The following is a 68,118-nucleotide window of genomic DNA, read 5'->3' on the forward strand; positions in this document are numbered from 1 at the left end:
TGCTTCCAACTTTGTGGCAACAGTTTCGGGAAGGCCCTTTCCTGTTTCAGCATGACAATGCCCTCGTGCACAAAGCAAGGTCCATACTGAAATACTCTGTTGAGATCGGTGTGGAAGAACTTGACTGGCCTGCACAGAGCCCTGACCTCAACCCCATCAAACACCTTTGGGATGAATTGGAACGCCTACTGCGAGCCAGGCCTAACTGCCCAACATCAGTGCTCGACCTCACTAATGCTCTTGTGGCTGAATGGAAGCAAGTCCACACAGAAATGTTCCAACATCTATCGACGATATCGACTTCAGCTGGGCTTGTGGGGGTCAAAGAGAAAAACGGAGAACACCATCATATTTGTGAGAGTCTTCATAGCTGCGGGAGGGAGGGGTGCTGAGGGTGCTGCAGCATCCCCTGGTAAAGCACAATAAAAAAGTATACATTTGCCCTAGGCCTTTATTACTCATGTATGAGCGGAGAAAACAGCTTTCCGACCAACATTGTTTTCCTCAGAACCCCCTGTACAACACTTCCACTGTTGCTTGGCACAAATATACAACATTTGGTAACTTTTAGTTGACGGCAACCAGTAGCCTGAAGTGTACCGTAAAAATACAGGAACCTTTTAACAGTGTAGCGTTTCGTGGCATAAAGGAAAATATACTGCTCAAAAAAATAAAGGGAACACTTAAACAACACAATGTAACTCCAAGTCAATCACACTTCTGTGAAATCAAACTGTCCACTTAGGAAGCAACACTGATTGACAATACATTTCACATGCTGTTGTGCAAATGGAATAGACAACAGGTGGAAATTATAGGCAATTAGCAAGACACCCCCAACAAAGGAGTGGTTCTGCAGGTGGTAACCACAGACCACTTCTCAGTTCCTATGCTTCCTGGCTGATGTTTTGGTCACTTTTAAATGCTGGTGGTGCTTTCACTCTAGTGGTAACATGAGACGGAGTCTACAACCCACACAAGTGGCTCAGGTAGTGCAGCTCATCCAGGATGGCACATCAATGCGAGCTGTGGCAAGAAGGTTTGCTGTGTCTGTCAGCGTAGTGTTCAGAGCATGGAGGCGCTACCAGGAGACAGGCCAGTACATCAGGAGATGTGGAGGAGGCCGTAGGAGGGCAACAACCCAGCAGCAGGACCGCTACCTCCGCCTTTGTGCAAGGAGGAGCAGGAGGAGCACTCCCAGAGCCCTGCAAAATGACCTCCAGCAGGCCACAAATGTGCATGTGTCTGCTCAAACGGTCAGAAACAGACTCCATGAGGGTGGTATGAGGGCCCGACGTCCACAGGTGGGGGTTGTGCTTACAGCCCAACACCGTGCAGGACGTTTGGCATTTGCCAGAGAACACCAAGATTGGCAAATTCGCCACTGGCGCCCTGTGTTCTTCACAGATGAAAGCAGGTTCACACTGAGCACATGTGACAGACGTGACAGTCTGGAGACGCCATGGAGAACGTTCTGCTGCCTGCAACATCCTCCAGCATGACCGGTTTGGCGGCGGGTCAGTCATGGTGTGGGGTGGCATTTCTTTGGGGGGCCGCACAGCCCTCCATGTGCTCGCCAGAGGTAGCCTGACTGCCATTAGGTACCGAGATGAGATCCTCAGACCCCTTGTGAGACCATATGCTGGTGCGGTTGGCCCTGGGTTCCTCCTAATGCAAGACAATGCTAGACCTCATGTGGCTGGAGTGTGTCAGCAGTTCCTGCAAGAGGAAGGCATTGATGCTATGGACTGGCCCGCCCGTTCCCCAGACCTGAATCCAATTGAGCACATCTGGGACATCATGTCTCGCGCCATCCACCAACGCCACGTTGCACCACAGACTGTCCAGGAGTTGGCAGATGCTTTAGTCCAGGTCTGGGAGGAGATCCCTCAGGAGACCATCCGCCACCTCATCAGGAGCATGCCCAGGCATTGTAGGGAGGTCATACAGGCACGTGGAGGCCACACACACTACTGAGCCTCATTTTGACTTGTTTTAAGGACAGTACATCAAAGTTGGATCAGCCTGTAGTGTGGTTTTACACTTTCATTTTGAGTGTGACTCCAAATCCAGACCTCCATGGGTTGATAAATTGGATTTCCATTGATAATTTTTGTGTGATTTTGTTGTCAGCCCATTCAACTATGTAAAGATAAAAGTATTTCATAAGATTATTTCATTCATTCAGATCTAGGATGTGTTATTTTAGTGTTCCCTTTATTTTTTGGAGCAGTGTATTATGGAGAGGGAAAGAACATGATTGTTCTTCACAACCATTACAGGAGTAAAAAAAACTCCTGAGCAATAAAGAACCCAGCCTACATTTTTTTTACACACATCACCCTCACCCCTGACAAAGAAACCCTCAAGAACCTTTTTGAGAGTGTAGGTGCAATGACATGACATCAGAGCTCTGGCTCTGCGCTTCACAGCGCTGTATGGGTTTTGACTGACAGCCGTTCTGAACTCGAGCACCTCGAGCGACAAGAAGTTGCCCCCATCCCTCCCGCTAATTGGGCAACTTTTGAGGATTGTAATAAGACATTGAGGACTGTAATAAATACTGCTTTGATGTCATACAAGCAAGCCAAATACCTGCAGGTCCAAATGTGCACATTACATTTCCATATCATAAAACTCATGGCATATAGTGTCAACATTTATGATCACTATGGCTGAGGTACAGTTACAAGATGACATGGCGACCTGGTTGTTCTGAACAGAATGAGCCTGTGTTTGTCTATTGTGAAGAAAAGCTACCTCAGCACACGCACCTGAATGCACTTATGACTGCTTTCTATACGCACCAATATTATGATCTATTTCATTGAATGATATTGTGAAAGCCTAACACCGTAATATCATATTTTATAACTTAGCTAGTCATGTTGGCAATAGAACAGGCTTTCCAATGATGCCCAACTGACCCAGATTGCGATTTATAATGGAACTGTGCACAGTTTGGAGAGGTGAGTGGCCACTTAGAGACACCAGTTAGACCTCTCACTCAAACCCTTCAGTCTTGTGCCAGGTGAACTGTTGTGTCCTCACCTTTGGTCTAATAAATTATCATAATATCGAAACTGTTCCCTTTCAATTGCTACCATGGTTACGCATATGCTTTTCATATTTCATATGTAATAAAACATTTTACTTAGCCCTAGCCAATTTCCACGAGTGTAAACAGTTAATTGCAGGGTACTTTGGATTGAGTTTAACAGGTATCATTATCATTGTCAATGGAACAGTACTTTAATTGAGCACTTGAATAACACTCTCCTGAGCAATTTTCTTCTGAGCAACCTGTGTGTGTGTGGCAGGGAGCAGATACAGCGTAAATGTTGTGTTTCTAACTAGAGTTTAAAGTACATAGGCCACATTTGATTGAAGTGGGCTGTGTGCAGACTGCCATTGAGTAACCGTCTTTAGTCACAGCTGGCCTAGTTTTTTTTTTTCTCTCTCTCTCTCTCTCTCTCTCTCTCTCTCTCTCTGTCTCTCTGTCTCTCTCTCTCTCTGTCTGTCTGTCTCTCTCTCTCTCTCTCTCTCTCGCTCTCTCTCTCTCGCTCTAAATATTTTGAAAGAAGAGTTGTTGAGGATAAAAATAAATACAGAGTCCAATGGCGGCGAGCTTTACACCACTCAATGTTTACCATGTGCTTGGCATTGCACATGGTAAACATAGGCTTGTGTGCGGCTATTTTGCCATGGAAACTCCTTTCATGATGCTCCCGACAGTTATTGTGCTGACGTTGTTTCCAGAGGCAGTTTGAAACTCAGCAGTGAGTGTTGCAACCTAGGACAGACGATTATTATGTGCTACACGCTTCAGCACTCGCCGGTCCCGTTCTGTGAGCTTGTGTGGCCTATCACTTTGCGGCTGAACATTTCCACTTCACAATAACAGCACTTACAGTTGACCGGAAAGGTGGAAAGGTGACATCCTATGACGGTGCCACGTTGAAAGTCACTGAGCTCATCAGTCAGGCCGTTTTACTGCCAATGTTTGTCTATGGAGATTGCATGGCTGTGTTCTTGATACACCTGTCAGCAACTGGTATTGCTGAAATAACCGAATCCACTATTGTGAAGGGGTGTCCACATACTTTTGTAAATATAGTGTATGTTATCAAAATGCATATTAAAGTTAGAAGTATTAGAACTATTAGAAAATACAAAGTCGTTTTAGCCTTGAATAGGAGTGGCCAAAATGGCGAGAGTAGTCTAGTGTACTATGGCAGCAAACATGAACCACAGTAGTCAAAAAAATAGCAGAGGGCAATATGTCCACTAGATGACAGCAAAGGAACCACTAAGACCCCACAGGAATGGTGAGAAATCCATATCTTCATTTAAACCAGGGTACTTAGTGGCCTGTAGTTTGTAAATTCCAAAACTTTCCCTTTGGTTTAGCTGTTTAAGGCGTTCCACTTTTCTAATTGAGCATGGAACATGGTCAAGACCCATAGCTTTTAGGGATTCAGGGATGGCATGATGTAAGGACTTGTAGTTCCTTGTCATGGGGTAGTCGTCATTGCCCATATTGCATACTTGTGCTCACTAAGCTGTCCTAAAGGCGTCTCTTTGTCTGTCCAATGTAAAATACCTTGCACTGTGGACATGCCAATCTGTAGATGACATGGTTGGTTTTACAGTTAATGAAATGCTTGACTTCATACTCTGTGTTAGAAGCTGTGTCAACAAAATACTTTTTCTGTGCAATATTTCTGCAATGATTGCACTGGTTGCATTTGAAAGAGCCCCTGGGTTTGTGTTCTAGCCAAGTATTTTTTATTTTATTTTTATTTTTAACCCACTTCACCACCACCCCTCTTCGGAGGACAAATATCTTAATTTTTTTACAGCTTTTTTGATACATATACATACATTTTACATACACATTTGACATATACATTTAACATACATGGTACTTTTATATATAACAACAATACATTGCCAAACAAACTTTTTAATCCCAACCCTCAGCCACACTCAGCCCATCCCACCTATCACCATGGACTGCCCTTCTTTGGTTTCCATGTGCCATATATTTTTCAATTGTGCTGTGAAGTTTTACAACATTTTTGAATCTTTCTAATCGTATATTATCCACAGATTGTGAGCTAAAGATGAAAACCTTTCCTACAAGTATTATTATATTATTTATTGATTGGCCATGGCTTTCCAGATCGCCCAACACTGCTATTTGTAAGGTTAATTTGAAGTGCATGTTGTGATTTTTTTAACCATTCCTGAACCTGTGACAAGATTCAAGCTACATAGGGCCAATACCAGAATAAGTGATCTATTTATTCTGTCTCTTCACAACAAAATCTACAGAGCTGAGATTGTTGTATTCCCCATATATAATATAATATAGTGCCGCCACCATATAAACACCGTATCTGTGTACTCCCTGATGAAGGCCATGCAGCCGAAACGCATAAGAGTTTTTAAATCTTGGTTCCATTAAACATGCCATACACATAAAAGCATTTTAATTAATCATATGAAGAGTGCCTTGGTCCTGCTTTCTTTTTGATGACCAATTAACGCCTTTTACAAAAGAGCACCTTCTACCTACAAAGACCTACTAAAGAAGGAAATAGTGTCTCAACTCCGACTCCCGGCAGTACTGTGGATATGGAAGGGAACACAGAGAATGGAGTTCACAAGCGACGATGAAGCCCTGAACAGGCCGCAGGAAACCTTTCCAGGTGAAAAAGAGCCCAGTGCCCCAAGCAGAGGCAGAAGCGGAAAAACACTAGGCTACATACAGTGATGCCCAAGGCCAGCTTATCATAAACTGAGACAATATTCCTTCCCCCTCCCCCCAACACAATCTAGACTCTATTGTCCCCCAAGTAACTGTCCTTCTCTAGGAAGTAGCGATAGAATTAGCCCATGCCAATGAGATACATGGACACTGAAAAGACAATATAAAAGTCAATAATTGTCCTGTGTACAGTATGTGTGTGTGGGCGAGAGGGTGTGAGTGGGTCTATGTGTGGGTATGTGTCTGTACATATGAATGGGAGAGTGTATATGAATATCTGTAGGAAGGCGGGAGTGAATGGGTTCACGGAGGCGTAGGGTATATGTTGAGTGTGAATGAAGGAGAATGGATGAGTAAGTAGATGCATAGAGGGGTGTAAATGTGTTTGAGAGAAAGGGAGGGGGGAAAAGACAAAGGTTGGGATAAACTTGGCCTGGGTGAGTAAGGGAGGGCAATGAGGGGAGGTGTTGATAAGCTTGGCTTGGGCATTGTAAAGGGTGGAGAACAGGGGCGTGGTGGAGAGAAATAAGGAAGGACTTAATTATACTGCAGTGCAATTTCATTTTTTATGACTTGCCACATTGTAAAATGAATAAGAGTTCTAGACAGATTAGGAAAGGATGTCGAATCATTATCATTCCTTGTTTATCATTACAACTAAACTCAGCAAAAAAAGAAACGTCCTCTCACTGTCAACTGCGTTCATTTTCAGCAAACTTAACATGTGTAAATATTTTTATGAACATAACAAGATTCAACAACTGAGACATACACTTAACAAGTTCCACAGACATGTGACTAACAGAAATTGAATAATGTCTCCCTGAACAAAGAGGGGGTCAAAATCAAAAGTAACAGTCAGTATCTGGTGTGGCCACCAGCTGCAATAAGTACTGCAGTGCACCTCCTCCTCATGGACTGCACCAGATTTGCCCGTTCTTGCTGTGAGATGTTACCCCACTCTTCCACCAAAGCACCTGCAACTTCCCGGACATTTCTGGGGGGAATGGCCCTAGCCCTCACCCTCTGGTGGCATTGTCATGATGGAGGGTCATGCCAGGATGAGCCTGCAGGAGGGTACCACGTGAGGGAGGAGGATGTCTTCCCTGTAATGCGCAGCGTTGAGATTGCCTGCAATGACAACAAGCTCAGTTTGATGATGCTGTGACACAACGGCCCAGACCATGACGGACCCTCCACTTCCAAATTGATCCCGCTCCAGAGTACAGGCCTTGGTTTAAAGCTCATTCCTTCGACAATAAACGCAAATCCAACCATCACCCCTGGTGAGACAAAACCGCGACTCGTCAGTGAAGATCACTTTCTGCCAGTCCTGTCTGGTCCAGCGATGGTGGGTTTGTGCCCATAGGCGAAGTTGTTGCCGGTGATGTCTGGAGTCTGGCTTGTAGGCCTGCCTTACAACAGGCCTACAAGCCCTCAGTCCAGCCTCTCTCAGCCTATTGCGGACAGTCTGAGCACTGATGGAGGGATTGTGCGTTCCTGGTGTAACTCGGGCAGTTGTTGCCATCCTGTACCTGTCCCGCAGGTGTGATATTCGGATTTACCAATCTCGAATTATCTTTGAAAGTCAGGGTCCTGAAAAAGGGACGTTTCTTTTTTTGCTGAGTTTATGATTTAATGGGGGTTATTGGTGAGAACGGAGAGGGACTATATCCAAGGGATTTGGATGGGGTGACTGGGAGGGCATCAGACACTTCTCTGAGGTGTGCGTGGGGCCTCCACTCATCCAATTTCAGTCTCTTGGAGGATCCACACACTCCAAGTAGACCTCCACCAGCCACTATACTTTAATGTAATTTACAAGTTAATACAAACCAACCACAGTGGCAGTCTTTCTTCAAATGTATGTACACTGTAGGTACAATGTAATATAATATAATAACAACGCTTAAATGCAATTGAATGGTAAAAGTCTTATCAGATTTGATACATATCAATCAAACAGAGTTTATTAAAAATAGACACAAAACAAATACAAGAACATGTTTTAGTTTGATTCAAAATGCAAAAAACAAGATATATATTAATCAATAATTACTGTCGATTACTGTCGATCTGTTAGGGACAGACGTGCCGCTAGCGGAACGTCTCACCAATATCCAATGGTATAGAGTGGCGCGAATTACAAATACTTCAAAAATGCAAAAACTTTAATTTTTAAAACATATGACTGTTTTACACCATTTTAAAGACAAGACTCTCCTTTATCTAACCACATTGTCCGATTTCAAAAAGGCTTTACAGCGAAAGCAAAACATTAGATTATGTTAGGAGAGTACATACACACAAATAATCACACAGCCATTTTCCAAGCAAGCATATATGTCACATAAACCCAAACCACAGCTAAATGCAGCACTAACCTTTGATGATCTTCATCAGATGACACTCCTAGGACATTATGTTATACAATACATGCATGTTTTGTTCAATCAAGTTCATATTTATATCAAAAACCAGCTTTTTACATTAGCATGTGATGTTCAGAACTAGCATACCCACCGCAAACTTCCGGTGAATTTACTAAATTACTCATGATAAACGTTCACAAAATACATAACAATTATTTAAAGAATTATAGATACAGAACTCCTTTATGCAATCGCTATGTCCGATTTTAAAATAGCTTTTCGGCGAAAGCACATTTTGCAAATATTCTGAGTACATAGCTCGGCCATCACAGGCTAGCTAATTTGACACCCACCAAGTTTGGGGCTCACTAAACTCAGAATTACTATTAGAAAAATTGGATTACCTTTGCTGTTCTTCGTCAGAATGCACTCCCAGGACTTCTACTTCAACAACAAATGTTGTTTTGGTTCCAAATAATCCATAGTTATATCCAAATACCTCCGTTTTGTTTGTGCGTTCAGGTCACTATCCGAAGGGTGACGAGCGAGCGCATTTCGTGACAAAAAAAATAAAAATATTCCATTACCGTACTTAGAAGCATGTCAAACGCTGTTTAAAATCAATTTTTATGCTATTTTTCTCGTAAAATAGCGATAATATTCCAACCGGGCAACATTGTATTCATTCAAAGGCTGAAAGGAAAAAATTGAGAAGTCTCGTGACCGCGCATCTCCAGTCTCACTGTCCCCAGGCTGACCACTCACAAACAGAGCTGCTGTACTTTGCCCAGAGACAGCAGACACCCCATTCCACTTGCTGGCGCCTTCAGAGAGCCAATGGAAGCCTTAGAAAGTGTCACGTTACAGCACAGATGCTGTAATGTCGATAGAAATGCAACAGAAGGTTAACAAATCGTCAGACAGGGCACTTCCTGTATGGAATCTTCTCAGGTTTTGGCCTGCCATATGAGTTCTGTTATACTCACAGACACCATTCAAACAGTTTTAGAAACTTTAGAGTGTTTTCTATCAAAATCTACTAATTATATGCATATTCTAGTTTCTGGGCAGGAGTAGTAACCAGATTAAATCGGGTACGTTTTTATCCAGCCGTGAAAATACTGCCCCCTATCCCAAAGAAGTTAATATAAAATAAACTTATTTGCAGATAATCTCCTGATATACCTGACCAATATTGAAAACTCAATGCCCCTTTGCTAAAAATATTTTCAGAATACTCAAAATGAACGTGGAAAATACGAAAAAGAAAAATATCACACGATCTACAGAAATCCTTTAAGTGGACCACAACAAAATATTTAATACTTAGGATGCTTAAAACCTGTTAATGTATAGGGGGCAGTATTTTCACTTTTGGATGAAAAGCTTGCCCAGAGTAAACTGCCTAATACTTGGGGCCAGAGTCAAATATTTGCATATTATTCGTACATTTGTATAGAAAACACTCTGAAGTTTCTAAAACTGTTTGAATGACATCTGTGAGTATAACAGAACTCATATGGCAGGCAAAAACCTGTGCATAATCCAACCAGGAAGTGGGAGATCTGACACTTGTAGTCTTTCAAACCATTGCCTATTGAAACTACAGTGTCTGTGGGGTCATTGTGCACTTCCTAAGGCTTCCACCAGATGTCAACAGTCTTTAGAAAGTTGTTTGAGGCTTCTATGGTGAATTTTGAGGGAATAACAGCCGGTTCAAGCAGGGGACTGTCTGAGGTCATGTAGTTACCTCATGTGCATTCACGCATGGCTAGCATTTTCTATTTTTCTTCTGTAATGAATACGCTATTGTCCGGCTGGAATATTATCGATTATTTATGTTAAAAGCACCCTAAGGATTGATTGTAAACATCGTTTGACATGTTTCTACAAACGGTAATGGAACTTTTGAGCTTTTCGTCTATTGATTTGCGCTCCCGCATCGTGCCTTTGGAATAGTGTTCTGGACGCGCCAACAAAACGGAGGTATTTGGACATAAATTATGGACTTTATCGAACAAATGAACATTTCTTGTGGAAGTGGGAGTCCTGCGAGTGCATTCAATCGAAGATCAGCAAAGGTAAGGAAAGATTTATAACACTAATTTAGAGTTTTATTGATGCCATGACTTGGCGGGTAGCTGTATAGCTTGCATTGATGTTCTGCAGTTCTGTACTCAGAATATTGAACAATGTGCTTTCGCCGAAAAGCTATTTTAAAATCGGACACAGCGGTTGCATTAAGGAGTAGTATATCTATAGTTCTTAAAATAATTGTTATATATTTGTCAACGTTTATGATGAGTATTTCTGTAAATTAATGTGCACATTCACCGGAAGTTTTGGGAGGCAAACATTTTCTGAACATCACGCGCCAATGTAAAATGCTGTTTTTGGATATAAATATGAACTTGATCGAACAAAACATACATGTATTGTGTAATATGATGTCCTATGAGTGTCATCTGATGAAGATCGTCAAAGGTTAGTGCTTCATTTTAGCTGTATTTCTGGGTTTTTTTACGCCTCTTGCTAGGAAAATGGCTGTGTGGCTTTTCTTGTTTAGGTGGTGTGCTAACATAATCTAATGTTTTGCTTTCGCTGTAAAGCCTTTTTGAAATCGGACAATGTGGTTGCATTAAGGAGAAGTGTATCTTTAAAATGGTGTGAAATAGTCGTATGTTTGAGAAAATAGAATTATGAGATTTTTGATGTTTTGTATTTCGCGCCGTGCTATCCCATTGGCTGTTGGCTAGGTGTCCCGCTAGCTGAACGTCTGTCCTCAACAGGTTTTAATAAATGACAACAAACAAAAAATATATAAATATAACTTTACTCCAATACTCAACAACATGAAAACAGATCTAATTAAATGGTATAAACAATCCCATAAATCTTACAGGTAGAATAAACCTATTTAGACTGGCATGGCTGCTAAAGTTCATTCTTTAAAAAAGTATACTCTGTCATAATAGACTTTATTTGGGCAAATACAATTCATAGAATATAAAGGAACGCTTTACATCTTCCTTTGTTGAAGGATAGTTGAAGGTTGGTTTTAACTTGTACAGTACTATCGACATATAGTTAAATGCACTAAAGAGGAACAATATGTACACATTTAAGATGCGCATGCTCATCCCCAGAATCTTTTTTTACGTGTCTGTTTTCAAAAGATAAAGCTAAGAACATGAAGAACTTTATAGTTAAGAACACAATAACAATATGGAAGAAAATGAAACGTATTTTTCAAGAACCAATATCACTTCCTATAAATACAACCTTATGGAACAATCCTTGGATAACATTTCAGAATTCCCCGATAAATTGGTCCACATGGAAAACTAAAGGAATAGAAACCATAAATGACTTGGTAACAGGAAATATACTGCTCAAAAAAATAAAGGGAACACTTAAACAACACATCCTAGATCTGTATGAAAGAAATAATCTTATTAAATACTTTTTTCTTTATATAGTTGAATGTGCTGACAACAAAATCACACAAAAATAATCAATGGAAATCCAATTTATCAACCCATAGAGGTCTGGATTTGGAGTCACACTAAAAATTAAAGTGGAAAACCACACTACAGGCTGATCCAACTTTGCTGTAATGTCGTTAAAAAACAAGTCAAAATGAGGCTCAGTAGTGTGTGTGGCCTCCACGTGCCTGTATGACCTCCCTACAACGCCTGGGCATGCTCCTGATGAGGTGGCGGATGGTCGCCTGAGGGATCTCCTCCCAGACCTGGACTAAAGCATCCGCCAACTCCTGGACAGTCTGTGGTGCAACGTGGCGTTGGTGGATGGAGCGAGACATGATGTCCCAAATGTGCTCAATTGGATTCAGGTCTGGGGAACAGGCGGGCCAGTCCATAGCATCAATGCCTTCCTCTTGCAGGAACTGCTGACACACTCCAGCCACATGAGGTCTAGCATTGTCTTGCATTAGGAGGAACCTAGGGCCAACTGCACCAGCATATGGTCTCACAAGGGGTCTGAGGATCTCATCTCGGTACCTAATGGCAGTCAGGCTACCTCTGGCGAGCACATGGAGGGCTGTGCGGCCCCCCAAAGAAATGCCACCCCACACCATGACTGACCCACCGCCAAACCGGTCATGCTGGAGGATGTTGCAGGCAGCAGAACGTTCTCCACAGCGTCTCCAGACTCTGTCACGTCTGTCACATGTGCTCAGTGTGAACCTGCTTTCATCTGTGAAGAGCACAGGGCGCCAGTGGCGAATTTGCCAATCTTGGTGTTCTTTGGCAAATGCCAAACGTCCTTCACGGTGTTGGGCTGTAAGCACAACCCCACCTGTGGACGTCGGGCCCTCATACCACCCTCATGGAGTCTGTTTCTGACCGTTTGAGCAGACACATGCACATTTGTGGCCTGCTGGAGATCATTTTGCACGGCTCTGGCAGCGCTCCTCCTGCTCCTCCTTGCACAAAGGTGGAGGTAGCGGTCCTGCTGCTGGGTTGTTGCCCTCCTACGACCTCCTCCACGTCTCCTGATGTACTGGCCTGTCTCCTGGTAGCGCCTCCATGCTCTGGACACTACGCTGACAGACACAGCAAACCTTCTTGCCACAGCTCGCATTGATGTGCCATCCTGGATGAGCTGCACTACCTGAGCCACTTGTGTGGGTTGTAGACTCCGTCTCATGCTACCACTAGAGTGAAAGCACTGCCAGCATTCAAAAGTGACCAAAACATCAGCCAGGAAGCATAGGAACTGAGAAGTGGTCTGTGGTCCCCACCTGCAGAACCACTCCTTTATTGGGGGTGTCTTGCTAATTGCCTATAATTTCCACCTGTTGTCTATTCCATTTGCACAACAGCATGTGAAATTTATTGTCAATCAGTGTTGCTTCCTAAGTGGACAGTTTGATTTCACAGAAGTGTGATTGACTTGGAGTTACATTGTGTTGTTTAAGTGTTCCCTTTATTTTTTTGAGCAGTGTATATTTATTTCCATGACAGAATTAAAAAGTTGTTTCAAATACACTCAAGTTACCCTTTGACATATCACAAAATTTTGATTTGAAATCTTTTGGACATCAGAGCAACCTTGAGGGAATAGTTTAAAATAATTAATCAAAATAATGTTTGTAATGAAGTATGTAAATTATTGTTTGAATATGTTGGTAACCCATTGTATAAAAGTGATAATGCCCTCGAAGCCGGTGTTTGGAGGATTAATTGACACGGTTTGCAAATCCAATGCCAATATATCCTCCAAACACTGGCTTCTCTGGCATTATCACTTAAGTAAACCCTTCATGACCATGCATTATACATTTCATAAGAAAGCACCGGAACCACGGCGAAATCAGTGGGATCTCGCTTTTTTTGCAGCACACGGTTTGAAAAAGCTTGTGATGAAACGAAGCTTCAGAAATCATTCATGAGATATTTCTGATAAAGTAATACACGCATCGGCACACTGCTTCGAAGTTAGCTGCTTAGCGATTTCGACGTATGCCTCGGAGCTGACTTGCAGGCCTAATGTAGCCAAGATTTTCAGACCACAATGTTGAGGATAACAAGGCCTTAATCACACGCTGCTATGTATTTCTGACTAGCAGATGCCCCTAATGTGCATTATGTAAAGATAATAAAGCTCTGAGTAATTAATAATTTTTCAGCACAATTTGGTGAAAGCGCTGAAACCTTTAGAAAGCCTTGCTTTTCCATCACTAACAATAAACAGGTTTGTGAAGTGATTAGTAATTCCTATTGGAATCCAGCCAGAGGGAGGATTTCCAACAATTTAAATATTTTATTCACCCACAACCTGCATTCAGAATGACTGCTATGGTGGAGGACTTGACAAATAAGACGACCTAAACCAGCTAAACTGGAACAACTATCTCAGTAACCGGGGCAATAAATCCAATCCCTTACAGATTGGATTTGTTTATAAAAAAGGTCATTTTTTATGTTTTGTATAGTATAAATTAAATGAATCAATCAATGTGCATGCAAAAATGTAGATATTAAAACAAACCATTCTAAAAATCAACCTGCAACAAAGCATTTTGGGAAGAATGATAATGACGCTCCTCCCACATCGTTTTCACTCAGTGTTAAATGAACTCAACACAGTCAAGTAACAACAACAACACCACGCAGTGTTGATTCCACTGTGATTCAAATAACACTTCGTTTATTCACTGCATGTGGTGTCAATTTCAAACCTACTGGTGTTATCTCCACTTGAATCAACACTCAGATATGACACTCACAACACTTTTTACCTTAACACCGAGATTTTAACACAGCCAGATACAGACAGGTGACATGGAATTATTGTCTGCCTATGGGATTGGGTTTACACAAAGGGCAAGGGATAAATTGACCATAGTCTTAGTCTGAACTAACTGTAGTCTGATCTATTTTCCAACAATTAAACTTCATTGTATTTCATCTGGTCATATGTGATTCTGCTGAAACAGATGTTTATGTTCAGAAATCTGATGTGACCAGGTAAAGAGAAGAGACCAACAAACAGAGCCACAGAAAATAGCACGTCATGTTGTAAAGATGGTGTCAACCAACAACACTACCTACCAACAGCTCTTCACACTGGCGCTCTGCTGTCTCCATGTACAGTAGTCTACAGCCAGCTGTAGAGTGAAATATCATGGCTGCTCAGAGGACAGACAGACTTGTAGCTCAGAGGACAGACAGACTTGTAGCTCAGAGGACAGATATGCTTGTAGCTTGTGAGAATACTCGAGTACTATGGTTCAGTGGTTCATCTAAGGTGAGCACATAAGACTGAAAACTCAGACACTTTTCTGACAAAAAAGTTCTGAGCTAACAGCTTGTTAGCCAGTCTATTCTCTACTCACCCTATATATAGATATTGCAACTGTAACATTCTCAAAAGGATGAGGTCAGGTCATGATTGGGAGAAGGTGACCTGTATTCTCTATTCTTTGTGTAGTGTGAACATGGTGTTTGTGTGATCAGCCTTATTTTCTAAAGATGACTGATGTCCACATCCACACTGAGATTCACCCGGTCCATCTGAATCAGTGTTGTTTGTCCCTCACCCTCAGCCTTACTGCACCTAGACAGAATAAACAGAACGGGTGATGGAGAGTACCTGTCAGTGTTTGGACTAAATAAGAGTACGGACCCCTCTGATGATTTATGGGAGGTCAATAAAGATCCCTCAGTTAATTATTAAATGAGAGTCGAACATGGGGGCTGTTTTGTTTTGCTGCATCATTGACCGTATGTACAGGGCTGACAAAAGAAACACACATACAGTACCAGTCAAAGGTTTTAACACACCTACTCATTCAAGGGTTTTTATTTTCTACATTGTAGAATAATAGTGAAGACATCGAAACTATGAAATAATACATATGGAATCATGTAGTAACGAAAAAAGTGTTAAACAAATCAAAATATATTTTATATTTGAGATTCTTCAAAGTAGCCACCCTTTGCCTTGATGACAGCATTGCACACTCTGGCATTCTCTCAACCAGATTCCCTTGGAATGCTTTCCCAACAGCCTTGAAGGAGTTCCCACATATGCTGAGCACTTGTTTGCAACTTTTCCTTCACTCTGTGGTCCAACTCAGCCCAAACCATCTCAATTGGGTCGGGTGATTGTGGAGGCCAGGTCATCTGATGCAGCACTCCAGCACTCTCCTTCTTGGTCAAATAGCTCTTACCCAGTCTGTAGGTGTGTTGGGTCATTGTCCTATGGAAAAACAAATGAAAGTCCCACTAAGCGCAAACCAGATGGGATGGCGTATTGCTGCAGAATGCTGTGGTAGCCATGCTGGTTAAGTGTGCCTTGAATTCTAAATGAATCAGTGTCACCAGCAAAGCACCCCCACACCATCACACCTCTTCCTCCATGCTTCACGGTGGGAACCACACATGCGGAGATCATCCGTTCACCTACTCTGCGTCTCACAAATACACAGTGGTTGGAACCAAAAATCTTAAATTTGGACTCATCAGACCAAACGACAGATTTCCACCGGTCTAATGTCCGTTGCTCATGTTTCTTGGCACAAGCAAGTCTCTTATTCTTATTGGTGTCCTTTAATAGTGGTTTCTTTGCAGCAATGTGTTGCTGCCTTGCTATGTTGTCTTAGGTCTCTCTTTATGTAGTGTTGTATTGTCTCTCTTGTTGTGATGTGTGTTTTGTCCTATATTTATATTGTATTTTATTTTTATCCCAGGCCCCCGTCCCCACAGAATACCTTTTGCCTTTTGGTAGGCCGTCATTGTAAATAAGAATTTGTTCTTAACTGACTTGCCTAGTTAAATAAAGGTTAAATAAAAATAAATTAGACCATGAAGGCCTGATTCACGCAGTCTCCTCTGAACAGTTGATGTTGAGATGCGTCTATTCCTTGAACTCTGTGAAGCATTTATTTGGGCTGCAATTTCTGAGATGCAGTTAACTCTAATGAACTTATCCTCTGCAGCAGGGGTAACTCTGGGTCTTCCTTTCCTGTGGCAGTACTCATGAGAGCCAGTTTCATCGTAGCGCTTGATGGTTTTTGCGTATTGACTGACCTTCATGTCTTAAAGTAATGATGGACTGTGGTTTCTCTTTGTTTATTTGAGCTGTTCTTGCAATAATATGGACTTGGTCTTTTACCAAATAGGGCTATCTTCTGGATACCACCCCTACCTTGTCACAACACAACTGATTGGCTTAAATGCATTAAGGAATGAAAGTCCACTATTTAACTTTTAACAAGGCACACCTGTTAATTCAAATGCATTCCAGGTGACTACCTCATGAAGCTGGTTGAGAAGAGTTTGCAAAGATGTCATCAAGGCAAAGGGTGGCTACTTTGAAGAATCTCACATATAAAATATATTTTGATTTGTTTCTACAATGTAGAAAATAGTAAAAATAAAGAAAAACCCTGGAATGAGTAGGTGTTTCCAAACTTTTGACTGGTACTGTAGATATAATCAGCATTGTTGTCAAACCCACCTCTGTCTGTCTGGATCATGTTGTAACTATTGCTATCCCCATTTGTCTCAGTGCAAGGTGTAAAGGACTATAGTAGTAAGAACAGAATAAAGTCAGTGTCTAATGTAATGGTGTGGTCTATTATTCCTCAACATGTATGGATGTTGGTATTGTTCCCTAACATTCCATATTGATCTACTGTATCAGTGTATGTCACCTCCTCCCACTACACAGCTTCTATCATGTGACCCAGAACAGTGACCTAATGTTAAAATGTCTTCCTGAAAGCAACATTTGTTCAAGCAGTTGTCTTGAATGAGTCACTACTAAACAAGGCTAGCATTCAGTCTCAATCTGGTCCCGTGTGGCTCAGTTGGTAGAGCATGGTGTTTGCAACGCCAGGGCTGTGGGTTCGTTTCCCACGGGGGACCAGTATGGGAAAAAAATGTATGAAATGTATGCATTCACTACAGTAAGTCGCTCTGGATAAGAGCGTCTGCTAAAATGTCAATAATAGTTGTTGTGGCCTGGGGGCCAGTTGTAGTTATACTGTTTGCAGTATTTCGTGGGGAGTTTACACTCCACACTTGTTGCTGTGTCTCTGGTGAACAGCAGTGGAGAGCTGAGCGAGACCATGTCCCATTGAACTGGTGCAGAGATTGAAAGTGACATGTTGACCATGGCAGTCTGGCTCTCCTCCCCTCTGGTTCACAGTAACTTGGGAGAAGTGAGAGCCGAGCGGGAAAGAGGGAGATATGGTGGAGGAGTGGAGGGGGGGAGAGGGGAGGGTTGTCTCTCTCGCTGTCTCTCTCTCTCTCTCTCTCTACCCTTTCAGTGAATCTAATTCATCAAGGTCTAGTGTGACCCAGGTGTCCCTGATGGCTATTCAGCCCACTTTAATCCACAGCGATTTGTCCAAAGTGTCAAGTTAAAGCATAAATGCAATATGGCATAGGGGACCCGCTCTGTAATATCGTCATAATGAAGGAGGTAATGGGACCATGCGTGATCCCATATTGTCCATAATAGCTAGTTCAATGTAACCCGGGTTAATGGAGATGGGATCGGCTCACAGAGACGTCATGCATGGAGAAATGTACTCACACATATCAACACACACAACAAAGGACATTTTATTTTTTAAAGTGTATGCATTAAGAAAGAATAGAGACAGAATTAAGAAGGAAGACTCTAGACTTTGGTAGAAATGTTGTACACTTTAATAAGCACAATTGTAAATGTTTTCCTTGTTGTTGTCTGTGTATGTACTATGTTATATGTCATCTTACAAAGGATGATGCTTGTTGAGTTGTTTCTGTTCTTCAATGGGATTGTGTACAATGATTCATAAACCTAGACAGCAACACAACCAATCATTGCTTTTAAAAATATATTTTAATCCAATACAGACATGAACTAGTGTTCATGACCTTTAACTCTTGTAAATAACTGAAGACAAAATAGTGACATTAAAAACAGCAGAACAACTCTCAACATGCCATGGTAAGTACAATACAACACACACTGTTGCAGGAGCATGATAGTCAGGGCAAGAGTGAAATCATTCTAATTGGGGAGAATGGGCTCGCGGTAATGACTGGGGTGGGAAAAGTGGAATGGTATCAAATATACAGTATCCAAACACATGGTTTCCAGGTGTTTGTGATGCCATTCCATTTGCTCCGTTCCGGCCATTATTATGAGCCGTTCTCCTCAGCAGCCTCCACTGAGATGGGGCTATAGATGCAAATACTGTAGTCCATGAGATTGATGTGGTAGTTCTAAACATATTTTGAAGCTATACACTGTTTGTGTACAAAGACTCAATGACAACAAAAACATGAACAATGTAGTAATACATTAGATTTGACAGTGCATAAGTTATATATCTCAATAATCAATGAGTATGAACAGCAGGAAATCTTACAGATTGTGCCTTTAAGCATCTTATGGTCAACATACACTACCGTTCAATAGTTTGGGGTCACTTAGAAATGTCCTTGTTTTTGAAAGAAAAGCACATTTTTTTCTCCATTAAAATAACATCAAAATGATCAGAAATACAGTGTAGACATAGTTAATGTTATAAATTACTATTGTAGCTGGAAATGGTAGATTTTTTTATGGAATATCTACATAGGTGTACAGAGGCCCATTGTCAGCAACCATCACTCCAGTGTTCCAATGGCACGTTGTGCTAGCTAATCCAAGTTTATAATTTTAAAAGGCTAATTGATCATTAAAAACCATTTTGCAATTATGTTAGCCCAGCTGAAAACTGTCGTGCTGATTAAAGAAACAATAAAACTGGGCTTCTTGAGACTAGTTGAGTATCTGGAGCATCAGCATTTGTGGGTTCGATTACAGGCTCAAAATGGCCAGAAACAAAGACCTTTCTTCTGAAACTCGTCAGTCTGTTCTTGTTCTGAGAAAATAAGGCTATTCCTTGCGAGAAATTGCCAAGAAACTGAAGATCTCGTATAATGCTGTGTACTACTCCCTTCACAGAACAGCGCAAACTGGCTCTAACCAGAATATAAAGAGGAGTAGGAGGCCCAGGTGCACAACTGAGCAAGAGGACAAGTACATTAGAGTGTCTAGTTTGAGAAACAGACGCCTCACAAGTCGTCAACAGCGAAGAGGCGATTCCAGGATGCTGGCCTTCTAGGCAGAGTCCCTCTGTCCAGTGTCTGTGTTCTTTTGCCCGTCTTAATCTTTTCTTTTTATTGGCCAGTCTGAGATATGGCTTTTTCTTTGCAACTCTGCCTAGAAGGCCAGCATCCTGGAGTCGCCTCTTCACTGTCGACGTTGAGACTGGTGTTTTGCGAGTACTTTTTAACGAAGCTGCCAGTTGAGGACTTGTGAGGCTTCAGTGTCCTGACGAGTGAGCACATGTTCTATGTGAGGCAAAATTGCGCCTCATTAGCTCATTGTTTTGGATGTAGCCAAATAAATGTCACTAGAAAACAGCTTAAACAAATGCATCCACTTTGCTGTTATTTTGGCTGTTGTTCCGTAGCTGGCTAGCTAGCAATCAAGGGATAAGAACGTTGCTAGCCGTTATGGTAATGGGAAAATTTAGAACGAATGACCAGGTCGTGTCCATATATACAGAACAAAAAGACTGAACGACTGGGTCATGTCTCCGGCAACAGAACCGAGCGAACGACCAGCCGGCTTGGGTAGGAAACTTAGATTTGTGTCGGGATTATATCTTGCGGAAGGATGAAATAGCATGAATAAATTAATCAAAATAACGTAAATGAAAATATGTCAATCATTGTTTGAATATGTTGGTAACCCGTTGTATTAAAGTGACAATGCCCTCGAAGCCGGTGTTGAGGCTATATTGGCACGGTTTGTCGCCAATATATCCTCCAAACGCCGGCTTGTCAGGCATTATCACTTAATTGTTACATGCAATGATGGTGCAGCACAGAATGGTAAACAAGAGACGCTGTCATGTGTACAGGATATAGTGAAAGAGAAATTAACACAAGTTCAAATACATCTGAAATACACTATTGCTGACTGTTGACCCATGCTTTGTGATGTGATCCTCATTGTACAATGGTTTTGTGTACATTGCTACAGCAGTTATCTACGCTAATGATGAGCCGAGCTACTTGGATTCACTGGTCCCAGTCACAGTGCCCATATCCAGTATTTCTTGACAATGTACAGTAACAGAGTGAAGAAAGTATTCTTTGTGGAATCATGATAAATATACAGTCCCTCTATTTCCCAGCAGAGCCAGCATGGGGCCAACTGTACCAAGTCTCGTTGACTGTCTTTGTTTGGAATGAAAGCTTTCCCTTCGAGTCTGCTCAATAAGAGAACAAAAAAAAGATACTGAAACAGCATAGAAAAACAATAATCTCTCAGCAGTTGCCATCACAGGGGCTTCAAATGGGAAAAGAGCTAAAGATGAAAGCATTCTGATGGTCGGAAATGCTGGCCAGCTCAACAACTGAGTCTGGCTTGTCTGGATTAGAGTAAGACTCAACACATGTTCCGACAACCTTGATGATGGAGGTGGTGGAGAGGCCCCGTACACAGGCCCCGTACACACTCAAGTTGTACAACTGATGTACAATGCATTTGGCTCAACCGAGAGTATATCAGTTGTACAAGCTGAGTGTGTACGGGGCTGTTAGGTAGTTAAAACTGTTAGGTAGTTAATGACAATAGGCCTACCAGAACTCAAAGAACTCACAACTCAAGTAAAGGGGGATGGAATCAGACAAGTAAATTGTCTATTTACAACCGTCATTTCTATCTTATTGAATTGCTCATATTTAATCACTGTCAACAAACATTTAATGTCCTTGTCATAATAATGATAAGTAATGATGGAGGGGATTTAAAGGCCCAGTGCAGTCAAAAGTGTGATTTTTCTGTGTTTAATACTTATTTCCACACTGAGTTGGAATAATACTGTGAAATGTAGAAAAGTATGATCATTTACTTTTAGTACTAGAGCTGTTTGAAAAGACAGCCTGAAATTTCAACCTGTTTTGGTGTGATGGGGTTTTGGCCTGCCTGGTGACATCTCCAGGTGGTAAATGAGTCTATAGACCAATAAAAAAAGAGGGATTCCAATAACAGGTATTTATTAGTTTTCCAATCCCCACTCAGACCACTCCCAAACAGTCCTAGAATAATTCTTGCTTGAGAAATTGCTCTTTGCAAAGAAGCTATTTGTATTTTTTCTGCAGAAATTATTTGATATTGAGATCAAAACTGATGCATGGAACCTTTAAAGTATAGCACTTTTTGAGGTGCTGAAATAATCTTGTATTGTAGTATGAAGGGGCTAACAAGGGAGGATTAGGTGGCCATGATTGTATGAGAGGCCATGGAATCTAGGGATTACAGAATCAGGACCTTGGTTTAACCCTCATCCTACTGACTGTTGTCATTTTGAGGCATATTTTTGATCATAGTCCAAATGTGGTTTATTCAGTTCTTCAAATGTTTCATGACTTTGTCAAATGTACGCCTTTCCTATGCACGCCTTTCCTACACACTTCTCAGTAGTTGGTTTTCAGACTTACCTTATGCAGGTGCGTAATGGACTTTGCAGGCGTGGTTCCCTTGCGCACGCTGAATACATTTAATTCAACCTCTGAACACCGTCCCACTTGCTGGCTAACAGATTTACTCATGGAGTTTTGATTCAATATGGTTTCAGTACATTTATCTTAAGCCATCCCTTTAAATAGGGGGTACCTTTAAATAGAATTTTCATAAGGTACAGATATCAATGAAAGAAAGCAATCTACATATATGCATATTCTGCTCCGTTTCAGGACCAACTGGTAGATTTAAAAATACTCTGATCTTGTAGATTATTTCGGCATATTTTTGGGTTACGAAAATATGTATGATTCATTAAAAAAAACTGGTTTGGAGAGCCTTTACGCACTAAATATATTGATGAATCAAAAATGGAGTGGTTTGATTCATACTGCAAGTTGTCATATTCAAGTTCAATCCATGAAATATTGGAAGGTGGAAAAAAAGTGTACATTAAGGTTTGAACAATAGTCCTATAAATCTACACTAAGCATGGAACTGTATGACAACGGTCCAGTCGCAGTGAACCGTGCGCCAGGCTCCAGGTTTAACCTGTGGTCTGAGTCCCATAATGACATAAATACATGTTCCCAATTATTGCACAATGTTAGCCTAATATGATCCACTAATGCGGACGAGACAGAGGAAAGAAAGGTAAACGGAATGGAATGTAATAAAGCCAAAATCACCTAATGATCCAAAATCCCCTAATTCGCCTATACAGTGGTGGCCAAAAGTTTTGAGAATGACACAAATATTAATTTCCACAAAGTTTGCTGCTTCAGTGTCTTTAGATATTTTTGACAGATGTTACTATGTAATGCTGAAGTATAATTACAAGCATTTCATAAGTGTCAAAGGCTTTTATTGACAATTACATGAAGTTGATGCAAAGAGTCAATATTTGCATTGTTGACCCTTCTTTTTCAAGACCTCTGCAATCCGCCCTGGCATGCTGTCAATTAACGTCTGGGCCAAATCCTGACTGATGGCAGCCCATTCTTGCATAATCAATGCTTGGAGTTTGTCAGAATTTGTGGGTTTTTGTTTGTCTTGAGGATTGACCACAAGTTCTCAATGGGATTAAGGTCTGGGGAGTTTCCTGGCCATGGACCCAAAATATCGAGGTTTTGTTCCCCGAGCCCCAAGCCACTTTGCCTTATGGCAAGGTGCTCCATTATGCTGGAAAAGGCATTGTTCGTCACCAAACTGTTCCTGGATGGTTGGAAAAGTTGCTCTCGGAGGATGTGTTGGTACCATTCTTTATTCATGGATGTGTTCTTAGGCAACATTGTGAGTGAGCCCACTCCCTTGGCTGAGAAGCAACCCCACACATGAATGGTCTCAGGATGCTTTACTGTTGGCATGACACAGGACTGATGGTAGCGCTCACCTTGTCTTTTCCGGACAAGCTTTTTTCCGGATGCCCCAAACAATTGGAAAGGGGATTCAGAGAAAATGACTTTACCCCAGTACTCAGCAGTCCAATCTCTGTACCTTTTGCAGAATATCAGTCTGTCCCTGATGTTCCTGGAGAGAAGTGGCTTCTTTGCTGCTCTTCTTGACACCAGGCCATCCTCCAAAGGTCTTCGCCTCACTGTGCGTGCAGATGCACTCACACCTGCCTGCTGCCATTCCTGAGCAAGCTTTGTACTGGTGGTGCCCCAATCCCGCAGCTGAATCAACTTTAGGAGACGGTCCTGGCGCTTGCTGGACTTTCTTGGGCGCCCTGAAGCCTTCTTCACAACAATTTAACCGCTCTCCTTGAAGTTCTTGATGGTCCAATAAATGGTTGATTTAGGTGCAATCTTACTGGCAGCAATATCCTTGCCTGTGAAGCCCTTTTTGTGCAAAGCAACGATGACGGCACGTGTTTCCTTGCAGGTAACCATGATTGACAGAGGAAGAACAATGATTCCAAGCACCACCCTCCTTTTGAAGCTTCCAGTCTGTTATTCGAACTCAATCAGGATGACAGAGTGATCTCCAGCCTTGTCAACACTCACACCTGTGTTAACGAGAGAATCTCTGACATGATGTCAGCTGGTCCTTTTGTGGCAGGGCTGAAATGCAGTGGAAATGTTTTTGGGGGATTCAGTTCATTTGCATGGCAAAGAGGGACTTTGCAATTAATTGCAATTCATCTGATCACTCTTCATAAGATTCTGGAGTATATGCAAATTGCCATCAAACAAACTGAGGCAGCAAACTTTGTGAAAATTATTATTTGTGTCATTCTCAAAACTTTTGGCCACGACTGTAGTGTAATTTGATAGAAAGGACTTTTATTTGAATCTAGGTTTCTCTGAAGACATAATAACAAGTTATCCATACCACCAGAGGGTGCAGGGGGACCTCTATTTGTGATTTTGACCAGATAGACAGATCTTCTGCAGAAATACAGCTCCCCATGTGCTGACATAAGATTGTACTTTTCTATACTACGAATTGTATGACTGTGTACAAAACCAAAATTACCTTATTTTTGTGCATAAAAAAATCTGCCAATGGTATACAACATCTGCCATTGATATAAATACTTGATATAACAACAAAACAGAACTCAGATACACTCTGGATCTACACAGAGAGCTGTATTTGTCTGTATTCTCAGAAAAGTAGTTATTCTCGGGCAAATCTAAAAAAAAAAAGTCTTTATTTGAATACGGGTTTCTCTGGAGACCTAGTTTTAAGTTAGGTGGAGGGGGACCTGTATCAGTAGTTTTGACCAGATAGACAGATCACCTGCAGAGATGGAGCACCTTATGTACTAGCCTATGGTTATAACTGGTTATAACTAGGTATGACCATGTACAAAATCAACATTAACACACATATATGCTTAGTTGCAGTCAAAACAGCTCATTAAAAGTATGTCAGTATGAATACTTGGTAGAACTGTAATAAAGGAACCAGCTTCCCTCTAAATGTACATATAGTGTTGTATTGGTGTGTATTCTTCGAAAAATAGTCATTCTACGGGAAGCGTTATATAAATACATGAATTCCTAGAAAATCCTCCAATATTCTAGATGTGCAACTTGTTATGGTATTTGGGTTGATATAACATTTGGTTTGAAGTGACTGAAGATTTGGGCATGCTTTCTGAAGCCTACGGACCTAGGCCCTACCACTGCCATTGTTTCACTAGCAACGATGCTCATGCTGGCTTTGGGGTAAGTAAATAAAGAAAACAAAGCCATATTGTTGGTCATTGTCTCACAGGTTCAATGGATGAATCACTTTTTAAAAATTAAGTATATTTCAAATGTTGGTGTACTGCCCCTTTAAAATTGCCAGTCTTTTTTACCACATAAGACAAAATGTATATTTACATCAACATTCTAAAAACTAAATGATAACACAATCAAATGATGTTAAATCGGCTTAATAGTACTTCTGTGGATTGTACTTTGGAAAAAAAACTGCACATTATTTAAGTGAAATGTCTATTGTTGTTTTCTAGAATATGCAAATGACCTATAATTTTGCGAAAATAAGTATTTATTTCATTTAGATAACATTATTTACATATCTAATGATGTTTTGATAATAATTCATTTGATATTTTGCTATGATTGTTGCTTTTTCCAATAGTTTCTTCTTGGGGTAAAAATTACCCCAGTTGGTAATCCATGTCTGTAAAATATATTGGTGGTATGAGGGATAAGGGAATCCTTTGTGGAGCAGTGTCCACAGAAAGGGTGGACTAAGATATTGAGGAGGGAAGAATGCTTCCTGCTGGCACTAACACAATTTCCAACAGCATCTGGTCTCCTACCCCAGAGATCAACCAGGCCTGACCCTGCTTAGCCTCAGATGAAAATCAGCAGATAGAGGCAGTCAGGGTGATCTGGCTGCTTGCCATACATGAAAGCATTATGTCCCTCTTTTGTGCTATGGTTTCCCTCCATGTCTACTAATGCATAAAAAGTCAACCAGGGAACCCTTGTGGTTACACCTGGCATCTTTAAACTAACACATACCACAAGAAGTTGGTGGGTAAGAGAAAATGCATCTGCATAGCAATGGAAGGGGAGGATGAAAAGGCAGTTAGGACTGGAGGAGAGTTCAGGGGTGGGATAGTCTTCTGTTGGCCTACATGGGGCAGACTTTGTTCTCTGGGATTGGCAGCTGGACGAAGGAGCTGCACTTGCTGGGGGATGCCTCCTCATTCTTAGGCTGGGTGTTGCCGCAGACTGGGATGCGTGCTGCTATGGCTGACATCTCGCCCCCCGTGCAGCTCTCCCCCGTCATTCCCAGTCGCTCCGACGTTGCATTCATGTTCTCTGGCGCAGGCTTGCCGGTAAAGAGCTGAATCAGGCACTTCCTGAACTGGAAAAAGGTCAAAGGGTATTAGAACAGCCAATCGAAAAAGAAAATACAAGACAGGCAGTGAAGGCATTGGCAATGAAATAAACGTTCTTTTTGGCCACGTTCAAAAAGCACATTCTTTGTTTCTTAATGAGTAGTCTTCTGTTTGGTGCCTTTTGAACAGGACCCAGGTGATATCACACTGCCAGGCAATAAGTGGATATCTGAACTGTCAGGATCCCTTAGCTCCTCTTAAAAAGAAGCAGATACGCGGCAGACATTGTTACCTGGCTGTGCAGGTCGGAGATATTTATCATACTTATCAAGAGATGCCCAGCACGTACTGCAACACTGCCATAGCTCCTCTCAGAAGACTGAAAAGATTTGGCATCGGTCCTCAGATCCTCAAAAGGTTCTACAGCTGCACCATCGAGAGCATTCGGACTGGTTGCATCACTGCCTGGTATGGCAACTGCTCGGCCTCTGACAGCAAGGCAATACAGAGGGTAGTGCGTACAGCCCAGTATATAAGTTAACAACAACGCAAAAAAACGAACAAAAAACACAGTTGGTCAGGAGCACGTAAAACACATCAGCCATCTTCTCCAGCTGCATAATTACTATATAGTTTTTGCAAGTAGCTCTGAAAGTAGTGACCACGAGCCAAATGTGGTCCCCGACTAAACTGTATTGGCCAGATTCAGACTTATGCAATGTAAGCATTTCCTACGCATTTCTCAGTAGATGGTTTTCTCACTTACCTTATGCAGATGGGTAACGGGCTTTGCAGGCGTGGTTCCCTTGCACGCGCTGAATACATTTAATTCAACCTCTGAACACCGTCCCACTTGCTGGCCAACAGATTTTGTCATGGAATTCATTCAATAGGGTTTTCCGTACATTTATCTTAAGCCATCCCTTTAAATAGGGGGTACCTTTAATTAGACTTTTCTCGACAGACTCACTAGAATACATAGAGAACGGGTTCCGAAAATAGATATCAATGAAAGAAATCCATCTACATATATGCACAATCGTCCCCGTTTCAGGACCAACTGGTAGATTTAAAAATACTCTGATCTTGAATCATAAAAAACACTGGTTTGGAGAGCCTTTACACACAAAATATATTGATGAATAAAAAATGGGGTGGTTTGATTCATCCTGCAAGTTGTCATATTGAAGTTCAATCCATGAAATATTGGAAGATGGAAAAAAGTGTATAGAACAATAGTCCTATAAATGTAGCCTAATCCTCACTAATCATGCAACTGTATGACAACGGTCCAGTTGTCGTGAACCATGCTCCAGGCTCCAGGTTTAACCTGGTAAACGGAATGGAATGATGTAAAACAGGCTACAAATTGAAGGAAACAAACACTAAAGTGACAGTTACTGTACAAATGTATGTGGGTATCACCAATGGTGGCTCCTGAATGTGGCTAACATTTAAAATGATCCAAATGATAAATAAAACAGAGAAAGCCTGGCATATATTTAAAACATTCTAAAGTACATACATGAACTGGGCATGTACAGCCGTACAAAAACCTATAGCTTGGGTCTCTAAATTTCATCCACGCAAATACAATATAAATGTGGAATAACGGCACAGTTATTTATAGCCTACTTCACTGTGTGAAAAGGGTCCACAATACATGCCATGTTGATATGATTTACAGTTTGCTTCCATATGACTGGTTTCACATTCGTCTCCAGTGATCATAAGGAAAAAATTATCTAAAATAAATTGCTATGTGGATTTACAATCCCCTTCTCCAAACCGATTACTCATATATAGGGCTGTTGCGGTGACCTTATTGCCGCGAGTCATGAAGGCAGTCAAATTCCACCTGACCATTTAGTCACGGTAATTAGGCTTCTCCAAGCTCTGATGCTGCTGGTTATTAGTAGCCTACCAAACTTGCTAACTGCCTGGTACTCAGCACTCTATTGTCCCTCTAATCACTCTGACATTAATGCAAATGCCTTTGAATATGCAATTGCGCCTTGAAAACAGAGTGATGGCCTCCGTGAGGGAAAAGTTACATATTCACCTTATTTTTTTAAATGAATAGTTAAGACATTTCTGTTCTATTAATGCTGTGTTTTTATGGACTCCACTCTAGCTTCCTGCAGCTAGTCTGGGCGCCGAGGACATGGGTTTTACTAGAGATAGCTTGAGCTGACAACTGATGGATATCTTAGTGATAAAACCCAACAGCCACATTCCATTCTATGATTGTGCATGTGAGACATGGTCTGATTCAGCCTGCATTCCATAGACAAGATATGGTGTATGTTTAGCCAGGATAGAGATATCCTGGAGGAGCAGAACAAAGGCCTCAGTATTCCTAATTATCCTGGCATCTGGGAAACTAAGACAAGGTGGGGTTAAAAATAACACCAGAGGCAGATAACTAGGAGATGAACCCAGAGTGCATTATGATGGCCCTTAGTCTGCATGGGAAGGGTGGAGCCAACCATGACAGCATGTTTAGGTTTACAATATATGCAAAAACTCTGCATTTCTGTAAAAGTTAAGCACTCGGTCCGACAGTCAAGACTGTTGGGCTGATGGTTTCATTATTGCAATAATAAATTGATATTAAATAAAGTTCATTGTTTGAAGAAATGCCCAAGTCTCTCTCAGTACTGAATTTCCACGACATCGCTACTAAAAAGAGGAGGATCCCATCAGTTAGGCCTAGTATATTTATTTCTCAACTATCCTAATATTAAGCACATTGTTTATCTTTACAACAAGAGTATAGCCTACCTGGTTGGCATGAAAATTAACTACGGGAAAAGCGTCCTCCATTTGCTATTTAAGTGCATAGATTTATTTTTACCCGCTGCCGTTTCGAGACAGGTGCATGATAATGGTCTGTTCTAAATCAAAACAAATTTCACAGCTATATGATTTAGTATATGTAAAGACAAGATTAAATCAATAATATTCTGATGGATGACAATATTAGCCTATCACTTGTGAATGATATTATCACTTGTGAATAATGCCCCCATAAGAAACTGCCTTTTTTTTGTGTCGCACACCTCATGTCGTCCGGATTTGGCCGGGTTAGGCCATCATTGTAAATAAGAATTTGTTCTTAACCGACTTGCCTAGTTAAATAAGGTTAAATAAAAAAAGTAAAAAATGTAGCCTAGCCCATAGGCCTATATTTTTTGAGAAGGTTTGTATCACAACTAAAGTCGCCAAATTACATCTTTAAATTAAGCACAATATATCCGCTTTACAAGGTGTGTAGAGCCTAACTGGCATACATAAGCAGCATGAGTTTCAAGTTTGGGGAAGATCATTTTCACCACAAAAATGCACCTTTATAATAAAAACATTACATGCATAATTGCATTTGCGTCACTTTTGATAATGGTGTTTTCCCGCTAATGCAACATTCAAACTTACTGCCATGTGCACATCGCTGCGCTTATAATGTGAAGAAATAGCCTAATAGTTTATCAACATTTTAAAATAAATGTTAAGATCTGTTGCGTCAGCCACATTGCGTAACATTTTTTTGCTAGTGGTTGTATTAATTTGGGATCTATCGCATCCCACAACTCTCCCATACTATGTTTGGAATATTTATTTCTCACACAGAATTGAATAGTTCAACTTTTGTACTATGGGGGATAGTAGATTGACATAGGCTAGTACTTTTGCTCATTTACTCATCTTGTTGGCTGGCGAAAAGTGAATGTGGACAGTTCTTCCAATATCTTCAATATGCACCTCGATGTGTCTGTCTTCACTTGTAGCCTGTTAGAAAGACTCGATCACGTGATGGAGAGCCATGTGAGTGAGAGGTGCTTAGGAGCGCACAGCACTCAGGGAGAAGGGCACAAGTCATCACTCCGGGCAAAGAGCACAATGGCCACAGGCCGCAAAAGACATGGATTTTTTTTGGGTGCATTACGGCCACAGAGGGGATGCCGCCGTGAAATTCGAGGCATTACCAAGTGCTTGTCAAATTGTGAATGAGAGAGTAATGAAGAGTGTACATCCTGCGCAAAAAACAAAGCAGAGCTCATGCCTTTCAAGTAACCTTTTTCAAATCATCATTGGAGTCGCATCATGCAGCCTTACAATGTATAAATATTAAAACATATAGCCCAAAGTTTGTAGAATAACTAAAGTTACATTAATAACTCTAAATTAAGCATAGAGAAAGAAGTACCTATTTCTTTGTTAACCGCTCAACACTGAATAGCAGCACGTGTGCACTCCCTCAAATCGTTTGGGGAAAATATTTCCATTTTATTCAGCTTTGTTCAATTGTATTCTTCACACTATTAAACAATGCCACGGAATTCTAAGCAAATCTTGTCTGCTAAATGAACTAGTGTAGCCCACAGCCATTTGGCACAGCCAGATCAGGACCTAACATAAAGACAACTCAAAGAATGCTATTCTGTTATTCTGAAATAGACTACATTTTCTTCATGTCATGCTTCTTTAGACTTATCGAAAATAAATAAAGGATTTATTGTGAAGGTGTAAGCTATATTACATGGATTTATTAGACTTTTTAAAATGTAGTTGTTCCAAAGGTCTGCATCAGTGGCTTGTAGTCTATGTGTGGAAGCCAGGAGATGCTAAATGTGTTTATGTTAATTAATGGTTAATTACCATGAGACCGACAGTTATTAGTTTGACAATCACCGGCTGACAAAATTACAGTGCATGGCGAATGCTGTTATTTCTATCAGAAAAAAAAAAGTTGATTATTTTTCCACTTGGAACCGGCAAGTTCGATCAACATTATTCATGGTTTCCTCACACGTAAAGATGGTGTAATTATGAGAGAATTAAGTCAAGGTCAGAATACGGTGTATCTGTAGACACACCACCACACCTTGTTTTCTTAGATCTCCATCCCGAACGAATAGCGGGTGAATAGCATGCTATTCTCATGCTTAAGTTCAAGGTCAGAGAGAATAGAGCATAAAAATTTAGAAAATAGCATAAAAATTGAATTGCATTCCATTTAAATGCACTTAACTCGGGTTGGAATTCCCTCCATAGTGCGTCTTCTTAGTTGTCACTCAAATGTCGAGGGGCTGAAGCTCATTGGCTGAAACTCGAATTGCTACCTGGGGGGTAAATAGGGAAAATGGCACCTCACAGCAACAGTCGCTTTCAAACTAGGGATTTTGTGGCTAATTAAGGTAATTCTGCTCATAGATTATGTATGTATGAACTACACATTGACACATCCAGCCTAAAGAGAGAGTTAAAAAAATACTAATCACCAAAGTACAGGAGTGTGTCTTTAAATCAGCCATGGGGGGCAATTTAATGCAAGAATCATATTTTTTATTTATTTATTTATTGTTAACGTTTCTAGCCTGTCTATCTATGGATAACAGGGTTGACGTGTTATGCTTGTCCCACTCAGTTTTACACCACAAAACACCAAAAAAAAGTAACCAGCTCACCTGCTTTTACGCTATGATTTGACTATTAAATGTTCAATGTTTCATTTGAAAGAGAAAATGAAATACTAATCACATGCAATAAATAATAATGTTCAGAAATAACTAAATAACTAGGGCTTTACAATAATGGTGAAATAATGGAGTATTTTTGTGGGTTAGTGGTTTGAAATCTTCATAGAAGTCACAGAGGGTGCATGGAGGAACATGTTAAAATGCAGAATTTTGTCAATTCAACCAACTTCATTCTTATTGAAAATTGGTGCATAAATTCTACTTAAAGTGGAACTGACAGCGTTTTAACTACTTTGCAGATATGAAAGAAACAGACAATCATAAATATAAAATTCCCATTTTATGCTGCAAAACCAGCTTCATAAGAGGTTTTAAAAATAGGTTAAACTTGACTCAAAATTCCATGACGCACAGTAACGCATTGTTGGCAGAATAGATGGATGCAGATCAATGCATGATCAATATAATTCACCAATACATTTCTTGGTAGTCCAAAAAATATTGCTATGAGGTTGTCAATCACAGCTGTCCTCGTACATTGTTTGCTGCCTCCACTCATTCGGGATGCACTGTTTCAGTTTCGATGACTCAATATTTTGGACAAAAACGGACGAAGGCTGCGAATGTCAATACAATCAAACTAGCAAGGGCAATGATCACAAGTCAGTCATAACATGGCTAATAGGCTAGCGTATCTTTTTATGTAGCTCTTTATTTAGCAACCTAAAAACCCGGAGCCTAATGTTAGCTAGCTAGCTGCTGGGAAGATGTCATGTGATTAGAAGAATGGGTGAGTGACTGACTTTTTCCCCTCATATCGTTTTTTTGGTGGCTACAGCTAGATGCAGGTGTGAAGAAAAATCTAATCGCTTTGCTAACTAGCTAGTTAGATATGCTGAACTTGAACAACTTATCCACTTAGCATAACTCTAGCATTTGTAAATTCACTCTGGCTATCTACTCCGATTTCAGAGTACTCTCGTCTGAGCGTGCCAGAGCGCATAATAATAGGAACGCGCAACACCCGCTGAATATGACCAGTGTAAATGTATTAATGGTGGCTTTGTAACTGCCTTCATACATAGGTTGGTGCTTTCAAGGAGAAACCCAATTGAATCAATATGCCTACAGAAATGCATACCAGGGTTAGTTCGACTGATAGCATTGTTTGCAAAAGCCAAGTTAAGAAAATGCATAGACCTTGGAAATTGTATTTTTTTTAATTGCTCATTTCTTTCTGTGAGTGTTTTTTTTTTTTTATCTGTGAGTGTTATTTGAAATTATAATTTCACTAAAAGCATTTGGTTTCCCATTCTTAGCTACTCTTGGCAACTTTGGGTGCCTGCAAAAAAAATTACTTTAGCATGCACTGAAAGTGAATTTGTTATTTTCCTCATCACACAGTTTAGTGACAAACTGTAATAATAATTTTATCTGTTGCATGTTTACCTCTGCTTTCAGTGTTCCTTCAAGGCTGGCTCACTAACTTTTAAGGTGATTATTCATCTCTAGTATATTTTTCTATATAATTTTCAAACTTCAAAAGTAGGCTCTGATCTTCCGTGACTGACTGTAGCTGGGTAAATTGACCTTGATTACACCCTGTAGTTTGGCAGAAATCGTACGTATTATATTCTCACTGTCATTCAGTGAGTTAACAGATATCAAGAGGTTTTTGCCAGTCCTATCTTTAACTGAGGGCCATATTCACATTTGCAGAATAACTCAATCATGATTATTTTGCTAAAAGAAAATACCAATGTTCATGTTTGACAAACCAACGCTTACAGTGTGAAACCAAATTAAACAGCATGTTAACGTTGTTTTAAACATATCACTCAAACTGGAAGTGGTTTTGATTGATTAAAGCCCTGAGATTTTCATCTGGAGTCAATTAGAATTGATGAGAAAAGTATTTGATTGAACACTTCTAAGCTACACACATAATCACAGTTTTCTTCACTCACGTCTGTTTTACTGACTTGACTTGACTTGCCAATAATCCCAGTGTAAAACTAAATTTATATCTACTTTCCAATGAGCAGATGAGCCAGAGAAATCAAGAACCGCTGTGATAGTAATTCATTAATTTGTAGAGCTCATTTCCCACAATCAATGCGCAGGATAGCTTTTTATAATTGCAAAACAAACTGGTACTTGCCTGCGTATCGAGGAGCTAATGCATTTTTAAAGCAGCCATTTATTCATACACCATACAATATATAAGGACAGGCATAGTCCCCTCCAAGCTCATCAACATGCTCAGGTCCCTGGGACTGAACACATCCCTCTGCAACTGGATCCTGGTCTTCCTGACGGGCTGGCCCCAGGTGGTGAGGGTAGGCAACAACACCTCCGCCACGCTGACCCTCAACACGGGGCCCCTCAGAGATGTGTGCTTAGTCATCCTCATGTACTCCCTGTTCACCCACGACTGCATGGCCACACACAACTCCAAAACCATCATCAAATGTGCTGAAGACACAACGGTAGTAGGCCTGATCACAGACAGTGATGAGACAGCCTGCAGGGAGGAGGTCAGAGACCTGGCAGTGTGGTGCCAAGAACCAAGGAACTGATTGTGGACTACAGGAAAAAGGGAGGAGAGCACGCCCCCATCCAAATCGACGAGGCTGTGGTGGAGCGGGTCGAGAGCTAAAAGTTCCTTGGTGTTCATATCACTAAGGACTTAACATGGTCCACCCACCCGCACAGTCGTGAAGAGGGAATGACAGTGCCTCATCCCCCTCAGGAGCCTGAAAAGATTTGGCATGGGTCCTCGGATCCTCAGAAAGTTATACCGCTGCACCATCTAGCGCATCTTGACTGGCTGCATCACCGCTTGGTATGGTAATTGCACCGCCCTTGACCACAAAACGCTACAGAGGTTGGTGTGGACGGCCAAGTACATCACTGAAGCTTAGCTCCCAGCCATCGAGGGCCTCTATATCAGGCGGTGTCAGATGAAGAAGGCCTGAAAAATTACCAAAGACTTCAGCCACCGAAGCCATAGACTATTCACTCTGCTACCGTCCGGCATATGGTACCAAAGCATTGGCTCTCGGACCAACAGGCTCCGGAACAACTTCTCCCCCCAAGCCATAAGGCTGCTAAATAGTCTGGGTAACCATTTAATTAGCTATCTGCATTGACACTATCTTGCACTGACTCTATGCACCCTTACAAGACTATATTTACAATATATATACATTCACTCACACACACACATACACACTACACGTATACTCTCACACAAACCCACACACATTCACATGTAGCCTCAAAACTACTACATACACACACAACACTTGCATGCGTACCGATGCTACACACACACTTTCACACTCATCATATGCTGCTGCTACTCTGTTTTTTATTTTACTCTTATTATTATCTATCCTAATGCCTAATCACTTTACCCTGCCTTTATGTACATTTCTACCTCAAATATCCAGTACCCCTTTTTTTAACTCTGCATCATTGGGAAGGGCTCATAAGCAAGCATTTGACGTTAAAGTCTACACCTGTTGTATTCGGCGGATGTGACAAATACAATGTGATTTCGTGATCATTCAACTGAGACTGCTCTTCTCTGTGTCACGGAGGCTCTCCGCACTGCTAAAGCTAACTCTCTCTCCTCTGCTCTCATCCTTCTAGACCTATCTGCTGCCTTTGATACTGTGAACCATCAGATCCTCCTCTCCACCCTCTCCGAGTTGGGTATCTCCGGCGCCGCTCACTCTTGGATTGCGTCCTACCTGATAGGTCGCTCCTACCAGGTGGCGTGGCGAGAATCCGTCTCCGCACCACGTGCTCTCACCACTGGTGTCCCCCAGGGCTCTGTTCTAGGCCCTCTCCTATTCTCGCTATACACCAAGTCACTTGGCTCTGTCATATCCTCACATGGTCTCTTCTATCATTGCTACGCAAACGACACACAATTAATCTTCTCCTTTCCCACTTCTGATAACCAGGTGGCGAATCGCATCTCTGCATGTCTGGCAGACATATCAGTGTGGATGACGGATCACCACCTCAAGCTGAACCTCGGCAAGACGGAGCTGCTCTTCCTCCCGGGGAAGGACTGCCCTTTCCATGATCTCGCCATCACGGTGGACAACTCCATTGTGTCCTCCTCCCAGAGTGCTAAGAGCCTCGGCGTGACCCTGGACAACACCCTGTCGTTCTCCGCTAACATCAAGGCGGTGACCCGATCCTGTAGGTTCATGCTATACAACATTCGCAGAGTACGACCCTGCCTTACACAGGAAGCGGCGCAGGTCCTAATCCAGGCACTTGTCATCTCCCCTCTGGATTACTGCAACTCCCTGTTGGCGGAGCTCCCTGCCTGTGCCATTAAACCCCTACAACTCATCCAGAACGCCGCAGCCCGTCTGGTGTTCAACCTTCCCAAGTTCTCTCATGTCACCCCGCTCCTTCTCACACTCCACGGACTTCCAGTTGAAGCTCGCATCTGCTACAAGACCATGGTGCTTGCCTACGGAGCTGTGAGGGGAACGGCACCTCCGTACCTTCAGGCTCTGATCAGGCCCTACACCCAAACAAGGGCACTGCGTTCATCCACCTCTGGCCTGCTGGCCCCTCTGCCGAAGCACAGTTCCCGCTCAGCCCAGTCAAAACTGTTCGCTGCTCTGGCACCCCAATGGTGGAACAAGCTCCCTCACGACGCCAGGACAGCGGAGTCAATCACCACCTTCCGTAGACACCTGAAACCCCACCTCTTTAAGGAATACCTGGGATAGGATATAGTAATCCTTCTAACCCCCCCCCCCCAAAAAAAAAGATATAAGATATAGATGTACTATTGTAAAGGGGTTGTTCCACTGGATATCTAATGGTGAATGCACCAATTTGTAATTCGCTCTCGATGGATAAGAGCGTCTTCTAAATGACGTAAATGTAAATGTGATGCCTCTCAGCTATGTGTCAGTTGAGTGAGACTCCCCACAACTTGTCAGAGAACTGGTGGGCATTTTTCTTGTTGAACACTGCCAAATTGTATTTCGTCTTCGTCGACAAACGCATAGCTTATCATTGCTCTTGTTTGGGCGGTGTCAGCCATGTAATTGCGTTAGAGCTGTCCAATCGGTAAGCGGCTGTTCTTGTGATAAAATTGTAATGAAACCACACCCGTCCTTAAATCTGACCCGTGTTAGAAGTTCCAAACAAGAACGTGTAGGCTATATAGAAATAATGAAACTCAAATGTAATTTCAATAAACAAAATAATAGGGATTTATATCAGCCTAATCAAGGTGTAGATTACATCACATAATCCAGTATTCGAACTTGTAACGTGGCTCCATTGTAACGTGGCTGCAATTAAGTGCATTCAACGGCATGTCCACGATAGGCAACGCCAGGAACCGCTTGTGGATTTGACAGTTCTAACACAGTTACACCTCCGACACTGGCAAAACAAAAGCAATGACAAACGATGTGTTTGTCGGCTAACACGTGTTACTACTGATCTGATTGTATCCTGGCCTTATTCCCAGGACACCTGGGAATGGCTGTCTAAACCATTGGACAACAATAATAACAGCAATATAGCCTATCCACAATCTTTGAGCTTCCAGTGAAATGAATAAACCAGAGAATATCATCAGATAGCAATGCGTTCAGGAGGAAAAGAGGGAGATACCTGTTTGTTCATGAAGACGTAGATGACTGGGTTGTAGACTGCAGCAGTCTTGGAGAAGAAAGCGGGTGCAGCAGCCAGTCTGGGGTCCAGATAGATGGTGGGGCAGGCTGTGACAATGATGGAGAAGGCTGCGTAGGGCGTCCAGCCCACCATGAAAGCCACAATCATCACCACCACCATGCGTGTCACCTGACGGTCCGGTTTCTTGGCGTTACCCAGCCTGCCATGGGACACCTGAGGGTTACGTGAAAACAAACACCTTCGGTTATTGAGCTAGAAAGTCTGCCGTGTGAGTTTATTAAAATACTTTAAGAACTTAACTAAAAGGCTTGAATACACCAGGATGTAAAGACTAGACCTTACAAGCCAAGGATTGGCCAATTACTACTTTGGTTCAGTTGCATCCACTCCCAATAGTTCCAGTATTTTATAAATGGGAACTGACCTTTCTCAGCTTCTGTAGGAGCTTCCCATAGCAGTAGATGATCACCCCCAGGGGCATTATGAAGCAGGTCACAAAGAAGGTGATTATGTAGGTGTGATTTGAAATGTTGTTGGAGTACCTGAGGAAAGTAGAACATAAACATTTGAATGACATTTCCAGCATTTGCTACATGGCCTGGTCTTATGGCTGAGTCTGTATTTAAAGTGATAGTTCACTCTTATAAAGCTCAAGCTGATTTTCAAACTGTTTTTAAATATATATGCTTGTTATATAGCAATGTCCAGCATCTCCTGACTAGCATTTTTGGAGCCAGACAATAAATTTAAAAATGGTTTGTAAAAATAACCCAGGAATGTCAAAAACAAGCAAAATCTTTTTTTTTCAAGTTAACTGCTACTTTAAAAAGGGGCAATCTGTTGTTGTTGCATCCATTTTTGAACTGAGTGTACAAAACATTAAGGACACCTTCCTGACATCAATAAGGGATCATAGCTTTCACCTGGATGCACCTGGCCAGTCTATGTCATGGAAAGAGTTCTTAATGTTTTGTACACTCAGTGTATACATATTATTAACTTATAAATGCCTCATGAGCTTAGTTCAACTGTCACCCCATGAGAACCCAAAACATAAGTTTTTCTCCAATGTTTGTAAACATTGTAAATGTAAACCACCACTGTATAGCCTCAAAACATGGTTAAAACAATCATTTTGATATAATGGATGGTCAGTCCTTGCATCCATAGCTCTGCGTATTAATCTGAGAGTGGCTACATTTATCCAGGCCAATGCCTCAGCCTTTTACCAAAACATAGGCGGGGTGTCCCTTTATTATTGTTTCAACCTTAGATTCGGCCTTTAAGGACACCATGAAGGTGTGTGACATAATGTTGACAGAGGCGGAGGGTCGTATTGGGCCGTTCAGATAGGCTTATTCTGTTTTGTACCTCATTTGAGATTAAATTAAAGTGGGAATTCTACAGCTGAAGCCAATCTATGGGACAAAATTGGAGTCCCAGGGGCCAGTTGATGGAAGACTAATTGTGTTATTTCCATTATAAATACCGGTTACCGCTATCAAAGGCGGCAAGCTGGGGATTCATTCACACAGAACCAGAGACAGACTCTAAATCAGAAGTTGAGTGTAGGGAGGTGCACCGAACTAAAATGTCCCCACCCACAGTCCCCCAGGCGCCCTACTGATTTAGATTCCCAGCATAACGCATGCCTTATCGGCCTGTCACAGCCCATAGGATTTAAGGATTTGAGGGGATTTGAATGGAAGTCAATGCAATACTGCATTGTAAGGTGGCACACTGACAGCAATTCTATCACGGGTCAACATAACATACTGTACACTCTAATCAGCGTCATTTTTCATGAAATTCATAACTTTCACAATGTCTAGAATTGAAAAGTTGACCTCTTTTTAATATTCTGAATCATGTGAATAGTGTGCATTCTAATGCTACTTGGGTTGAATACATAAATGAGGCATTGAAAATGCATTATGTGGATGCATGTGGGCCCCTACATCTATGTTTCCTCAGTCCCTGCTGGGAAGTCAACATGACCTAAATGTTTTTTGACAGAACACAAGCTGTGTATTCGCAGAGGGACAAGTTAGGACACGGATATATTATGTATATCCTTGAATGTGGCTTATAATTGCATTGTTGACTGTATTTCACTGCCTTAGCGATGGCTCTCTCAACGGACCAGAGGCAGTGCTCATCAGCCCCCTTACCCGCCTCCCTTTGATTAGCAATGCTTAACACCATTACCATGATCTCTAGGAGGGTACCCCGTAGGGCCAAATTAGCTTGGCTCCTTGACTTGAAAGTGTTTTTCCATTGTAAAGGTGAGATAATTTCGCAAGGTGCCATGAACTAAGTTACATACACAAGGCTTAGTCTTAACCTCTAGCTAGTCGTTATATGAATAGTTTAATTCCAAAATGCTATATATACACTTTCAGAAATGTTGGTAAATTATCTTTTATTATTTAAAGAAATTATGAAAGAGATTGGTTTGTTTTTTTCACTGTCTAATCAGGGCATGGGGTTGTCGATGACATCCGTGTTTGTTTAAAATATAGCACTTGATGGTTTCATTTCAGAGAGACAATCTTTTCATTTGCAAAACGCTATACAGTGGGGTCCAAAATTATTGACAACCTTGAAAAATATGAGAGAAAATGAATAAATTAATTAAATTATTTTAAATATTGAGCTTTATTGTGTGCTCCAAAACATTTGAAAAGTATGTTATTTTATACTAATACAGTTGCACTGAAAAATAGATTTAATTCTCAAAAAAGGTAGGGATCAAAATTATTGACACCCCTGTTTTCAATACCTTTCAATAGCTCACCTTGCGAGGATTACAGTCATTTTTGAATTGTGGTGGCATTTGCATCCCATGGCTTTGCAACGATGAAAAACACTTTAAAATGACAAATAGTTACACATCATTCATGTTTTATTTTACATAGTATTGCAACTCCTTCATACTGCAAAACTTTACCTTAAGGCATTGTTTAAAGTACTAATATATGTAATAAGAATGTAATATATTGAATAGAGCAGGTATTCCCAAACTAGGGTACATCCGCAATGCCGTCAGGGGTACGCCAAATGAAAATGTGATTCCCATTTAAAAAATATATATATATATTATTATTATATATATTATTAAACTTTTTTTTCTCTTCACATTTTCAAACAGTCCATTTATATTTTGCAACGGGGCTATACATTTGGGTGAGGTTTTTTTCTCGCGGGAATTCCACTAACGGTCCGTATGTAGCCAAACGTAGCTGCTGCTCATGTTGGTATCTGTACTGGTGGCGTAAAAGCCATGACAGGGAGACATAGTGGAGTGGTAACGCGCGTGCAAGCAGGTGCTCCCGATGCCACTTGAGTACACTGCAGCATCCACCGAGAGGCTCTTGCTGCCAAGGGAATGCCTGACAGCTTGAAAGACATTTTGGACACTACAATGAAAATTGTTAACTTTGTTAAAGCAAGGCCCCTGAACTCTCGTTAAATTTCTGCACTAGGGAATGATATGGGCAGCGACCATGTGTCACGTCCTGACCAGTAAAAGGGGTTATTTGTCATTGTAGTTTGGTCAGGGCGTGGCAGGGGGTGTTTGTTTTGTGTGTTTCGGTGTTTAGGTTCTATGTTCTCTATGTTTATATCTAGTTTTCTATTTCTATGTTGGGTTTTTGGCAATGACCTCTAATTAGAGGCAGCTGGTTGTCGTTGTCTCTAATTGGAGGCCATATTTAGTTGTGTTTGTTTCACTTGTGTTTTGTGGGTGGTTATTTTCTGTATAGCCTGTGTGCCTTATGGAACTGTTTTGTTTAAGTGTTATCTTTAAATAAATGAAGAAGATGAGCACTATACCTGCTGCGCCTTGGTCCAATCCTTACGACACTATGACACCATGTTACGCTTTTATAACATACAGAAGTGCACTGGTTATCAAGAGGCAAAGTATTGACAATTTTTTTTAATTGAGAGACGAGCTTAAAGTTTTCTTTACTGACCATAATTTTCACTTGTCTGACCGCTTGCATGCGACGAGTTTCTCACACGACTGGCCTATCTGGGTGATGTTTTTTCTCACCTGAATGATCTTAATCTAGGATTACAGGGACTCTCGGCAACTATATTCAATGTATTAAGAAGTTGGAGCTCTTTTCTTTCTACATTATCAAGGACAACACACAGATCTTTCCATCATTGTATGTTTTCTTGTGTGCAAATGAACTCAAGCTTACAGACAATGTCAAATGTGATATAGCGAAGCACCTGAGTGAGTTGGGTGGGCAATTACGCAGGTACTTTCCCAAAACAGATGACACAAACAACTGGATTCGTTATCCTTTTCATGCCCTGCTTCCGGTCCACTTACCGATATCTAAACAAGGGAGCCTCATCGAAATTGCAACAAGTGGTTCTGTGAAAATGTACCGTAAATTCCGGACTATAAGCCGCAACTTTTTTCCCAGGCTTTGAACCTCGCGGCTTAAACAATGACGCGGCTAATATATGGATTTTTCACGCTTTTGATTTTTTTTTCTCCAAAATAACACATTCTGTGACGTGCTCAGTTTTTTGGCGGCATGAAGCTTTCATTAGACCAATGAAATTGCCGAACGGGTTACGGTCAAACAACTTTTTTGTTTACTGTTTGGATTAAATCGAGCGCTCTCAAACTTCCCATCATTCTGATTATGGTAGTCATTTTGTCACCCTCATCAAGACACGGAGAAATGCATATGATGCAGCTTTCAAGTTGAAGGCGATTGATCTTGCTGTTGGAAAAGGAAATATAGCTGCTGCACGGGAGCTCGGTCTTAATGAGTCGATGATAAGACGTTGGAAACAGCAGCGTGAGGAATTGACTCTGCGAAAAGACAACTAAAGCTTACTGCAAATTTTTTGTTACAAGCCGTGTTTCGTTAAAGCCTATTTATTTTTGTTACAAGCCGTGTTTCGTTAAAGCCTATTTATTTTTGTTACAAGCCGTGTTTCGTTAAAGCCTGTGTAAAATTCATTTGTTTCAATCTACCGGTAGACACCTGCGGCTTATTTATGTTCAAAATAATATTTTTTTTTTTAATTCGGTGGGTGCGGCTTATATTCAGGTGCACTTAATAGTCCGGAAATTACGGTAATTTAATTAGAAGCCACTGCCAGATTTCTGGATTGGGCTGCACTCAGAGTATCCTGCCTTGGCAAATCACGCTGTTAAGACACTGATGCCCTTTGCAACCACATACCTATGTGAGAGTGGATTCTCAGCCCTCACTAGCATGAAAACTAAATACAGGCACAGACTGTGTGTGTAAAATGATTTAAGACTGAGACTCTCTCCAATACAACCCAACATTGCAGAGTTATGTGCATCCTTTCAAGCACACCCTTCTCATTAACCTGTGGTGAGTTATTCACAATTTTCGATGAACAAATAAGGTTTTATATGTAAGATGCAAAAATAAAGAGCAAAATTATTTATTATTTGTGCACTGGTCCTATAAGAGCTCTTTGTCACTTCCCAGGAGCCGGGTTGTGACAAAAACTCACACTCATTCTTATGTTTAATAAATGTATCGTATAGTGTGTGTGTGGCAGGCTTTCAATGATGGCAAAAAACAACATTTGAGAGTGCGCTGACCCTGGTGCTAGAGGGGGTACGCAGCTGGAGGTTGCATGTTTAAAGGGGTACGGGACAATAAAAAGTTTTGGAACCACTGGATAGAGCAATAAAAACAAAGAAGGATATTCAAATAAAATAAAAATCTAACAAATGTAATTGTTACGAGATGTCACCAAGCCAATAGATGGCGCTGCTGTTATGTGTATCTGAGTGTTATACTATATAGTACTATTGAGCCAAGTTTGGCATTACTTCCTATGCACTGAATGGCGCTGTATGCAGGCTACAGAGTGATGCTGAAGTAAAGACTTTCTAATCAACATTACCTTGCTCTTGTAGAGAATAAACACCATACAAAACAATCATGTCTATTCCTTCACTTGATGTCATTGGTGTCTCCGCCTTGAAAATCACTTCTTACAAAGAAATACACGAACGTTGAACATTTCCTCCAGTGACAAACTCTTATCGGGGAGGGGTCTACATTAAAGAAAAACAGTTTGCTAATCACACCCTTTTAGTATGCCATGAATTTAAGGATTCCATTGATCATTTTGTGTGTATAAATTTAAAAAAATGGTATTGGTGTTACTTGATTTAAATGAAGGGAAATTACATTATGAGCAAAATGATTATGATATTACGTTTGTCAATTATTTTTTATGGGTTGATGACCTCTATTTAAGACAATCCAAAATTACCTAAAATGTGTCATTGGTGTTCCTACCGCTACTGTTGGTAAGTTACAATGTTATCATAATAGCAAAAATTATTTAAAGTCATTAAGCTGCCATATTAGTTGATTAAGAATGGGCAGACTTACCCAAATACATTTAAATAAATACAAAATGCCATGCCCAAATGCCACTGCAATTCAAAAATGACCCGTTTGTGCCTGCGTGCGTTTATGATACAAACAGGAGGTCGAGGTTGCTGTACATCTATGTTTACGTGTGCTCTCTGCTCTCTCAGTTGCCTCTCACCAGTTTGGCTCGCAGGTGGTGCCAATCTTGCTGACGGTGTAGCTGCACCAGCCGAACACAGGAGGGATAGTCCAGATGAAGGAGAAGGTCCAGACAAACAGCAGGCCCAGCGCCGCATGCTTCCCCCTAAGACGAACATTCCCCAGAGGCCGGCAGATCACAAAGAAACGCTCGAAGGACAAGACTGCCAGGGACCACAGAGCCACAATCCCTAAGAGGAGGCACAGACAGTCTGTAGGGCCCAGAAGAAACATATCTACCCATTTGGCTGACTATATTCATTAAAATAACAATGAATTACATATTTTCATTAAAAACATGATCTTGAGATGTAAATAAATACAATTTCATTCTTCCACCAGAAGATATAGTCCGGACAAAAATCTGTGTGTTAGTTATTTTGGTCATGTTTCTACAGACACGCTCCAGACGTAAATTATGTTTGCATAGTTGCTAGGTAAAGGGACTGGTAGTCCGTTAACAAAAATGGTTGCTATGCAGGCTGACTAAAGTTGTTGTCGCTAGCTAGCTAGACAACTTCAGCTAACTCAGTCACGCTTATATTAACCCCACTTTACCAAACTAAATCCAAGGCTAGAAGCAAAGGGAAATAGTGTATAAATTCAGATAAATACAATAGATGATTCGAACAGCAACCTGAATATGATTATATTCTTATGGAGGGTGAGAAATAATTCAGATGGACCTGTTAGCAGGCATAGGTGTGCCTGTTGGTGAATACAGCACGGCTAGGAATGTTGCTCGTCCAATCAGCATCTATGATCAAAACAACCCGTTTCATAAAATGTGCTAAACACTACCATTCTACACTTCACTCTACCTAAAATGGCTACCTAGAACCATTGTAAAAACTGCCAGCTTTCTAGCACTCCCTTCTGGTTAGTTTAGTCAGGCAGCTGAAGCCCCGTTTCCAATGGCACTTTGAAGACAACCTAAACTAGACTGGCCTTGGTGGACTAGCTCAAATTTGCCCCTAATTTTAAATCCCAGTGGAAACTGAGTTTTAGTCTCCTATTCTTCAGACCATAAACCACATTTAGTGTTGGCCAAGGTCATGCCAGACATTCTTATATTAGCCAATCAGCAGCCTATATTCCCGAGACTTCAGGTTCATTCGTGTACGACCCCTACCATGGCAGGGCACAAATCAGATAACATTGCTTTTCATCCTGACGAGCTCTACTTTTTCCCCTCCTGCTACCCTTTTCCTTTTGTGTGCAATATCCTTGGTGTCTGACATTTTACTGTGTGTGCATCTAAAACATAAGTGTTTTAAGATCTTTATGTACCGTTGGTTTTGTTGCTAAGTATTGTCTGTTGTTGTATTTTTCCATGTATGTTGAGCTTGGCTAGCATTTATACAAAGAATGCATTAGTAGTGTATGTTAGCATGCCTAGTAGCTTTAGCCGTTTGTTAGCATTTGTCATTTGAGGTGATAGGCTATTTCCTTTGTAATATGTAAATCGCTCATGCTCTGGTGTTTATATTATGTAGACATTCCTGTTGTTGATGTACTAGTCCACTAGCCTGTTTAGTGGGCAGATAGAAACTAGCCCTGCAGAAGGCAAATATGCCTACATTTATATTATCGCCCTTACAGAACCAGAATCTGTCAGTTTCAAGAGTGGTGTGTGTGTGTCTGTGTGGATCCTTTCTGTCCATTAAAAACCCCTTAACTAGAAATACTGTCTCGTTGTTCTGGATGGACATTGCTGTAGTGGCTACTACCGGCCTGGAAATTAGCACCTGAGTTCTATTTTAATGGTCCTTCGATTTTACAACCATAAAATTATATTTGGCTGTCCCTGTCAGGTTCCAGGTAGAACACTCAAAGTACCCGTTGGTGAAAAGGTTCTACCTGGAATCAAAAAGGGTTTGGTTTTACTACAAGGACAGCGGAACAACACTTTGTTCTTGGTAGACCTTTTTTTGTAAGAGTATGTACAGTGCCTTCAGAAAGTATTCACACCACTTGACTTTTTCCACATTTTGTAGTGTTAGTGGGATTAAAATTGATTAAATTGTAAAACAAACAAAAAATACTCTGTCAAATAGGGAGAAAAATTCTGACATTTGTAAGTATTCAACCTTTGGCAGCGATTACACCTGTAAGTCTTTGGGTAAGTCTCCAAGAGCTTTCCCCACCTGGATTGTGAAACATTTGCCCATTATTCTTTTCAAGATTCTTCAAGCTCTGTCAAATTGGTTGTTGATCATTGCTAGACAACTATTTCAGGTCTTGCCATAGATTTTTAAGTCGGTTTAAGTCAAAACTGTAACTCGGCCACTCAGGAACATTCACTGTCTTTTTGGTAGGCAACTCCAGTGTAGATTTTTGTTTCAGGATATTGTCCTGCTGAAAGGTGAATTAATCTCTGTGTCTGGAGGAAAGCAGACTGAACCAGGTTTTCCTTTAGGATTTTGGCTGTGCTTAGCTCCATTTAGTTTATATTTTATCCTAAAGAACTCCCTATTCCTTAAACAATTACAAGATACTCATAACATGATGCAGCCACCACTATGCTTGAAAATATGGAGTGGTGCTCAGTAATGTGTTGTATTGCATTTGCCCCAAACATTTTGTTTTCAGAACAACAAGTTAAATTGCTTTGCCACATTTTTGGCGGAATTACTTTATTGCCTTGTTGCAAACAGGATGCATGTTTTGGAATATATTTATTCTGTACAGGCTTCCTTCTTTTCACTCTGTCAATTAGGTTAGTATTGTGGAGTAACTGCAATGTTGTTGATCCGTCCACAGTTTTCTCCTATCACAGTCATTAAATTCTGAAACTGTTTTAAAGTCACAATTGACCACATGGTGAAATCTACCGCATCTCAGTTAGGAAGGAAGCCAGTATCTTTGTAGTGACAAGGTGTATTAATACACCATCCAAAATGTAATTAATAACCTCACCATGCTCAAAGGGATAATCAATGTCTGCTTTTTAATTTAACCGTCTACCAATAGGTGCCCTTCTTTGCGAGGCGTTGGAAAACCTTCATGGTTTTTGCGGTTTAATCTGTTTGAAATTCAGTGCTCGACTGAGGGACTTTACAGATAACTGTATGTGTGGGGTACAGAAGTGAGGTAGTCATTATTGCACACAGAGTGAGTCCTTGCAACTTGTGACTTGTTAAGCACATTTTTATTCCTGAATTTATTTAGGCCATAAAGGGCATTTCAGCTTTTCATTTTGAATTAATTTGTAAAAATGTCGACACCCTCGTGTGCAAAAAAACATTTGGGTTTCCTAAATTAGATCAGTTATTATAATTTTAAAAAATGACGATCATATCTATTTGTCTGTGTAATTTTGTCATCAGTTTTATGTCCATTTTTCAGCACCACAAAATGCTTTCAAAGAACTGCCAAATGCACTACAACAGATGGATGGATTCCTTTCTGTATGTATTATCTGTCTTTTTAAAAAAAACGTCTAAGATACCAAATGAATCAAACAATCAATCAGTCTGACTTTCAAACGCTATTATTTTGCTACATTGCGGAAATCTAAACAGCTCCAACACTGACACCTGCAGAAACTGTGCGGTTACACCAGCATCCCAGGTTACTTATTCAAAAACATTACCATGATCCATGCTGAACTTACCGAAATAGGTGACAGCAAAACCTTCCAATACGCAAGCCCAATTTCCAAGAAAAAAATACCCTTTGGCATTTGTTAGAAAACTTATTGTTCCACCGGTGAGTGACACAAGGAAATCAGCGACAGATAAATTAACTATGATATAATTTAAGGGCTGTCTCAGCTGTTTGAACTTGTAAGTGGCCAACATAACAGTAAAATTTTCAAAAAGAGACAGAGATGTTACAACAAACATCAACGTAGCCAAAACTGCGAAATTCCAAGGTGCAAGATGTGTTATTGGACCAGTGAACGGATCAGCGTATGGTTTGTAGATCTCGGCTGCCTCGTTATAAGAAACACCATTTACTGCAATTCTTATATTATCCATTGTCCATGTCAAAATAATTGCACTTGACTATAGAGTAAAATTCCTATTGCACTCGTGGGTTGTGTAAAGGGTCAGAGAAATTGTGGTCCATTACTCATTTTCACAACTTAATTTGGACTCTCCTCCTCGAAGCTGCAGCATGCCCAGAGTCGCGCGTAAAGAGCATTCGTTTGAAATAATTACTGGATCAACAGCCATTCCTTGTATTCTTTTGCATACTTTTCTTGATATCCGCATTTTACATGAAAGCACATATTTTGGACCAAAGCGACGAATCCACAGTTATTCAGAATTCAAGGCTGTGTTAAAGAGTGAGTCTGTATCTAGAAAAACAGCAACGGTACACAAAACCGCAAAAGCACTGCTGCAAATAAACAAACTCTTTCTTAATGAATATGTGCGGACCGAATGTGAGCCTTGAGAAGGCTTACCAGCAACTGAATTACTAGGTGACTTATGTTGCCTGTAGTCGACTCGCTCGCAACAATTCGAGCGTCACTCATGACCTGGAGGAAATGTAGCCCCAAAGGCCGGTAGATGGCGATATTGAGTCGTGTCATCTTACCATCCAAATGCATTGTATGCAGCCGGCAATACACTCGTATCCCTCGTGGACCGGTTCGTACCTACAACATTCTCCATTCAGACTGCATAGGTTTTGATTTCCTCAACTCTATTTAATGGAGAGAAGGCGAAAAAAACGATGAAAATATGCCTACTTTGTTTTTGAAACACCACTATCCACCACCATGCTAGAGTGGCTAAATGCTAAGCAAATTAAAATAAAATAGTACTGAAATCATAAGCTACAGTTAGCTAGCACTGCAGTGCATATAATGTGGTGAGTAGGTGGCTCAAAAAGAAAGACAATAGTTGAACAGTTTGGAACATAAACATTTATTAAAAATGAAGGAGAAGCTAGCTATATTTCATAATGTTTTTCACTTTAAAAAAAATTCAGAGAGTATCAGCGGTGTAAAGGGGGGGGCAATGCAAATTGTCTGGGTAGCCATTTGATTAGGTATTCAGGAGTCGTATGGCTTGGGGGTAGAAGCTGTTTAGAAGCCTCTTGGACCTAGACTTGGCGCTCCGGTACCGCTTGCCGTGCGGTATCACAGAGAACAGTCTATGACTAGAGCTGCTGGAGTCTTTGACAATATTTATGGGCTTCCTCTGACACCGCATCCCTGAGGGGCCCCTGTGATGAGGATCAGCATGGCAGATGGGGGCGGCCCGTCAGAAAGTCCAGGATCCAGTTGCAGAGAGAGGTGTTTAGTCCCAGGGTCCTTAGCTTATTGATGAGCTTTGAGGGCACTATGGTGTTGAACGCTGAGCTGTAGTCGATGAATAGCATTCTCACATAGGTGTTCATTTTGTCCAGGTGGAAAAAGGCAGTGTGGAGTGCAATAGAGACTGCATCATCTGTGGATCTGTTGGGGTGGTATGCAAATTGAAGTGGGTCTAGGGTTTCTGGATAATGGTGTTGATGTGAGCCATGACCAGCCTTTCAAAGCACTTCATGGCTACAGACGTGACTGCTATGGGTCAGTAGTCATTTTGGCAGGTTACCTTAGCGTTCTTGGGCACAGGCACTATGGTGGTCTGCTTAAAACATGTTGGTATTACAGACTCGGACATGGAGAGGTTGAAAATGTCAGTGAAGACACTTGCCAGTTGGTCAGCGCATGCTCGCAGTACACATCCTGGTAATCCGTCTGGCCCTGCCGCCTTGCGAATGTTGACCTGTTTTAAGGTCTTACTCACATCGGCTGCAGAGAGCGTGATCACAGTCTTCTGGAACAGCTGGTGCATGTGGGATTGTCATTATTGGTCATTATGGCCAAACAGTTCTTTCTAGGACATTTCTCCAAAAAGTACAATATTTGTCCCCATGTGCAGTTGCAAACCGTAGTCTGGCTTCTTTATGGTGGTTTTGGAGCAGTGGCTTCTTCCTTGCTGAGCGGCCTTTCAATTTACTTCGATATAAGACTCGTTTTACTGTGGATATAAATATTTTTGTACCGGTTTCCTCCAGCAACTTAACAAGGTCCTTTGCTGTTGTTCTGGGATTGATTTCCACTTTTCACACCAAAGTACATTCATCTCTAGGAGACAGAATGCGTCTCCTTCCTGAGCGGTATGACAGCTGCGTGGTCCCATGGTGTTTATACTTGCATACTATTGTTTGTACAGATGAACGTGGTACCTTCAGGCATTTGGAAATTGCTCCCAATGATGAACCAGACTTGTGGAGGTCTACAATTGTTTTCTGAGGTCTTGGCTGATTTCTTTTGATTTTCCCATGATGTCAAGCAAAGAGGCACTGAGTTTGAAGGTAGGCCTTGAAATACATCCACAGGTACACCTCCAATTGACTCAAAGTATTTCAATTAGCCTATCAGAAGCTTCTAAAGCCATGACATCATTTTCTGGAATTTTCCAAGCTGTTTAAAGGCACAGTCAACTTAGTGTATATAAACTTCTGACCCACTGGAATTGTGATACAGTGAATTATAAGTGAAATAATCTGTCTGTAAACAATTGTTGGAAAAATGACTTGTGTCATGCAGAAAGTAGATGTCCTAACCGACTTGCCAAAACTATAGTTTGTTAACAAGAAATTTGTGGTTGAAAAGCGAGTTTTAATGACTCCAACCTAAGTGTATGTAAACTTCCAACTTCAACTATAATGACTGATTTTCTAATATGAACTGTAATTCAGTAAAATCTTTGAAATTGTTGTGTTTATATTTTTGTTCAGTGTATATATAAATATATGATGATGTAACATTAATCAAAACCTCTCAGTGAAGGCTACATGTATTGATTATTTAACAATATGCAGTTAGCCTATGTAGCGTTTCATATCGGACTTTTAAAACTCTAGGCTAACATTATTAGGATAAGATATATAACGTTTTATATTAGTAGGCCTATTTAATGAGGAGTTCAAACCTTTGACAATTGTTGAATGCTTAAAGGTAGACTCAGCAAAATGGGCAGCACCGCAGATATTGGGCTTGTTCAACATTGCAGCCTATGGTGCAGGCGACTGCCAACTGACTGATCTACAAAGAACCTTACATCATAAATAACAATTCCTTATTATTTGTAGATCAATTTACCTATGATACATTACAGTTTTGATCCTCTTGAATATGTGCATTGAGATGAGCAAGATGCAAGACTCTCACACAGTCACAAACAGTATCTGCACATGTGCACGGGTTCGCTGTTCACAGCATGGTAGCCAGGGCACCAAAGCAGCAGAAGTTGAGCCTGAAATTGACCCATTATGCCAGTGGTCACCAACCTTTTCTGAGTCAAGATCACTTTCATAGTCAAAAAGCAAGCCGAGATCTACCGCTCAGAATCTTTTTTTAAAAATGATTTAAAAAAGCTTTGATAACAAAATAGATCATTTGGTGTAGCACTTGCCAGGCAGCACAGCTGAGCATGCATATAAATCATTTGCTAATAATTTGCTTTTTTATTTTACTGGACTGATGAAACCTGCATCTGATGGTCATGGTGCTTTAAGACAACTGGGAACTCTGAAAAAAATGTTAATTCATAACGTCAGTGATCTTCAGGTCAGAAAATTGTAGCGCTGGAAAGATGCCCTAGTTTACGATTTGGAATCCCGAGTTGGATGACCGTATAAAAAGATTTTTCCCAGTCGGATCTCATTTTTTTCCCAAGTTCCCCTTCTGAAAAAACCTACACTCGATCCCTCCGATGTCAACAACTACAGACCAGTATCCCTTCTTTCTTTTCTCTTCAAAACTCTTGAACGTGCCGTCCTTGGCCAGCTCTCCTGCTATCTCTCTCAGAATGACCTTCTTGATCCAAATCAGTCAGGTTTCAAGACTGGTCATTCAATTGAGACTGCTCTTCTCTGTGTCACGGAGGCTCTCCGCACTGCTAAAGCTAACTCTCTCTCCTCTGCTCTCATCCTTCTAGACCTATCTGCTGCCTTTGATACTGTGAACCATCAGATCCTCCTCTCCACCCTCTCCGAGTTGGGCATCTCCGGCGCGGCCCACGCTTGGATTGCGTCCTACCTGACAGGTCGCTCCTACCAGGTGGCGTGGCGAGAATCTGTCTCCGCACCACGTGCTCTCACCACTGGTGTCCCCCAGGGCTCTGTTCTAGGCCCTCTCCTATTCTCGCTATACACCAAGTCACTTGGCTCTGTCATATCCTCACATGGTCTCTCCTATCATTGCTATGCAAACGACACACAATTAATCTTCTCCTTTCCCCCTTCTCATAACCAGGTGGCGAATCGCATCTCTGCATGTCTGGCAGACATATCAGTGTGGATGACTGATCACCACCTCAAGCTGAACCTCGGTAAGACGGAGCTGCTCTTCCTCCCGGGGAAGGATTGCCCGTTCCATGATCTCGCTATCACGGTTGACAACTCCATTGTGTCCTCCTCCCAGAGTGCTAAGAACCTCGGCGTGACCCTGGACAACACCCTGTCGTTCTCCACTAACATCAAGGCGGTGACTCGATCCTGTAGGTTCATGCTCTACAACATTCGCAGAGTACGACCCTGCCTAACACAGGAAGCGGCGCAGGTCCTAATCCAGGCACTTGTCATCTCCCGTCTGGATTACTGCAACTCGCTGTTGGCTGGGCTCCCTGCCTGTGCTATTAAACCCCTACAACTCATCCAGAATGCCGCAGCCCGTCTGGTGTTCAACCTTCCCAAGTTCTCTCACGTCACCCCTCTCCTCCGCTCTCTCCACTGGCTTCCAGTTGAAGCTCGCATCCGCTACAAGACCATGGTGCTTGCCTACGGAGCTGTGAGGGGAACGGCACCTCCGTACCTTCAGGCTCTGATCAGGCCCTACACCCAAACAAGGGCACTGCGTTCATCCACCTCTGGCCTGCTCGCCTCCCTACCTCTGAGGAAGCATAGTTCCCGCTCAGCCCAGTCAAAACTGTTCGCTGCTCTGGCACCCCAATGGTGGAACAAGCTCCCTCCCGACGCCTTGACAGCGGAGTCAATCACCACCTTCCGGAGACACCTGAAACCCCACCTCTTTAAGGAATACCTAGGATAGCAAAAAGTAATCCTTCTAACCCCCCCCCCCCTTAAAAGATTTAGATGCATTATTGTATTAAGTGGTTGTTCCACTGGATATCATAAGGTGAATGCACCAATTTGTATGTCGCTCTGGATAAGAGCGTCTGCTAAATGACTTAAATGTAAATGTAAATGTCTTGAACTCACTGAAGTCAGTAGTCCGAAATGTCAGAGTTTCCAGTTGTTTTGAACAAGGCATTAGTCTCAGCGGCGGGAGGGAAATAGTGGTAGAGGGTCCACGTCTCACGGTCCCTGCTCTCTCCTTTCTTTCCTCCAGTGAGCCTGGCCAGAAAGAGTGGACACCTTCTTCCACCTGATGGCGAAACTCGAGTCGCACAGCATCTGCCTCATGCCCAAATTCATTTTGTTCCTATGACCAGAGAAAGTGAAATATTCCTTGGTATTCAAATAGAGATTTGGGCATGAGGTTTCATTTTTTTCTCAGATTAACTGTTTTTTTTAGCCGTGGAGCCTGCTAGTTTGGCCCAAGGGGCACGAAGCAAGGCCCTGGCCCCTGCCCCAGCACTGGATCCGTGTCCATGCTGGACAACCATATCATGCAAGGACAGTTATGCACCCATTGTAGGGAGTGCGCAGAGCAAGTCCAGCATGGTTTGTTTCCGGCACTGCCTTTGAGTAGGTAGACTTCTCACAGACCCAACCCTCACTGGCCGACGTCTTGGATGGCTACCCTGAGGACCTTCACTCACTCTTTCAGAGCTTGGCCCAGGAGGAGGGGGACCTTGTCATCTACGATAGCAAGGGCATGATCAACCTCCTCCAGGGAGTGGAGGAGGATGAGGAGTTGCAAACTCTAACATCTAGGCCCTCTTCCGCTCCTAGCGGGGCATCGATGGCAGATGACAGATATGTCTGCAAACAGGCATTGGCCAGACTCAGCATTGAGTGACCAGAATTGGAGGGGTGGTAGCTCAGAGATGGACTGGTATGATGGGAGGATGCTCTCCTCTCGCACCTTCCCAGGCAAGCAACTCCTCTCAGCCGTCCCAGCTTGCGTGGCGGAAGCAAAACGTAACTGGAACAAACCCCTGATTAGCAAAGTCAATACCGGAATTTTGCCAACATGAATGTCAAGGACATGGAGGAGCTGGGCCTCAGCAAGCTACCAACCACCTCAATGCCAGTGCCTCATTGCTGAAAGGCACTTCCTTCCCTGGTAAGACGCACTGCATTTCCGTGTCCATCTACCAAAAGGTCTACGTGTCCGCCGTACATTCTGTACGGGCCTTGAACGGTACATCCATACTGCTAGGCCGATTTGATGCTGGAGATGCATAATCTCCAAGCTATCGGCATCTCTGATGTCTGTCGTCACAAACCTCAACCTCCGAGCCTCCATAGGCGCCATTCAAGGCTGTGGCTGTGTCATGAGCCTTACAGTGGTGGAGGAGAGAGCCTTGTGGCTCTGAGAATGCAGATTTCCTTGACTCTCCTGTTGAGCCGTGCGGCAAAAGTGCAAACTTTGAAAGAAGAAGGACAAAGCCTTTAACTTCTGCCTGCCCCATAGACCCAGGAACCGTGGCTACCCAGCCTACCCCTCTACATGGCTTTGTGGCAGGGCAAGGGAAATTTGCTGGCACCAGGGCCTTCCATGCGAAGCCCTCAAAGATGCTGCGGGCATCAACCCGCTGTGGGCATCAACCTGCTGTTTGCATCCCCAAACGGGCCAAAAGTGGTGAAAACAGTCCTTAACTGCAGCTGCATCAAGGTCCTGCCCAGCTGATTCCCCTACATGGTTTTCATCAAGGATCTCACTGTACTTTGCTTCGTTCATCTTTGCCTCGATCCTGACTAGTCTCCCAGTCCCTGCAACTGAAAAACATCCCCACAGCATGATGCTGCCACCCCCATGGTTCACCGCAGTGATGGTGCCAGGTTTCCTCCAGACGTGACGCTTGGCATTCAGGACAAAGATCTCAATCTTGGTTTCATCCGACAAGAGAATCTTGTTTATCATGGTCTGAGAGTCTTTAGGTGCCTTTTGGCAAACTCCAAGCGGGCTGTCATGTGCTTTTTATTGAGGAGTGGCTTCCATCTGGCCACTCTACCATAGAGGCCTGATTGGTGGAGTGCTGCAGAGATGGTTGTACTTCTGGAAGGTTCTCCCATCTCCACAGAGAAACTCTGGAGCTCTGTCAGAGTGACCATCGGGTTCTTGGTCACCTCCCTGACCAAGGCCCTTCTTCCCTGATTGCTCAGTTTGACCTGGCGGCCATCTCTAGCAAGAGTCTTGGCGGTTCCAAACTCCTTCCATTTAAGAATGATGGAGGCCACCATGTTCTTGGGGACCTTCAATGCTGCAGAAATGTTTTGGCAGCCTTCCCCAGATCTGTGCCTCAACACAATCCTGTCTCGGAGATCTACGGACAATTCCTTTGACCACATAGCTTGGTTTTTGCTCTGACATGCACTGTCAACTGTGGGACCTTATACAGACAGGTGTGTGCCTTTCCAAATCATGTCCAATCAATTGAATTTACGACAGATGGACTCCAATCAAGTTGTAGAAACATCTCAAGGATGATCAATGGAAACAGGATGCACCTGAGCTCAGTTTCGAGTCTCATAGCAAAGGGTCTGAATGCTTCTGTAAATAAGATATTTATGTTTTCACTTTGTCATTATTATTAGTTTATCAATTTTAGAATAAGGCTTTAATGTTACAAATTCAACGGGTCTGAATATTTTCTGAATGCACTTTAAATAGACAGCTATGAAAAATATAGATGAAAACGTTCTTGGTAAATACTCTGGTCTGCAGCTTATCATTACTTAGGCGAGCAGAAACGTAAGACTTCCTTAGCATTAGAGATTGCACACCAGCTCTTATTAACAAAGAGAAACATCTCTCCTCCCTTCGTCTTACCCAAGTCTGCCGTCCAGTCTTGACGATGCTCATTCAGTTTGTTCTCCATTGATTGCACGTTCGACAATAGAACAGAGGGCAATGGCAGTCTATTTGCTCGCCGACACAGTCTCGTCAGGTTTCCATCTCGCCTGCCACTATTTTGCCGCTGTTTCCTCTTTCAAGTCCCGGGGATTATGGCCTGGTCCGGAGTAACCGGAACGTCCAGAGCTTACCGACTAAATTAAGTACACATTTTCGTACAAATTGAGGTTAGTGATCGCTGTTCTAATGTTCAGAAGCTGTTTTCGGTAATTTTTCGTTCATGGGAAATGATGGCAGAGACATATGTAAAATAAAAGTTACGATCCACATAAAAAAAACACCAAATAATTGGTCAGTAACCCATAAAACGGCTGCTATCCACTGCAGCTCCATCTTCATATGCCATGCATTGTTAGACATTAATTAAAATTCTAACTGTAGATATACACTACATGACCAAAAGTATGTGGACACCTTCTCGTCGAACATCTCATTCCAAAATCATGGGCATTAATATGGAGTTGGTCCCCCCTTTGCTGCTATAACAGCCTACACTCTTCTGGAAAGGCTTTCCACTAGATGTTGGACTAGCTTCCATACAGCCACGAGCATCAGTGAGGACAGCCCCAGACAATTATTCCTCCTCCACCAAACAGTTGACACTATGCATTGGGGCAGCTAGCGTTCTCCTTGCATCCGCCAAACCCAGATTCGTCCGTCGAACTGCTAGATGGTGAAGCGTGATTCATCACTCCAGAGAACGTGTTTCCACTGCTCCTGAGTCCAATGGGGGCGAACTTTACACCAGACAATTTGTACACACTACGCACTTCAGCAGTCAACGGTCCCGTTCTGTGAGCTTGTGTGGCCTACCATTTCGCGGCTGAGCCGTGGTTGCTCCAAGATGTTTCCACTTCACAATAACAGCATTTACAGTTGACCGGGGCAGAACTTTGAAGAACTGACTTGTTGGAAAGGTGGCATCCTATGATGGTGCCACATTGAAAGTCACTGAGCTCTTGCCAATGTTTGTCTATGGAGATTGCATGGCCGTGTGCTCAATTCTATACACCTGTCAGCAACGGGTGTGGCTGAAATAGCCGAATCCACTAATTTGAAGGGGTGTCCACATGCTTTTGTAGATATAGTGTATATGATAACACACTGAAGTACAACTGCCTCTGAGGTATTTGATAGGTTTGGTCTTCTAGTTATATTTGTGACCACTATCACTATATACATGACCACTATCACTATGTGTCAGATAAGATACATGCAAGAGTTGATCAAGCATCTTCTGCCCAGGGAGAGGGAGATGTTTCTTTATGCCAGAGGCGGGCATAAAAAAGGTCCTTGGAGGAGTGTCATCAAAACAAGTCAAACCTTATCCTCCGACACCACACACACGCAGGAGCAGACACACATGGAGACAGACGCACACAAATCCTCACACACGCACACTTACTGTCACGACTTCCGCCGAAGTCGGTTCCTCTCCTTGTTCAGCCGGCGCTCGGCGGTCGGCGTCGCCGGTCTTCTAGCCATCATCAATCCACTGTTCATTTTCTATTTGTTTTGTCTTGTCTTCTCACACACCTGGTCTCAATTTCCCTCATTACATGTTGTGTATTTAACCCTCTGTTCCCCCCCATGTCTTTGTGCGGAATTGTTTATTGTAAGTGCATGTGCACGTTTTCTCTGGTGCGCGACAGGTTTTGTACCCATTTGCTTGTGGTTCTGGTTACAGGTGGTTTTATGAATAAAACTGCTCCGTTGATTACCAAGTATTGCTCTCCTGCGCCTGACTTCTCTGCCGCCAGTTACGCACTCCCTTACATACTCACTGATTTCCTCTCTCACTGTTAATATTACATTGAGATTGTTTTACTGGCATGACAACCATGCAATTACACTGGCTTGTGATTTTGAGAACTCTTCAGAAAAGGAAAAGATGGTCAAGAGGTGGTGATGGTGTTATGGGCAACAATTTAAAGACTATCAGTGTGTATTTTTGCAAGGTAAGCTTAACCTTAAACCTCCTTGGAGACACTGTTGGAGATTGTATTTGAATCCAAACACTATGATATTCCTACCCATCCTGACTCCATTTCAGTTTCCTCACGACTTAGTACCGTATATGTTTCTGAAAAGAAACGGGTGTTTGTCATCGAGGTTACAGTGGTTACTGCCGCTGCCTTCTGAGCACATGTATGCCAGTACTGGCGTGGATTTGAATCTGGTCTACGCCCTTCAAGCACACCATCGCTCTTCCTTACTTTCCTGTCTCTTCGACTTTCTCTGTCCAATAAACAAACAAACCAAAAAAGAGGCACCAATTAAAATACCTAGAAGTCATTACAGACTGCCTCCTCCCTTCCCCCATCACCAGATCTTCTACTGTCATCTTCTTACTCCCTTCGGGGACACACCTGTCGGACAGATGTCATGTTGATTCATTTGTACTGGAATCAAATAGTTGGTCAATATTTCTCACCAGGCACAGCACCACAGACTGAAATGCCCCTGTCAACCTTTTCCCTGGTTTGCACCGTTCCAAGAAAAACAGTGTTGAGTAATGCCAGGAGTGCAGGCTGCCGTTGAATACCGCGGGAGAGGAGAGGCTCAGGGGACTCCGATGGGAAATGTATTACACCCTGAGGCATAGCAAAATGTTTATTACTGGCAAGTACCCTTCAACAGAGTCTTCCAACAATATCTGTTTTCTTTACACAGCATAGTGATTGAGTCCAAAAGGTGATTTCTTCGTTTTTTTGGAAAGAGGGGCAGGGTTCCATAATTTCCCCAGGATTGTGCTATTATTAGATAAGATCCTTGGGAAGCATATCTAACTCAAAGGACATTTGCAACAACAACATTATGATTCAGTAAACACCCAAGTGATGGAAAAGAGGTCAGTCAGAAATATTTTTATTACAGAGTACTGTCATAATAGATTTTGAGATTTGTTTTTACCGATTCATTCATGTTCAGTACGTGAGGATCCATTGGTCCATCAGCAGCTGTTACTTGAACCTGTCCTATGAGGCTGCAGCATCTTCGCTATCATGGAGTGAGAACATCATAACTAGCAAATTCTTAATCTTAAAAGATTTTTGTGAATAAAATTGTGCTAGACAGCATGGCCATTTTATGTACATGAAACTGCAAATGAATTTACTCATTCAGAAATATCTAAGCTGCTAGAAAAGGAAAGTGTCATGGTTAGATAGATACTTGGGTCTGATGCCTTCGGGTCTATTTTTCTCCAACAAAACAATTTGTCAATAGTAATTCACAAACGTTTTGTTGTGCGTCTGTACTTTAAACAGATATCTGTTTCCTGTTGGTATTATTGAAGCAATAAAAGTATGTAGGTTCATGGCAAGAAGACAAGAGCACTGATTAAAAGGTCATAGGTCAAAAAGGCCAGCCGAAAACTGGCCTCGTCCCATGACAAAAAAGTGGAGTCTACTGTACAGACAGACACATTTTATTTCATCCTTATTTCACCAGGTAAGTTGACTGAGAATACATTCTCATTTACAGCAACGACTTGGGGAATAGTTACAGGGGAGAGGAGGGGGCATTAATGAGCCAATTGGAAGCTGGGGATGATTAGGTGGCCATGATGGTATGAGGGCCAGATTGGGAATTTAGCCAGGACAACGGGGTTAACACCCCCACCCCTATGAGTGCCATGGGATCTTTAGCGACCACAGAGAGTCAGGACACCCATTTAACGTCCCATCTGAAAGACAGCACCCTACACAGGGCAATCACATACAAGGACCAACCAGGACCAACCCTGCTTAGCTTCAGAGGCAAGCCAGCAATGGAATGCAGGGTGTTATGCTGCTGACACCAATGGTGGTGATGTATGGCCTATTCAGCACCCATCTGTGGTAAGAGGAAACTACAACATCATTTACATTAAATAGATGGCAAGTCACCGATAACATGGATACAGCACTGGAAAAGAATAATGGACAAAAAGTGCACAAAACATGAAGAAAACTGATAAAGCGTAGAACGGAGTATCCTGGAATTCTCACATTGGTATTCATTTGTTTCGGTTTTATTTGTCATTTAGCAGATGCTCTTATGAAGAGCAACTTACAGTAGTGAGTGCATATATTTTTGTACTGGTCCCCATGGTAATCGAAACCCACCACAACCCTGGCATTGTAAGCGCCGTACTCTACCAACTGAGCCACACGAGTTTGTCTTGGCCCAATAAATTAAATAGAGTTGTACATCCTGACAGCATCTTCATTTCATATCTGGGGCTCAGGGGTTGCTGACACGATAATAAATGTAGCCGTAGGAATTTTTGAACATGAAAAGCGTGTGTGAGTCTGGCGTGCATGTCTGCCTGCGTAGGTGCGTGTGTGTGTGTGTGTGTGTGTGTGTGTGGGGGGGGGGGGGGCTCCTTTGTGTGCATCTCTTTGTTTGTCATCATACCGGCTGCAGTCATCTCAATGGGCCTTTAACCCAGATAGAGTTGACATCAATTTAGACTTTCTTCTTACATGTTTAACAAAATGAAATGGTTTCTCTCTGTTTATGCTTGGTGCATTAGTAAAATTGGATTTGGAATTGAGTTTGTGCTGAGGCAAAGCAGTCTAACTTTCCTCTTTGAATAAATGCCTGTTGACTTCCATCCTTCAGATGTGTAACAGAGAGATGACCTATGACAGAACATCAACGTCCTCCCTCCCCCTCCAACCCTAGCAAATTTTCTCCTGCTCTGTGGACCTTTGAAAATCATACCGCCTGGGGGAGGGTGTGGGTGTGTGTGTGCATGTGCGTTCCCTCGTGTGTGTGTGTGTTTGTGTCACTGGAGGCTGGTGGGAGGCGCTATAAGAGGACACGCTCATTGTAATGCCTGGAATGGAATCAATGGAACCGAGTCAAACATGTGGTTACCATATGTATGATGTGTTTGATACCGTTCTATTAATTCCGTTCCAGCCTTTACAATGAACCCGTCCTCCTATAGCTCCACTCACCTGCCACCACTGGTGTGTGTGTGTGCCCGTGTGTGTGTGGCATTGGGGGATAACATTTGTGTAAGTTGTTTGGTTGATACTCATCCCAGAACCTTTTTATGCCTAGCTCTGGTTGGCATTAAACATCTCCCTTTCTCTGGGCAGCAGATGCTTGTTCAGCTTATTTGCATTTTTGTTATCTGCCACATTAGTTGTCTGCCCAGACTACCCCCCCCCCCCCCTCCCCCCATCGTGAGATAGAGATAATCATCAGCAACATCTTTCAAGGAAGCACAGGAAGGGAAATGGACTGGCATTTGTTTAATGGTAGTGCCAGAGAAGGAAGCCGAATCAGGGCCTGGGTGGTAATAGAATAGTAACAAAACCCTCTGATGGTACCATTACTGTAGACTACAAGAGTGCACCATTATCCTTTCATTTTTACATTGTAAACTATTTCACGAATATGATTGGAAAAGTCACAAAAGCAGGAAAGTAGGAAAAAAACATTCCCTGCCATTACTTCCTATTTATCCATGTATCTTATAATGCTCCCTAACGTTTCAGATTTTTTTTCAAATGAGAGATCATGGACAAAATGGATGATAATTAGATGCTTTCTTGGCTGTGTCCCAATAATCTCTCATTTCTTCTGAAGTGTGCACTCGTTCACTTCTCTCCTCAAATTTTAAAACATTTGAATTTGTGTTGGCATGTGCTAAAGGAAGTTTCAATATACAGTACTAGTCATTTTCTTTTAAATCAATGAATGGAAGTGAACAAGTGCACACTTCAGGAAAAATAAGAGATAATTGTGACACACCCCATGAGTCACCCTGGCCAGAAATAAGCATAGGTCTGTCTTCCCACTATCTAGTAAAGATTGTGTTTCAATGGAACTCATCTGAATTGTATTCCATCCTATACAGTGCCTTCAGAAAGTATTCATACCCATTTACTTATTCCACATTTTGTTGTTACAGCCTTTATTCAAAATTTATTAGATTCATGCTTTTTCCTCACTCATCTACACACAATACCTTATTATGACAAAGTGAAAACATGATTTTACAAATTTGTGCAAATGGATTTTAAATGAGAAATACAGAAATGTCTAATTTACATAAGTATTCACAGCCCTAAGTCAAAACATGTTAGAATACCCTTTGGCAGCGATTACAGCTGTGAGTCTTTTTGGGTAAGTCTCTAAGAGCTTTCCACACCTGGATTGTGCAGTATTTGCCCATTTATTATTTTCAAAATTGGTTGTTGATCATTGCTACACAACCATTTTCAGGTTTTTTCAAGTAGATTTAAGTCAAAACTGTAGCTCGGCCACTCCAGCGTAGATTTGGCCTTGTGTTTTAGGTTATTGTCCTGCTGAAAGGTGAATTCATCTCCCATTGTTTGGTGGAAAGAAGACTGAACCAGGTTTTTCTTAGGATTTTACCTGTGCTTAGCTCTTAGCTACCCATAACATGGAAAACTTCCCTGGCCTTTGTGGTTGAATCTGTGTTTGAAATGCACTGCTCGACTGGGGGACCTTACAATTATCTGTATGTGTGGGGTACAGAGAGGCTGTAGTCATAAAAAAAATGTAAACACTATTATTGCGCACAGAGTCCATGCAACTTATTATGTGACTTGTTAAGCACATATTTACTCCTGAACTTATTTAGGCTTGCCATAACAAAGGGGTTGAGTACTTATTGACTCAAGACATTTCAACTTTGAACTTTTAATTCATTAGTAAAAATGTCTAAAAACATTATTCCACTTTGACATTATGGGATATTGTGTGTAGTCCAATGACAAACAAAACTCATTTAATCCATTTTGAATTCAGGCTGTAACACAATAAAGTGTGGAAAAGGTCAAGGGGTGTGAATACTTTTTGAAGGCATTGTACATGGCCTATATGTATGCTAATTACTTCTTTGTAATCACATAAAACTCCACATGCCTTGACATACTGATAACATGCAAACATCCCATAGAAGCTGTAGTAACCTTTATGAGCACACTGGACTGGAGCATTGGTGTTAAACTGTTCATTTATTGTAACCTTTAATGATCATGCTGGAATGGATCCTTCGGTGTTAAACTGTTCATTTGGTATAAAATGTCAATCGCACAGCCTTTCTCATGGGAATGCAGCTCTGACATCCGCAGTGGCTTAACCTTTCCAAAGAGCTCTGTGCTGCTCGCACCGCAGCAAATGTCGCATCGGTTCCTTTTATGAGGAAGAAAGTAACTTATTCATCTCTACCATCTATTTCATTGCATTTCGGAAATGAGTTTTATATCATACATTGTTGCAGACTTGGTTTAATCTTGCGCCTTTACTGAACTTTTTGTCGGTGTTAGTTGCAGTAGTGTAAAGTAACTTGTAGAAATACTTTGAAGTACTACTTAAGTAGTTTATTGGTATCTGTACTTTACTATTTCATCTTGCACCTTTTACTTTTACTCCGCTACATTCCTAAATAAAATATGTACTTTTTACTCCCATACATTATCGCTGACACCCAAAAGTACTCATTACATTTTGAATGCTCAGGCAAGACAGCAATATAATCCAATTCACGCACCTATCCATATAACGCATTGTCATCCCTACTGACTCTTATCTGGCGAACTCACTAAACACATAAAATGCATTTTGTAAATGATTCCCCTGGTTGTCTGTAAAAAATAATAAATAGATTGTGCCTTCTGGTTTGCTTAATATAAGGAATTAGATGTATAGCATTTACTTTTAAGTTTTTAGTATAAAAATGTTGTTATTTTTACACCACTTCACTTAAGTTCACTTACAACCAGATACTTCTGGACTTTTACTCAAGTAGTATTTTACTGGGTGACTTTCACTTTTACTTGAGTCATTTTCTATTAAGGTATCTTTACTTTTACTCAAGTATGACAATTTAGTACTTTTTCCACCACTGGTTAGTTTAACTTTTTGGAGTTTGTGAGAGTTGCTCAAAAAGAGAGTATGTTCTCACTCACTTACCTGGTAAAATAAGGGTAAAGAAAGAGCTCCGATTGACAGGTAAATATTCTGGAGAAAATGATCTTGTAATCTAGGTGACCTTGATCCCGGATCTAGTCAGAGCCATGGGCCATGTACAGCCCTTTGGTAGGACAGGTGTTCAAAATGAGAAAAAAAAAGACCATAATTCCATTCATACTTTTCTACTGTTCCTGTAGCCATATTATCCCTACTTTTTTTAAACATAGGCCTGAAGGGGAGTTGAATGGGAGTTGGGTATCTTTACTAAAACCACTACTAGGGTGGGCTATTGGGCTATTGTCATTGCTAATATAGGCTAAATGAATCAGCTAGTTAGCGAGGCCATTCTGTCAAAACAAGCTAACTAGTCTTTACTTGATTTGAATTTATTCTGTTACTGACAGTTGAACTGCAGTTGCCTCATTCCCTGTCCCTGACTGTGAGACAACACATGCTAGCAACTCCAAAGTAACCCACTGGCCATATTCATTTCAAACTCTCCACCCGACCTGACGCCGGTGGGTAGCTCGTGCATGCGAAAAGCGGGAAAGGGGACTTTTTTCAAGATTCATAAGTTTATGAGAAATTGTCTACTTTGATAGGCAATTAGTTGCATTTAAAGTTACAAGAGAGAAAAGAGACAAAACATTAAAGAAAAAGTAATTTGTTTAAAAAAAACCCACCAACAATCAAAAGGGCACTTTTTTCATTGGATGGCAAAAGGGCAGGTGCTCCAGCATCCGGGCTCTGTCTGTGCACGTGCCTGGGTCTAGGTGACGCATCACAATCCCATTGAGGATGCAGAAGTGTCAGTATAGATGTTGAAGTTCTGTCTGTCGTTTCATTATGGCCTTATTTTTGGTTGGGAGCCGTCTGGGTCAGCTCTAATTGTTGGTAAATGAGAATGGCCTTGGGTGAGGCTGAGGAGCAGATGGCTGTCAGTGGGGACCTTCATCGCTGCTGGAAACACAGCCGTATGTCCTCGGATGCATATACAGCCCACAACCATTTCCCTGAAAGAGGTGTGTGTGTGTGTGTGTGTGTGTGTGTGTGTGTGTGTGTGTGTGTGTGTGTGTGTGTGTGTGTGTGTGTGTGTGTGTGTGTGTGTGTGCGTGTGCGTGTGCGTGTGCGTGTGCGTGTGTGTGTGTGTGTGTGACCTGTTTGTGCTATTGAGGACACAATCCACTGAAATTTGTATTATTGTACTTTGCCTCTGACTTTGAATAGCAGCAAACACATCATAAGCTTCTACTTTATGACATCTTTAACTTCTGATACATATTGATGCTGCGTTGTGTACCATTCAACTTCAGAAACTGAAAGTTATTCTAAAATGCATTCAGTTGACAAACTATGTAGAAAACACAACTTGAGATTCAACACAAGCGATGTCACAGAGGGAATAGGAGGGGGAAAGTGGAGACAGATTCCAGAAAATCAGGGCAGTCCCAGCTGTTAGCCTGGAGACTTTAAAGGGGGACTGAACTTCCTGATATGGCCTCGTTTTGAAGCTTGGTCATTAAGAAATGCTAGCGGCCATGACATTCTCAGATCCTCAAAAGATCCAACAGTTCTACAGCTGCACCATTGAGAGCATCTTGACTGGATGCATCACCGCTTGGTATGGCAACTGCTTGGCATCCGACCGCAAGTCATAGACTGTTCTCTCTGTTACCACAGCTTCTACCCCAAACTATAAGACTACTAAATAGTTAGTTCAATAGTTAACCAAATAGCTACCCGGACTATCTGCATTGACCCTTTTTGCACAAACATTTTTTGACTCATCACTACGCTGCTGCTACTGTTAATTATCTATCCTGCTGCCTTGTCACTGCATTCCTAGTTATATGTACATACTGTATATACAAAAGTATGTGGACACCTGCTCGTCGAAAATCTCATTCCAAAATCATGGGCATTAACATGGAGTTGGACGATTTTAACGTGCTACGCGCTTCAACACTCGGCGGTCCCGTTCTGTGAGCTTGTGTGGCCTACTACCTCGCGGCTGAGCCGTTGTTGTTGCTCCTAGACGTTTCCACTTCACAATAACAGCACTTACAGTTAACCATTCGGAAAGTATTCAGAGCCCTTCCCTTTTTCGAAATGTTGTTATGTTACAGCCTTATTCTAAAATGGATTAAATAAATAAAAAATCCTCATCCATCTACACACAATACCCCATAATGACAAAAGCGAAAACAGGTTTTTAGACATTTTTGCAAATGTATTAAAAAAAAAAAGATATACCTTATTTACATAAGTATTTGGTATGAGACTCGAAATTGTTCAGAAAATGTTACTTCTCTTATGTTGAGGATGTTTAAACATTGTATTGAAACTCACAGACTCCCGGAGTCTTTATACTCTGCCGATATCTCCCTAATATTAAAGAAAGATAAAGATGAAACAGATCCATCTTCATATCGTCCTATTGCCCTCCTCGGATGCGACCTTAAGGTGTTTACTAAAATCCTTGCAAACAGACTAAATAAATGCATGTCGACTATAATTCATCATGACCATCAGACAGATTCTCATGTTAGGCGATTGATGAATATCATGTATTCCAAATATGACAAAGATTCTAAAGTTGCCATTCTTGCACTTGATGCTCTAAAAGCTTTTGACCAAGTTGGAATAGAATTACATTCTGACAGTAATACATTTGTTTTGTTTGGGCGAGAGTTTTGTCTCTTGGGTTGAAATGCTATATGCTGCCTGACGGCTTCAGTTCTCACTATTTAAAAGAAATCACCTTCGTTTTCACTTGAACGTTCCTGTCACCAGGGGTGGCCCTTGAATCCGTTGCTATTCACCATTGCTATGGAACCCCTAGCTATTAGTATCAGGAGTCATCCTGACATTGCTCCGCTAAACATGGGCAAGGTTGATCTTCGCATCTCACTCCTTGCGGATTACGTAATTTTGGGGGAGCTCATCGAATCATTTGGAGAACTTTCTGGGTACACCATAAACTGGGATAAAAGTTAATTCTTGCCTCTTAAATGCGACTTAAACCCAGACTTTCTTAAAAATATACCTTTCAAAATCACAAGAGTCAAAATGTAATATGTAGGTGTTGTCATCCCCAAGGACCCTCAATTTATTTTATAAATTTAACTCTCGGCATGGAGAAGTTGATGCGCAACATTGAGATCTGTAGAGTGTTGCCTCTACCTATGATAGGCTGTGTTAACGCTATTAAAATGGTTACCCTCCCCAGATTCCTTTATCTCTTTCAGAATATGCCTATATTTTTTAACTAAAGCTTTTTTCAGATTCTTGGATTCTATCATCTTGCCTTTTGTGTAGGGATACAAAGTACACCATATCAACAACAAAAAAAGGTAATCAAGCCCAAAAAATGTGGGGGCGTGAGCCTACCAAATGTTCAGCATTGGTTTATTGGTAGGATGCATATCCTGGCGTGGTAGATCCCTCCACCCCTTCATGGTTCACTATTGAACAAGATATACACAACACCTCTCTTCCAGCACTTCTCTTTTCATCAACTAAATCCCCTCCAATTATTACTGGCAATAACTTTATGCAAAAAAAGTAATAAACGTGGTATCAAATAAGGAAAAGCATGAGGACTTGCGGCGAGTGGTGAACTTCCTCAACAACTACGCGGAGGATAATGCAAATGCCACCCAGGACACAAACACTTTGGTGGAAAGCTGCTGTCATCCCATGTGACAAAAGCAGCGGTGTGGTGTCTCCACAAGGAATCGATGACAACAATTGGTATGTAAAGCATAAACAACCCATGTTTTGATTGGCACTACGTTTATTGATCTTACATTATTTGTGTATTTTCCCAAGGAACATGCAGTCGGGCTGTCTTCCTTCAGGAAT

At 41.7% G+C, this 68,118-nt stretch overlaps 1 protein-coding gene across 1 annotated transcript; it reads right to left on the reverse strand.

Moving 5' to 3' along the window:
• Positions 1–24,434: 24,434 nt before the first annotated feature.
• On the reverse strand, positions 24,435–48,739 carry LOC115153054 (vertebrate ancient opsin-like). Its single transcript, XM_029698095.1, has 5 exons — positions 47,878–48,739; positions 44,242–44,452; positions 38,090–38,207; positions 37,645–37,878; positions 24,435–26,526 (listed from the first exon to the last, which is right to left on the reverse strand). Exons 1-5 carry the CDS (start codon positions 48,242–48,244, stop codon positions 26,290–26,292), a joined length of 1,167 nt encoding a protein of 388 aa, XP_029553955.1. The 5' UTR covers positions 48,245–48,739; the 3' UTR covers positions 24,435–26,289.
• Positions 48,740–68,118: the final 19,379 nt, after the last annotated feature.

The sequence above is a fragment of the Salmo trutta genome, chromosome 18, assembly GCF_901001165.1.
Source record: "Salmo trutta chromosome 18, fSalTru1.1, whole genome shotgun sequence".
Classification (NCBI taxonomy): domain Eukaryota; kingdom Metazoa; phylum Chordata; class Actinopteri; order Salmoniformes; family Salmonidae; genus Salmo; species Salmo trutta.

Coding starts and splice junctions, on each gene's coding strand:
- LOC115153054 (XM_029698095.1), bottom strand. CDS start 48,244: ATGGATAATATAAGAATTGCAGTAAATGGTGTTTCTTATAACGAGGCA. Junction 38,208..44,241: donor ACCACCTGCGAGCCAAACTG/GTGAGAGGCAAC, acceptor TACTTTCCTCAG/GTACTCCAACAACATTTCAA. Junction 26,527..37,644: donor ACGTCTTCATGAACAAACAG/GTATCTCCCTCT, acceptor ACCTTTTTCCAG/TTCAGGAAGTGCCTGATTCA.